This window comes from Hyperoodon ampullatus (genome assembly GCF_949752795.1).
Source record: "Hyperoodon ampullatus genome assembly, chromosome: 10".
Lineage (NCBI taxonomy): Eukaryota > Metazoa > Chordata > Mammalia > Artiodactyla > Ziphiidae > Hyperoodon > Hyperoodon ampullatus.
In genome coordinates, this window is record NC_136923.1 from 79,684,225 (window position 1) to 79,756,313 (window position 72,089).

The 72,089-nt window shown below is 43.0% G+C and overlaps 1 protein-coding gene across 3 annotated transcripts; it reads left to right on the forward strand.

Moving 5' to 3' along the window:
- Nucleotides 1-12,003: 12,003 nt before the first annotated feature.
- TFAP2B (transcription factor AP-2 beta) lies at nucleotides 12,004-38,875 on the forward strand (the record flags this gene model as incomplete). Of its 3 annotated transcripts, none has more annotated exons than XM_079712311.1 (8): nucleotides 12,004-12,084; nucleotides 16,441-16,899; nucleotides 21,681-21,741; nucleotides 29,208-29,427; nucleotides 30,990-31,108; nucleotides 33,234-33,375; nucleotides 36,260-36,519; nucleotides 38,853-38,875. In XM_079712311.1, the coding sequence occupies 8 exons, from the start codon at nucleotides 12,004-12,006 to the stop codon at nucleotides 38,873-38,875; spliced, it is 1,365 nt and encodes a 454-aa protein (XP_079568437.1). The 3 variants fall into 3 exon arrangements, with proteins under 3 accessions (XP_079568437.1, XP_079568435.1, XP_079568436.1); XM_079712309.1 differs by lacking the exon at nucleotides 38,853-38,875 and adding an exon at nucleotides 15,240-15,266 and having other exon boundaries at nucleotides 36,260-36,934; XM_079712310.1 differs by lacking the exon at nucleotides 38,853-38,875 and having other exon boundaries at nucleotides 36,260-36,934.
- Nucleotides 38,876-72,089: the final 33,214 nt, after the last annotated feature.

Consider the following 72,089-nt stretch of genomic DNA (forward strand, 5'->3'; position numbering starts at 1 on the left):
GTGTGGTGAAATTATAGTTGCATTATGGTTGTATTATATTATTATATTATATTATATTATAGACTTGAAAGTTGCTGTGAGTAGAGCTTTAATGTTCCCACCATAACAACAACAAAATGAGAATTACATTAAATGAAGGATGTAACTAACCTTACTGTGGTAAACATTCCACAATATACATATATGTGTATCGAATTCATATTGTTTGCCTTAAAATTATACATTGTCATACGTCCATTGTATGTTGATAAAGCTGGAAAAAAATCAGTACAGTTTCAACTTCAAAATAAAAAAAAATTAAAGCATTATTATTATTAGTTGTCAAAAGAGGTACAATCTAATTAGCCTAAGAAAATAAATGTAGAATAAAGGGCAAAGTTAATGATGGTCATCCTTTCAGTCTTTCTGCCGAGTTACATTAAAAAATTGCTAATTCTGTCAAAGTGTCTGTAATGTGACCGTTTCACAGGAACAACTGCATTTATTCTCAAATGTAAGTCGGTGGTACTAGAAGATATATTAATATAATAATCATTCCAAAAGTAATTGCTCCCTTCTTCTGTTGAAGAAAAAAATGTTAGCTGGAAACAATAATTAAACTCACTAAATAATGTTTGGAGAAAATTTTTGAAACACCCTGATTTCCAAAGGCTTGAGCTGATATGCTGCTTCCCATCAGGTTGAATGTGACTTGGAAGGCCTCTTTTTGTAGCCAAAGTCATTTTTGTTGTTGTTGGAATCACTTGGGTAATAGGTCTCTTTGCAGCCAACATTAGAACATGCTTTAAAGTTGTATTCCTCATTTTCTAGTACTGTCGCCATACTAGAACCGAAATGAAAAGTATTTGCAAAAATAACATCAAGCCCACTGATTTAAAAAAAGAGCCATTGTCCCAAGAAACCAAGTTAAGAATGATCTAAGGTCAGGCTTGCATTCAAGATTTGTGAAAATCAGAAAAGCTGGTAAAGCTGTTAAGTCCTGGAACAGATCCTTTTTAGCATCTCCAATAACTGACTCGTTGTTGCGTTACTGCCGGAGCCAGCCCTCTCCATGATCTGTCATTCAGCAGGCAGGCACAGTGAGTCACAGAATCCTGATCTTGGATTCTGAGACCCAGGGAGGTCAAAAGACCAGATAGTAGGTACACTGGTGTCAAGGCCAGGAGTAGCCTCCTCTTTGGTTTACAGTCCAATGCTGTTTTTTTTCCTTGGGCCAAGGATGATAAGAGATGTGGCCCTGAAGGTAGGCTTCCACTAGTGAGTGTGTAAATCAAGATCTGGGGATGCTCAGGGTGAGACTTTATGGGACACAGTCACCAGTGGCAGAATAGGGAACAGTTTCTCCTATTAAGAAATGAAGGGCTGGGCTTCCCTGGTGGCGCAGTGGTTGAGAGTCCGCCTGCCGATGCAGGGGACACGGGTTCGTGCCCCGGTCCGGAAGGGTCCCACATGCTACAGAGCGGCTCAGCCCGTGAGCCATGGCCGCTGAGCCTGTGCGTCCGGAGCCTGTGCTCCGCAACAGGAGAGGCCACAATAGTGAGAGGCCCGCGTACCGCACCCACCCCCCCACGCCAAAAAAAGAAATGAAAACTCTGGGATCGTAGAGCCTGATAAAGAACAAATAGACCCTCCCCCTTACACATACACACACACATGCATTTCATTTACTAATCACTAATCATGATTTCTATTTGAAATAAAACAAAACTCCTAGGCAAAAAAGTAATTTGTCTGAACTAGGGCATTTAAACTCTAGATAGAAAGTGATAAGTTACTTAAGGCTTTACATTAGAATATAAAATACCATTTAATCTAGTTTCATAGTCGAAATCACGAACTCTTCTCATCCTATAATATTTCACTTCCTTTGATAAGACAGTAAAATCTTTGCAAGCAACTTCCTTCTCTGATTTGCCTTTACATCTGCATAATGTGCTGCAAAAAAAAAAAAATAGGCTCTTGGTAAATATTTATTGAAAGAATGAGCCCCATAAAAGCATCAGCTTCAGAAGTTGCAAATATGACCTAATGCAAATTTCCATTTCAATTCCCTGGAAGCTTTCAGAGAGTTTTCATGCCAAAAACTCCATATTTCATATATTGACCAAAATTCTGAAGGAAACTGGTGAGAGAGAGAGAGATGATTAAAAACTGACTGTCCATGCTTAGTTGGGTCTTAAAATACTTTTTCACTCTTTGTTTAGGTTGTGATGGTGGAGTTAATAAAAATATTTTACAATACAACAGGAAAAGAACACACTTCATAATTTCTTTAGAAACAATAGTGAAAGCAATTAAGGAAAGATTTAGAAAGAATGACTTTTCTATTATTGTGTGCTCATTAAATTGTCTAAAGATTTTGTTGTTGTCATTGTTTAAAATCATTTATATATATCTTTCTGTGAGTTAAATTGACACAGTATTACTGTAGTATGGGGAGCAAAAAGATTTGATTACACAAAAGAATCCAGAAATAAACGTTACTGTTCATTGTTTAAAGCAACAAAGCTCTAATAGCTTAAAGAGTTTTGAAACTGGCTCCAAACTTGTTTGGAGTGTGATCAGTGGATAAATCCTCTGCAAAGGGTTTATTACTTTTCTGGATCAAACAAATGTCCCTCAAAAATGATGACAAATGAAAGCCTAAGTGCCCTTCATCCATAACCTAAATAAATAAATTTCCTTTTTTAATTCTATAAAGCTACCTACAGAAATCCAATTAAATATAGAAAAAAAGTGATAATGACAGAAGCAAAACAATCAGAGACTGACAGACCAAAAAGGCTATTGAGTATAATTACTGTGATGTTATTTCTACTAATAGAAATCAGATAACATGTGCAGTACATGGAAACATGGGCTCAGTAAATGTGTATAATTCCCCAATCAGATAATACTTATACAGATGCAGAAATAATGGGATCTTCCACATATTCCTCTCAATGCCAGTTCTTTACAATTAGTAACCTGCTAAACTTGCAACAGAATGTCAAGCTAAGCTCATGGAGTAGAATCCCAATACCTTGGCCTCATTAAGGACCTCCCACCCAGCTCTATACAGGCTGTGTTACACCACCCCTGACAGAGGTCGCCCAGGCTCTGCTTGTATTTTGCAGGGATGGTCAGTTCACAATCAAAGCTGCCTTTCCCAGCACTTTAAATTTTTAGAAAAAAAATTTTCTCACGTCGAGTTTAATCGGCCTCCTGGCAACATGTCTGTACTGATCTTTATCCTGTATCTTTACAGGAAAAGAGCGTTATTTCACCTAAAATGCTTTGAGCACATCTGGGCCAGCCACTTTGCTATATGCTGGCAATGTAAAATTAAATTGACAACTGCCAACTTCTCCCCCAGTCTATACCTTCTTCCCCAAAACCAGCCCCAAATATTAGAAGACAGGGTTCACATCCCTAAGTTTTCTCTATTCTAGGATGACTATCCCAGTCTCCTCAACTCCTTCTCCCTTGACATGGTGTCCAGGATTTTCTTTAATCTGGTTGCTTTCTTTTAGGGATATTTGTATTTATCAATGGGATCTTAAGCAGGTCACCCCTGAAATTTACTAATGTAACCTGGGATTTCACTCACTCTCTGGGTTTGTCAGTCTCAGTAAGTTGTTGGGTATGATGCTGATGTGATCATTGTGTTCCAGAAACCACAAGGACCTTCTGCAGGGGAAAACTGTACATATTTTCTTTTGTGCTGCTCTGCGCGGTTTGCAGGATCTTAGTTCCACCACCAGAAACTGAACTCGTGCCCTCGGCAGTGAAAGCACAGAGTCCTAACCACTGGACCGCCAGGGAATTCCCAAACTGTACATATGTTCATGTCTTCCTCTATCAGTCTCTGATCCTCCCCTTCACACTTAATATTTTTGCTACTCTTATCTTTGTTAAATTATAGCTTTGGGGATTTGTTCCAGAGTATTAGCCTGTTAAAATATTTTTGAATCCTCATCCTGTAATCCAAGGAACTAACTCTTCTCCCCAATGTTTAGCACCTGAAAAATAATGAACACATATTCTAATTCTTCTTCTGAGTCACCATTTTTCTTTAATATTAGAAAGAATAAGACTAAGAACGAGCCCCATAGAAAACTATTGAAACAATTGCTTCAAATTGGTTTCCATTAATCAATCAACCTCTTTGGGAGAGAATTATTCAAATAGCTGCAAATCTGTGGTTGTAACGGTAACTACAACATACTGAGTGCTTTCCTTATGCTGGAGGTCATAAGCATTTCTTATGTATTATCTCATATAATCATCATGAACACACCCATGCAATGATTATTGCTATGTACATGTTTCATATAATGAATGTGTCTCTTATATGGAAATATATTTCAAGTGTTTCTTTCTTTTTTTTTTTAATTTTAATTTTTTGGCTGCGTGGCATGCAGGATCTTAGTTCCCAGACCAGGGATTCAACCCACACCCCTTGCAGTGGAAGCGCTGAGTCTTAACCACTGGACGGCAAGGGAAGTCCCTCAAGTGTCTCATACAGGAAAATTGTGGGTCAGGGAGGTTAAGTAATTTTTTACTATCCAAGAGAGTAAGGGGTGGATCTGCAATCACACATGTCTGTCCCACTCCAAAGCCCATGTCCTGAGTCAGAAGGCAGGCCATCTCCATATACCATGGCATCGCTCAGCTCAGACTGGGGAGCCAATGAGAAAGTTTTGAAATGTCTCCATGAGCTCCAGATACATTATGGGCCTGATACTCAGTCTAGGAAATCTATAGCAAAGGACATGAGGATACATGGAATGATCTCTTCTTCCTGAAGCCATGCTGGTGCCTCGGGATATCCCCTCTTTCCCTCCCAGAGTGCATGACTAACCACTTTGACAACCAAAACTATCATTTTTCTGAGGAAACAATAGCGTAATTCCCCAGCTGTAACTTCTAGAACTCCTCTTCTTCCCTCTTTCTGAAAAATGAAGTTTTTTTCCAGCCTCAGCTATTAGACATTGCTTCCCTTTTGCATATGTTATCAAAGGTTACTGATCATAATTTCAAGATCAAAACTTCAAACTCTTGACTATATGAAGATGTCACTCATCTAGACTTGATGCTCCATCTCTTTCAAAGCGTTAGTTAGGTATTAACTATTAAAATGATAGCCTCTTCCCTCAAGCTGTATTCTTTTTTTCTTTACATCCTTATTGGCGTATAATTGCTTTACAACGTTGTGCTAGTTTCTGCTGTATAACAAAGTGAATCGGCTGTACATATACATATATCCCCATATCCCCTCCCTCTTGCGTCTCCCTCCCTCCCACCCTCCCTATTCCACCCCTCTAGATGGTCACAAAGCACTGAGCTGATCTCCCTGTGCTATGTGGCTGCTTCCCACTAGCTATCTATTTTACGTTTGGCAGTGTGTATATGTCCATGCCACTCTCTCACTTCCTCCCAGCTTACCTTTCCCCCACACCCCATGTCCTCAAGTCCATTCACTGCACCTGCGTCTTTATTCCTGTCCTGCCCCTAGGTTCATTAGAACCATTTTTTTTTTTTAGATTCCATCTATGTGTGTTAGCATACGGTATTTGTTTTTCTCTTTCTGACTTACTTCACTCTGTATGAAGTAATGTCCATCCACCTCACCACAAATAACTCAATTTTGTTTCTTTTTATGGCCGAGTTATATTCCATTGTATATATGTGCCACATCTACTTTATTCATTCATCTGTCGATGGACACTTGGGTTGCTTCCATGTCCTGGGTATTGTAAATAGTGCTGTAATGAACATTGTGGTACATGTTTCTTTTTGTATTATGGTTTTCTTAGGATATATGCCCAGTAGTGGGATTGCTAGGTCATATGGTAGTTCTATTTTTAGTTTTTTAAGGAACTTCCATACTGTTCTCCATAGTGGCTTTATCAATTTACATTCCCACCAACAGTGCAAAAGGGTTCCCTTTTCTCCACACCCTCTCCAGCATTTATCGTTTGTAGATTTTTTGATGATGGCCCTTCTGACCTGTGTGAGGTGATACCTCATTGTGGTTTTGATTTGCATTTCTCTAATGATTAGTGATGTTGAGCATTCTTTCATGTGTTTCTTGGCAATCTGTATATCTTTGGAGAAATGTCTATTTAGGTCTTCTGCCTATTTTTGGATTGGGTTGTTTGTTTTTTGCTATTGGGCTGCATGAGCTGCTCAAGCTGTATTCTTATCCTTTCTTTGTTTTCTTCTAAGATGATATTCCTAAAAATGTGTGTGTGTGTGTGTGTGTGTGTGTGCATGTGATTAGTATTTATCAAAAGATCAGGGTCGGTTCTCTTAAACTCTACCCTAGAGGGTCCCAGAGAGCTGAGATTTTGCTGCAACATGTTCAGAAAGAAATACTTTCATTTTAAACTTTTTATTCATTACTATTTGCTGCTTTTAAATCTCATTAAGTCTGTTTCTAAGAAAAAAAAACCTTAGATATCATCCAGTAAATTCGCCTCATTTTATAGATGAGAAGACTGAGACATGGAAAGGTCAAAGGACTTGCCCAAGATAACATAGCTGGTAAGTGAAAGAATCTTCTTATGTTAAAGAAATAAAGAGAGTCATAGAATACATATCATTCTCTATTTTTCTCAAAATGCATGAATGTGAGTTTCAGGAAGTAGTTCCAATGTAATGCTAATTTCTCCTAAATGTTCCTTGTGCTTAAGAGACATTTCAGCTGTGATGTTATGCATCGTTTTGTGTTTATTCATGCTTTAAAGGTTAGATTTCTGCTCTACATCTTTCCATGTCTTTATTTGCAAATTTTTCCTCTCCGATGTGTATTGGTCTATTGGTTGCATTTTGAAACCAAATTGTTTAGTGTTCTCACCCTTTGAGATTGCCCCTTCTTAAATCAATAATATGGAAAATATCCACAATGATGGAAATACCTGTCCTCCTGCACTGGTCACGCCAAGGAAGATGAGCACCTCTCACACTGTGTATGTGAAGTATCCATTGGTATTGGAAACAATTGTTCTCTGGCTGTTTGCACCATTTACTCCAAGCCCACCCCCCGCCCCCTGCCCCCATCTTCCATTCCTTAACCTCTTTATCTCCAGGAGATAGAAATTTGAAACCTGTCCCTTTGGCAACTTCACAGCCCACAAGTAAACAGAAAAGCCTGAGGACTTCAGAACATCTAAAATATGCAATAAAATTACTGCTCCTCCTCAAAGTTCAAGACCAAGTAGAAGTTTCCATAGTCACACTGCTTTTCATTCTCACAAGGGATTTCAATTTAAACACCACTTTAAAAATTCACAATGTGCCCTTGATTAAATATTGTGGTTAAAGTAAGAAATGCTATTTCCTTTTCAATGTTTGCCTCAATCTGTAAAATCACGAAGAGTCGTTCTGGAGATCATTCTACCCCCGTTTAATTTTTTTAAAACCCCCTTATGCAAACATTAGTCCCTCTTATTTTGTTCTCTCACCCAGATCGCGGACACTTATGTGGTAGCAAAGCCCTATAAATCTAAGGGCAGGGGTTCGAATTGTAGTTTCACACATTCAACAGTAATTTTTCCAAATTGATGTTAAAAATACATAAGATTCCCCCAAAATATGATCATGAGAAAGCTTCCAGATAGAAACATGGTAGAAAACTAGAGTTAGACTACCACAATGAAACGTGCTCCTGTCACGTCTTATTAATCGACTTGGTGGACGATCATGCTTCTTGAGGAGTAAGAGGTGGAGGTAGTATCTTGGTATGTCACAGGTCGGTGCTCCCTGGTCTCTCTTCCTTTGCCTGTTTATGAATCCAGGACAAAAATAACTCTGGAAAAAAGTAATTGTCCAAAAAGACTGTCTTCTTCATTTCGGAAGGAAGGAAGCAAGGAGGGAAGGGAAGGAGGAAGGAAATAAGGAAGGGAGGGAGAGAGGGAGGAAGGACAGAAGAAAGAAAGACAGCATCACAGCGCTGTGGGCAAACTGCTCAGTCTGTACATAGTCGGGAGATCTAGGCTGGGGCTCCCACCGGCACTTTCTAAACAGGAAATTATGCACGTCCCTAGCTGATGGAAGTCTTCACTTTCTTGACACCCAGCTCGTGTCTTGAGTTGATGAGGGGAAATTAAATTGTTTTACAAAGTGACAGTATGGAATAGATTCCTTTCGTACTGTGTTGTCGTAACGAATTCTCACATACATTCCCATCGTATAGCTCAGTACCCTGGCTGTTAAATAGCTTACACGACCGCCCATAATGAGAGGGGTCGGGGTCCTGACTTATCACAATAATTCTAAGTCTTGGTGTTTACCATTTTATTATTTGTGTGTCTTGGGAAGATGGAAAAGGGAAACCCAGGCGGACCGTGTATTGTGTAAAAGAAAAGGCAGTCCATCAGGCAGCCGCAGAGGGAGAGAGCTTATGAAGCCTTAAATCACAGGTGCCAAGGTGAGGAATAGGGGGAGGAAGGAAGGAAGTCTGAGAACTTTAGACAATTCTTAATTAGATTTTTAGAAGAAAGAAGAAGTGAGACAAGAGAGTGCCAACAGCTGACTTTGATTTAATATAATGATATTTTTCGGTGAAATTAAAAAAAAAATTTAGAAACTTACTCGGAAAACCGCCAGCAGAGGGCTCCATGCTAGGTGCATTCACCTCCATTAGTGGCTCCTACATTTATCGGAAAATAGTCCCTCTATCCGAGGCTGAGAAAAGTGTGTGTGTGTGGGGGGGGTGGGGGGGGGTGGGGCGGGGTATTACTAACTCGCCTCTCTGCTATTATAAGTGAAATAATATATATAAATATAAGTGAAATAAATATAAGTGAGAGGGGAAAATACGAATATAACTACTTGGGATGTCTCCAGTGCGCTTCTATTTAGGCAAGCGTGTGCCACCCCTGAAAAAACAAAAACAAAACAAAAAAATGGGCATAGGGCAAGACGAAATGGAAAATGAAATGATGATGAAAATACATATTTTGCTCGTTTATCTTCTCTTCAAAACCAGAGGGGTTTTTGCCGTTGCCTTTATTTTGTTTTGCATTTATTGAGTCCTTGCGGAAATCTTTCCTTACCTCACGTTGATTGGAAGGTTAAAGCGAAATGCAACAGAAAGTTAAGAGCGAGAGAAGCTGGCTCAACTTAGGAAATTTTTCTTAGTAGAGAATGAGATTTTATTTGTACATTTTTTGAGGCACTTGAACTTTATAGATGCTTAAACAACCATTTCAAAAATTAGTAGATATGATAAAAATTGAGCTTTTAAAATTCTCTTAAGCAATAAAAGGTTTTCAAGAACCGGAAGATATCGCTGGAGAAAAAAAAAAAAAAAATCTAGCGGCCGTGCAGGATTTGCTTACACAAAATCCCGACAGAGGGCGCTGTTGCCCGTTCAATGACTTACGGAAGGTTCCCTAAGAAAAATTTCCCTTGCAATTTCTAGGATTTTTTGAATAAGGCCCACGTTGAAAAATTGACTCGGACTTTAATTGTACTTACGTATTTTTTTGGGTATCTCTTTATATGTGTGTATATTTTTAAATTTATGCTTCATTCTTAATAAACCAGATTTCAGTTTTTCTGAAGAGTTTACATAAATGTTAACCAAATATTTCCAGACGTTTCTAATTTTAAAAATATCTATTTTACCATAAAATAAAATTACATATGAAAATTTGAAATTATATCTATGTATATATGGCTATATAAATAGTTACACTAAAACATATATATTTTAAAGTAGTTTTTTAATATAAAATATCCCTCTGAGGTTTTCTTTTAGTTTCAAGTTTTAGAGTTTATTTATTATAGACTAAGCAATGATATACCAAAAAGAGATGAAAAAGGTGTTAAAAGCATTCAGAGGAAAAAAATTAAGATTTTTTCCAAGTGCTTTTTATTTGGGTTGGAATGATCTTTAGGTAAAAAAGATAAAGGAGTTATTGGTTTGAAAAGGAAAAGACAGTTATTCCCATTAACAAATTTCTGTCTAGAGAATCTGAATTTCCAAGTCTATAATATTTATCTTGCAAAATATTGATCTGGGACTGATTTTAGTTCTGGAAAGGGAGGGTAAAAGCCATTTCAAATCCCACCACACAACAAAATTAGGAAGAATGCCTCCCCATGTCCAGACTAGCTCTGGGGGCAAAGAAGGAAATCTTCGCTCAAGCTCCTCGTGGAAAATCTGTGCAGATTTTGTATACTTTAAGCTGTTAATGTTTAACATAGAGGAAAGGAGAAAGGAAGGAAAAAGGAAGAAAGGAAGGGAGTCAGGGAGGGAGGGAGGGAGGAAGGAAAACGGAATGGAGGAAAAAGGAAGGAGGGGGAGGGAGGGAGGGAAAGGCAAAACATAAAAATTAAACAGGAAATGAAGAAAGGGTTTATTTCTGAAGTTCCTTTTGAAGCACCTTCTTCGAGTTCCTTTCATTTGGCTTATCTTTGAAAACCTTAAATTAAAAATCTGCAGAATTTTTCATTCTGCACGATATGAAGCATCTCCCTGGTTTTTATCGAATCGATATCCACCGTGGTTGGCCGGAGCCCTCTCTTCCGAGCTCACAGCAGCGCTCAGCAGTCCTGAGATTTACAGACAATCGCCCTTTGCAGATTCACTCTTATCAGGTTTAATAACTTCCACCCCAAATTGCCCTGGTCCCTCCTCATTCCCTCCTGTCATTTATTTTCTGCCCCAGGGGCAGAGAGCCTTCACTGGACTTCCCTTCTGGCTGTGGGAATCCTTCCGCACCCTGGAAGGAAGTAGAAAAAAAGGGGGGTGGGTGGGAAAAGGGGCCAGTGAGGTGAGTATTCACTTTGTGATGAAATTCGGAAACACTGTGCCTTAAAGGGTGCCCATTTTCGAAGTTTGGTTAACTTTGTTCTTGTTGATGTTTATGTTTTCCTTTTCTTGGGGGGGGGGGAGCTATACAAATCACCTTACCAAGAAAAAATACACTCAAAACAAACAAAAAACCCACACACCCTACAGTATTTTTCAATATCTCCTTGAAAAACATTCTGCTTAAACCTTCCAGAGGTTCAGGTGACCATTTCTTGACTCTCCATGATTAAAACCACTTAAAAGTTATAGACAGCAGATGCAGATATAAAATGTCCCATGCCTCTGCAAAGAAGGCTTGAAATTAACATTGTGTGATTGTGCACGTATGTTGCTCCCTACATCTGAAAAAAGAAAGAAAAGAAAAAAACCTTCATAAAATGGAGACTTCAGCCAAGAAAAGAATGGCACATGGAATCCACTGAAAATACAGACAAACAACCCTTAAATGATAAGCAGTACAAACTGAGGTGCTTCATACAGTATTTAAGGTTTCAAATTTGTTGGGCAGAATGGCCGGAAAATATGAGAAATGGTCACTGTGGTGAGCCGGGTTTTTTGTTCCACAGTGACTAAAATACAGTGAAAAAAAAGAAAAAGTTGTGTAGCCATCAACACAGAGAGATCACCCTTAAAATCCCCAAATCCAGCTTTCAAAACCCTCCTGCTGAACAAACAAGAAGAGGAGCTTTTGTGTTTAAAAATCTCAGTAATCTTCCCCCTTTAAAAATCTGCATAGAAAATGGGGGACTGTTGGCATCCTGGTTTCTCCTTATGAACTGTAAAGACTTTAGTCAGTGGCTACAATGATTCATCATTTTCAATATAGAGGTTTTTAAATGTCTGTATTTATATTAATCACACTGACCGACTCTCTCTCCTTTAAATGCATGTTTAGAGTCTGTAGGCTCTGTGTGACCCAGGGGTGCTTATATAACTAAATGTGGGTGTCTGGGTATAAGTACGTGTTTATGATTTTTATAATATATATGTCTGTGGGTTGCATCTAACTCCTGTGTGTGTAATAATGTTTTTCTCTCAGCTGAGGCTTACTTCTCCAGCCTATTGTTTGAGACAACAGATATAAGTTGAGATGGGAGAGGAGCGTCGGATTTGGTGTGTATCCCCCATTTCCAATTATAGATGGATCATTACAGACAGCGGAGTCCTGAGAAGCCAGACATCTGCTCCTCACATGAATGCACTCACCTCCTAGAGACCCGGCTGCCATCATGCTCTGGAAGCTCGTGGAGAATGTCAAGTACGAAGATATCTATGAGGTGAGCCGACACCCCCGGTTGCATCTTAGAGCTTTGCAGATAGAGAATTTGAGCTTCTTGACACCCCCAACTCATCTATATTTTTAAGCTATTTGCTCGTAGATTTCCGGTCGGTTTTCTCAGCTTTCTCCAACTTTTGGAAAAGCTGGCTTGGGGAAACTTCGCTATTCTGAAAAAGGACTTTAAGGTGGAAATCTGACGACTTTAACTTAGGGGATTTCTCTTTTTTTTGTTATTTTATTTTTCTTTCTTCGTCGCCCCCCCCTTTAGTATCTGATGGGGAGCAGTGTGCTAGTGAATGTGGGCAGAGAAAATAGAGACTGATAAAGGCAGAGGCTCTCCACGTTTTGAGTGTGGGAGAGAATTAGGTTTTCAAGACTACTTCGTAACAGATTCGAGCCTTTAATTTTTATTTTCAATAACATTTTTGAAATCGATAACCAACGGATCCCAGTAGAGGACGAACATATAGAAGGAGGGAGGTCGACGGATAGATGGACAGATGGATAGATGGATGTAGAGAGAGCACAAGCCAAAGAGCCGTAACAGATAATTTTTTAATTTTCTTTTTTTCTCGTGTTTTGCTTTGAGAGTCGGGGCGTCCAAACCACCCCATGTCTTAGCATTTTTAACGAAAATTTCTGCCCGGGTCGAGTGCGCACCATTCTTTACCGCTGAGGCCAGGGAGACGCGTGTGGAGATGCTGCCCGAAGCCAGGCGGGAGCCTGCCTCCCCGCGGACGGGGCGCGCCGGCCGTGCGCTCGGGTCTCGGGCGCCGACGGAGCGGCGGGGCGGCGGGGCTGCGCGTGGGCCGGGCTGCCGGGCGGAGAGGGGACGGCGGCCCAGGACCGCGGAACTTCGCTCCGAGCTCACCAGCCTGGGAGTCCCCGAATTAGGCGTGAGGGGAAGCGGGGAAGCGAAGACTCCGAGGAGACGTCGAGGGAGGGAAGCGGGAAAGAAAAACTTGGCGGAAGGCGAAGAGAAAGGGGCAGAGGAGTAAGGGACGGGGAAGGTAGAAGCTGGCGAGCGGGCAGCGGTCGGAGGTCGGAAGGAGGGGAAGTCGGAGAGGGGAGGGAACACGAGAAGCCAAGTCTCGAGCGATCGGCGCGGGAAGCGCTCGGTCGGGCGAAGCGGTCGCGATGGGACGCCAAGACGATCCCCACCCCGCGGGGGACACGCCATCCCTCCGGCTCCGGGACGACTCCTGAAAGCCGGGCGGGGAGCCGCCGTGCGTACGCTAGGAACGGGCTCCTCCCGACGCCGCCGGCCCAGCCCCGCGACCCAGACTGCGGCTCCGCGGAGCCCACGCGCGCCCCGCCGCTGCCCGGCTGAGTTTCGCAAGCAGCGCCCGGCGCCCGCGCCTGGAGCCTCGCAGCTCTGCCCAGCCCCGAATCTGATTTTGGGGGGTGTGTGCGTGTGCGTGTGTGTGTGTGTGTGTGTGTGTGTGTGTGAGAGAGAGAGAGAGAGAGAGAGAGAGAGAGAGAGAGAGAGAGAGAGGTGAGAGGGAGAGAGGAGATTCGTCTTTCTGCGGAATGATGATTGGGGCTTTCCTTTCCTCTTTGTGGTTGTGTATTGACTGTAACGAAGAGCCGCGCCTCCGCCTGGTGGGGTTTGTTTCTGTTCGGCCTCCTCTTCCTTCTTTAACAGGCGGGATAATGGTCTAGTCGAAGGAGCTAGAACTGTCCTAAAGAATGTGAGCGCCCGAAGTGGGCTTGGCACGGGCGGGGAAGGGGCCACGGTGTAAATAGCTCAGGGTATACAGAGAGGGACTTCACTGGGTTCCGAAAAGTAAGCAGGATAAAACTCGTTCTAAGAGTCTGGAAGGTAGACTGGCTAAATGGGAAAGGAGGGAGGGAGAGAAGAAAGGGAGGGAGGGAGGGAGGGAGGAAGAGGGAGGGGTGGAGTGGAAGAGGGAAAGAGGGGAGAATAAAGGGGGAGGGAGAGAGAAGAGACAGAGAGAGAGAGAGAGAGAGAGAGAGAGAGAGAGAGGGAAAATCCTGCAGGTATTCCTATCTGCCTAATTTTTCTGCTCAAAAAATATAGGAGAACCCGCAGCCCGGTGGAAGGAGCCTATTTAAGTCGGGAGAAAGGTTGAACTTTAACAGAAATGGCAGTTAGGCCAGTTGAACGGGTTCCTGAAACATCCAAAAAGGTTTTCTGTTGCCCCTGGCTTTGCCTGGAAAGGATAAGTTTAGTGTACTTGAAGATTGATTGCATATATTTTAAATTGAAGTAGAAAAAATCACAGACTGCAGAAGCACTAAAGAGGGAAACGCTGCACGAGGGATGGAAAGCCCCCATCTCGCCTCTCTCCTTTAATAAATAAGCATAATCTCCAGTATGCGTGAAAGTCTGCAAACGTCACTGTAAACAACCAGGCTCACCGGTTTACTTTGCTCTCCCCTCCAAAGGAGGAGGCAACGCCTTTTTATTTTGTTTTTTAATCTGCACAGGAAGCACCTAGGGCGATCCATTCTTCCCAGTAGGAAAGTCCCTCTCCAGAAACCAGGACACCTACGTTCTGCACAAGCCCCCAGCGATGCTGTCTCCCTCACCGCCTGGTCCAGGGGAGCAGGGGCTGCTTTACGCGCGTCCCCGGCTCAGTTAATTGAAGTTCTGCCTCTTTCCTGCTAAACTTTTTCCCCGGTCTGCCTTCGCCAGCCCCCTCGTCTGATTACATCTAGTAATTCTCCACTGAATGAACGTCATTTACAATAGTAGGGAGCTCTGCGCCCGCTGCTGCTTCACGCTCCATTTGTCCTCCATTCTCCCTTTAAAGTACTCGTGTAATATTAATAGTCATGAATATCAATTATTATGAGGAGGTGTAGGCAAGCGGAGGGAGGAAGGGGCGGCCGAGCAGTCTGAGCCCAGCTTCGGGCGGAAGAGGACTGCTTCTGGAGCCCCGAAGAACCGCAGAAGAAAAAAGCCAAAAAACCAGCAAGAGACCGATGAACAGCTCTGTGTGTGTGTGACAGGCGACGCCAATCTCGTTTGACGGGGGGGGGGGGGTACTTTTTTTTTTTTTTTTGATGGCTTGTCCTGGAAACACCTCAAGCTCGGCTCCTGTGTCCAGCTCGTTTCTCTGCTGGACTCCTTGATTTTTTTTTTAATCATTGTTTGATTTTGAGAAGTAACCAGGCTTTTTTTTCCAGATGTTAGTCCACACCTATTCATCCATGGTGAGTCTGGATTCACGTTGTACCAGAATTGCATGCTCCCTTCTCTTACTGTCTCTCTGTCTCTGTCTCTTGTGTGTGCAGTCTCACTCTCTCGTCTCTGTCTTCCTTCGAGCGCCTTTGGCTTGGTAATTTAGCACCATAATTGGACGAGGCTGCAGCTGCTTCTCTGCATTGTGTGTTCGTCTGAGCTCCATGAGTCAACTGGGGAGGGGAGGAGGCCGAACAGAAAAACTTTTTATTTGCCATTGCAGTTTGGAAATTTAGGTGACTATTTCTCCAAAAAGAACCATGGGGGCTTTACCATGGCATTTCCACAGAGGAGAGGGAGAAACTCACACACACACACACACACACAACACACACACATCTCCCCCCCTCCCTTTTCACTGAGTTTAGCACTCCACTTAGGACCAGCGCTAAGTTGTCTGGGCCTTTTTTTGTTCGTTTTTTTTTTCCCCCCTCCCAACCCCAGGTCCTTCATCTTCATTCCCTGGAGTAGGACAGCAATAGATATATTTAGAAAAGCAACCTTAGAAAAACTCCTGCGAACCACAGTTCAACTTTAACAGCGACTCAGGATATGATTTCGAATGAGATCCATTTCAATCAAACACTACATAAATTATTTAATTCCTCTTGGGTAGGGAGGGGGACTGGAGACTCAGATCAGGCAGATTCCTGGGTCTCCTGGAATGACCAAGTCGTGTGGGGAGCTCCTGGTCAGCCGGCTGGGTTAGGAAGAGGAACAGCACAGCTAATAGTATGAAGTTTTATTTGTCATGCTTTGGGGCCTCTGGAAGAGTTAGGAAAATATAGTTTAAAACACCCAGAAGAGCAAATACCCTATGTCAGACTCCTGTATTTTTCATTAGGGAATTGAGAATCTCCCCCCATACACACTGTTACTTTACCCTCACCCCTTTTGCCGGCTTTGCACCCCAACAGAGGGCTTAGATGTTGGTTAAGTGGGTGATTCTCCCCCTTTTCCCCCCCAAAGCCTCACATTTGGAATTGCTGAAATCATGTACCCTCTGAGTCAGCTTGGGAGTCTAAGTTTCAGACTCTTGCGTCCCCTATCCCGGGAAAAAGAAGATGCCAAAGGCGGGCTTCTCCATTTGTCGATTGTATTTTTTTCCTCCCCTTCTCTCTCTCTCTTTCTCCTCTCCGCTCCCAGGACCGGCACGATGGCGTCCCGAGTCACAGCTCACGGCTCTCCCAGCTGGGCTCGGTGTCCCAAGGACCTTACTCCAGCGCCCCGCCGCTGTCCCACACGCCGTCGTCAGATTTCCAGCCACCCTACTTCCCGCCCCCCTACCAGCCGCTCCCCTACCACCAGAGCCAGGACCCCTACTCCCACGTCAACGACCCCTACTCCCTGAACCCCCTGCACCAGCCCCAGCAGCACCCCTGGGGACAACGACAGCGGCAAGAAGTGGGTTCAGAAGCCGGCTCTCTCTTGCCCCAGCCTCGGGCCGCCCTGCCCCAGCTCTCGGGCCTCGACCCCCGGAGGGACTACCACTCGGTCCGCCGGCCGGACGTGCTCCTGCACTCAGCACACCACGGCCTGGACGCGGGCATGGGTGACAGCCTCTCGCTGCACGGTCTCGGCCACCCCGGGATGGAAGACGTCCAGGTAACGGCACACAAACAAACACACAGTAAACAAATAACAAATGCGCCGGGAGGGGGGACAGGCGGGGAGGGACAGCTGTGTCTCCTTTGGGGGAGGTAGTTTGCATCTTTAGAACAGCACCAGCTGGACACCACGTACGGAACTGTGTGTATACGTGTATGGCTCTCTAGTGGCGATTTCTGGAGGTCCGATGATGAAAGCTAGAAGCCCTAGAAATGAAAGAATGAAGGAGAAAAATATATGTGTGTTTTGCTAGTTTAGGATCATCAGAATCAAGGCTAGATGTTTTTGTCTTGCCTTAGCTATGCGACTCCTTCCTGTTCTCTTGTGCTTCGTGCGAGCAAGCTGGGTGCCCTCCCCAACCCACCCGCTCTGCATGCCCAGTAGTGGGCCTGGGCCCCCTGACATGGCAGGTGGAGTCCTGACTGCCTGAAGCTGCAGCATGGAGGTGCAGGGACCTCTATAGAGGTTCTTGCTGGATTTGCAAAGACTTTGTTAAGCATGACAATGCACAGTGGAAGAAAAACATGTGCTATTTTGTCCAAGCCAGGTCTTACTTTGAATGTCCCATAAGCTGTTGAACCCTTTTCCAAGATAATTGAGTTCCAGGGTCATCATGCGAGAAGTGGAAGATCTGTGAGGAGAGACCCAGAAAGTCATAATTCTGTTTGGGAATTCATGAGGACACATGTGATTTTGGAGATTCTTTTCCCCCTTTGGACCATTAAACGACTGTGGAGCAATGTTCTCCAGTCCTCCTGTCCACTAATACCCTCTCCCCAGTGTCACCACCCCAGTTGAAGAGGCATCATATGTTTGTTTCTTAAAAGGCTCCAAACACTCCCCCACCCACTCACTATCCCATCTGCAACCTACACAATGGAGCCTGATTTGGTGGAGAATACTTGGTTAAACTAAACAAAGAAACATCAAAGAAATGATTTATAAAAACTCTCTGGGTGATTCTGAGCAGGTCTCCTTTTCCTCCCTAATTTAAATAGTCTCCAGAAAAGATAAATATGGTTGAAAGGTATTCAATGGATCCTTCGGTCTCATTGGCATGCTTGTATATATTATGCATCATTATGGACATACCTCTGAAGAAAAGGAAAACAATATGGGAAAGGGAAAGGGTGCATGAGTCCTTCCTCTTTACCTTGCTGAAGAAAATGTATTTTGAACAGTTAAAATGTGGGGACAGAATTAAATGCTGTCTGTGTGTAGTCTATGATGGTTTACTGCTTTCAAGGAAATTCAGTTATTTAATATTTCCAAAAATGACAGAATCACCTGAGTTGTGGCTGGATTTACCCATAGTCATAAGAATGGTAGTTTTGTTGATTTAGCCGAGCTTAACTGTCCCTGTCTGGAGATAATGCTCATTTCAGAATATCATATGAGAAAGGAAATATTTAATCGTTTTTTTTTAATGCATTGGGGTAATATATGTCTGGGGGAAGAAGTTTTTAAATTAACCTTTCTGGGTACGGTTCAAAGTGCTAGATAATGAAAGTGGATCAACTCATCAGCGTTGCTGTTGGCAATGCTGCACTGGCCGTGTCACCACACTCGGCAGGCCTAGTGGTTTAGGCGACCGAACCCAGGGATTGCGCCCAAAGAGGGAACAGATTTCTTTGGTTTTAGTTTTTTGTTTTTTGAAAGAGAGAATCGTGAGCGGTTTGGAGTGTTTTGGTCAAATGCAAGGGGCCAGAGAAAAACAGGGCCAGGTCGGTGTGCATTTGGGAGAGCACCCTTGTCGGAGTTGTGGCCGGAGCTCAGACCCGGGAGGTGGACAGAGCCCAGAGCAGAGACAGCGCAGGCCCAGGGCCCTCGCTGCTCCCCGCCCACCCCACCTCTCCCCGTTCCTCGCCGGATGCATCCCAGCAGGTCGCCTGGCGAGGTGGGGAGGCCCGCGGGACTTTCTCGGGTCGACCCTCACTGCAAGGGGTCTCGGGGGATACACTCCGCGCCTGTCCCAGGAGGGGAACGACAGGGGCTGGGGCGATCTCTGTCTCCGCCGCGATGACAGGCGTCCTGAGGCCGGGGTGTGGTTGACGTGACACGGGGCAGGTGACAAAGAAAGACAGGGGGAGAGATGGACCTAGGACCAGACCCTCGAATCCAGAGGCTCTGCCTCCTCCGTCCAGTCCCGGAGGATCCACTTCTGACTTAGGGATCTGGAACGCGGTGGGGGGCGGCGGCTAAAGTTGCAGGAGCTGATGGCGGTTTCAGCGTTTCGCGTTTCCTGCAGCTACGGGATGCGTGGGCTGCGCCCCACCTGTCTGTAAAAGGGACCAGGGGTGCCTCAGCCTGGACCCCAGTCACTCGTTCCATCTCAAGGGCCTGTTGTGTGTGCTGGATCCCCCTACCCAATTCAGCCGCGGATCAGGCAGATCCCAGGGCGCTGCCAGGCCGGGGGCCCTCACACCCAGCGGTGCTCACCTGGCCTAGGGCTGGGGGGAGATGTTGTGTGACCCAGACACACACGCGGGGCCACCGCCCCCACCGTGAGAGAAGCAAATGAGGAGAGCTAATTAACCAAATGCTTCTAATAATTTTTTAAATGAAACTATAAAACCCTGTCAATTTCTCTTTCAATTTACTCACAGGGGCTATTAAACCAGCAAATCGCTGTTTGGGTTCTGGGTATGCTACATTCTACCCATTGTGTGTGTGTGTGTGTGTGTGTGTGTGTGTGTGTGTGTGTGTGTGAGCGCGCACGTGGGGAGGGGGGGCGGTGTTTAAAACTCGGAAAAACAGCATCAGAAAGAAGAGAGAGCGTGAGGTGACACCTAGTTTGGAGCTTGTTTAGTTGCTGTGAACACCTCTTTCCTTCTTCCGATCTTTGCTCCTAACCTTTCATCACCTTTACTACCTAAGAGTGTAAACATATAAGGATGTTAAGTCAAAGCCCTTACACACGCACACACACACACACACTCAAACACACCCTAGTGTCTTAAAGCAACCCCTGGTATCACTTTTAACTAAAGAAGTCTAGTAATTACGAGTCTGAGTCGTTTTCTGGGCTTCCGCATGCAGTCCTAATTAAATCTTTACGATCCTCCCTGTGACGATTAAGCGCCAGCATGCTGCGTGAATATCCTGTACAAAAACCCAGCAGGCGTCCGTAATTAGATCGAAAATCAGACAAGAGCCTTCTCATTAACTACCACAACTACCCCACGTCGCTGATGAGGCGTATATACATATTTACGTACCGACGTGAGGGTGAGGTGTGGGCGCTCACGGTCCGGGGCCTGTGAGATCGCGGGTCTGCCCGCCCACAGATAAAGGCGGATATTTCTGTTCTGCGTGGACACGTCGCCACTGTAGACACGTGAGCACAAAAGGCGTGAATCTTGTGTGTGCGCGCCCGCGTGCATGGTGGGGTCTGCTGGGAGTTCCGAACAAGTTACATGAAGCATTTTTCTTTTTTTTTTTTTAAGCTTTGTACTATTTCTTAAGTTGGAGATGGCATGCATGGAAAATGGTCCTTACGGAGAATAACAATTTTCCCCATCTTTCGGAGAACAGAAGAGTGGCTATGAAAAACGGAAAGAAACAAATGAACATGACCCCTCCATGATTAGATCATCTCGTTTCTAATGTGCTGCTTGTTTGGGGTACACAGTCTCTTCCTGTAATGAACACACCCCCTGTCTGGGGACGCAGCTTGAGTGGGTGGGAAGTGCTGTCTAAACACAACCCCCCTTACAAGCCCTTTGCTTTTTACTCCTCTGTAGAGTGGGTGACAGATTAGTCCAAACGTAGGTGTCTAAGGATCAAGGAAAGCAGCTGTACATGGCAGAAAGGCCTAGCATTGATTTTCTCTTGGGAGTAGGGGGAGGGAATCCACTGCCTTTGGATGCCCTGGGATGCACGGCTAGAACCCTGTTCTGGTGCATCCTGACAGTAAGAATATCATTCTAACAGCTATTTCCCCTCTGAGATGCAGCCAACATCTAGGGTCGAAACTTTCCTTCTCTGGGATGAAAATGGCAAGGAAGGTGAATGCTCTTTGCCATTACCCAGGTGCTGACTGGGAGATCCTCCGTGTGTGTGTGTGTGTGTGTGTGTGTGTGTGTGTGTGTGTATGTTGGTGTGTCTGTAGTTACTGCCTTCCTAACAGGTGTGCTTCTTGCTGGGTAGCAGAGGTGGCAGGGTTGGGAGGGGAGTAGATTGTGCAGGTCCCCCGCAAGCGATTGTCCTGCAGCAGGAAGCTCACCCAGCACAGGGATGTGTGTGAACTGCAGTGGGTGTGTGGTCCTGACAGCCTGCAGACGTGTTCCTATGTGTTGCTGTTTGCATTCCATTCCAAATTGCTCAGACTTTAATTAAAATCCTATAATGTAAACTATTATGTATTTGTAAAATGACTCTGGGGTTAAGATGCACTGGGATAGCATAGAAAACAGAAATTGCTCTAATATTGGTGAAAATCTTTCAGTGCTGCCAGATTTTCACAACTCATAAGAGCAAATAATATAAAAGTTTATGTGTCTATGTAATATCTATGTTTAATGTAATAACTAAACCAATCCTGCATCCCAGATGTCTCTCACAGTTTCCTTTTTCCTCTTCTTCCATTGGAAGAATTTATAATTTGGGTGAATTTCATTTCTGTGTCCATTTGGAGGTAATAATGATAATAATAAAACCTCCCTTTGTGAATTAATATAAATGGAAATAACAGCAACTCCAGTTTGGAATGACATGATTTATGAGTGTGATTCTTTAATATCCAGTCGATTTGAATAGTGATGTTTTTATATTCACAGTCAGTTGAAGATGCCAATAACAGCGGCATGAATCTATTGGACCAGTCTGTCATAAAAAAAGGTATGGATTCTTCCCCCCGCAAAGTAAGAAAAGTTTCCTCCACGTTCATGTCTTTATGATGAGTTTTCACTTTGAGGGGTTTCATTATTTTATAAGACACAAATGTTTGTTCACAATCATAGCACAGCGACTATCTGGATGAAAATGCCTGTTGGGAAGAAGGAATGGGGGTGGGGGACCGCAGGGAGAAACCCGGATGAGAGAGACAGAGGAACAGAAACTATTGCCATTTTTCTCATGGTACCTTCGCTAGCAATTCTAGATACATTGTAAATAATTGAACTACCATCACGTATGGAACTGGCTGGGAGACACTGCTTTCAAAAATATGCTATAGTTATTTCATTGATAACTGGAGTTTGTTGAGCTAAACCTTATGCCATTGGGGTAGCTCCTTCTCTCTTGGCCTTTGTATTTTTGGGGTGGTCATTTTGTTCCCAGTTCTCTGTGTTTTATGAGTTGTTTCTTCTGATTTTTTTAAATTGTGCCAAATGTGTTGCTAAATATGCTTTTCCTGAGAAGCTGAGCCGGGCTCTGCACATTTCTCAATCTTCCTACATATGCATTCATGATTTAGTGTGACTGTGGAATCACCCCATACTGTTAAAGGGCATGTGATATTAACAAATGTTTGCAGTCTCTTGTACAGCTGTAAGCAAAATAATTAACTAATTAAACTAATTAAATGTAATTACAATAACTCATTTCGGGCGTATTGCAGCTGCTTAATTTTTCCCCCCCTCTTCTCTGACAGTCACTGAGAGAATGCCTGGCGATTAGGATGGCTGCCTGCCGAAAGGCCCGAATGTCACTCACACGCCACAAATTTAGGAGTTTGAATGTGTAAACAGTGCAATCTTTAATTATCACAAGAACTGGTATTTGGAGCTACAATTTTAACTACTATAAGCCTTTCTTATCGATGCCGGAGAAGGCCTGTCCTTCTGTCTGGTGTCAACAGTCCCTAGCTGCAGTCACTTCTGATTCATTTGAGCCAGAGGACATTCACAAAAACAAGTAAAAGAGAAAAAGATGCTTCAGAAAGTAATGCAGAATCAAGCCGGTAGAATAGGAGGGTTGTGAAGGAAGGATTCCAAACAGGGTGAGGTGTTCTCAATTTTCTTCTCTCACAAAAGCAGAAAAAGTCGCGTTGAGAGGTGGGAGGTGGGAGGCGGAAGCTGTACCTGAAACGATGCCATTTGGCTTTGGAACGTAATATCCCCAAGAAGACTAGTAGGGTTTGGGGCAAAACTATTTTAAGTGTTGCTCCAAACATCTCTCCTGCTCTTCTTTAGATAGTATCGTTTCGGTTTTTAATGCCAGGGTTTGGTTTTGCTGGGACACTCAGGCTCGTGCTTTGATTTGCAACTGCGCTGACAGCTCACTTTCACCATTTCCTCCTGGGTCTTCTCTTCTGGTTAATTGCTGGTTGATGGGAGGTGGGTATGGGGAGGAGGAGAGGCGCTTCTTCATTGGCTTTCTTGGTTTCTTTTCTGTTTTAGTTTCCGTCCCTTTTCATGGAAAGCTAGAACCCCTTAGCTCAGGGTTCTGTATCCTAGAAACAGCGTTGGGGCTGGCTGTAGGGCATGCCCAACTGATGACCAATCAGAAATGTTCTTAACAGCCAGGCCAATAAAAATATTTGGAACGTAGCTTACCTAACAAAATGGAGCTGAAAATATTCTTAGACGTGGGATGCTTTGGTTTCAGGGCTTGTATATGTTTGTCAGTGAAATGTGAATATGTATATATATGGGTATCTCCAGGAATAAGAAGAGGAGAATGCTGACTAATGTCACTGGTTCTGTTCTGGAAACGCAGAGTACTTCTTATGGCCTCCAGAATCTTTTTTTAAAAATGTGCAGCTTAAAGTATCTAAGTGGCACCCCAGTCATTTTATTGATTTAGGGAGTGTGGTATGAATATAAAGTGTGAGGTCAATTCTATTATTTAATATTTCAGTTATTTGCTTTATTACATGATGAAAATATACTAATATATTTTTATCTTTGGAGAGCCATGGGCAAAAGAGGAATAAGTGGTTGATTTACTTTTCTAGATCACTGTGAATCACTTAAAATAAGGTTATGGGTTCATTAGCTCCTTCCCTGCCCTCTGGTCTCCCGTCTTTGCCCCTCCGCCACCTTTATGAGGGATGACTCCCAGAGATTAATTTCATAAAAGAGGAGGTGAGAACGTTTCCTGAACTAAATATTCTAAATTTCAGCAACTGGCAAGGGACTAGGTTGCTTTGTTTTCTAATGGGCTTTTAGAGAGATTTAAAAAATTCTACCTTATTAATAAAAAAGGCAGCAACTGGCCCAGGTTTAGGTGTCTCTGCTTCTGTGTGATGTATTGAAGGCGGAAGACTTAAGACATAAAGGATATATGTCTCTGTGTGTGGGTCTCTCTCTCTAATTATGGAAGGTCTCCCTCCTAAAATTTAACCAGTCCAATTTTCACCCGTGTTGCTATCACCCCATAGATGGTAGGTGAGCTCTCTTGTTATGTTTGCTATCTGGGCTTAGCTGACATTTCTGAAGTAATTTAGTTAAGAGGAAATGAGTTGTTCCCAGTAGAGAGAGCAAACGAGTGGAGTGAAGGTAGCCAGCGTGATAAATGGCTCTTTCATTTGAAGATCTCCAGAGCTCGTTTACGGCTAATTTTCTGTATTGGCCCCCTTTGAGCTATTAATGCAATCGGCAGGGATGGGGGCCCCTCTCCTCTTAGCTGCCCCATTAGAGCTCCCATTAAGCCAGCGAGTCTCAACTCCATGGCAGGAGTGGGGGGAGTAATGAAAGGTCCTTTTAAAACTCTCCTAATCTAAACCGGCAGAGGGTGGTTAATACGATTTGAAGGGGGCTGGTCCATGAGCAATCAATAAAGTAATAATGAGAAGGATTCGGTGCATTAACAGTCTAAAAATCCAACGAGACATTAAAAAATCATTCTTAACTCTCAGTTCCATTAAGATTAGGAATCTGGGCTGGGAGGGGGCAGGGTGGTGCCCAGCTCACGTAAATGATCACTGCCACCAGCCTACAGCCTAACCTAAAGGAGGCTCGCCTAGGCTTTCAGAAAAAGTTTTTGGTGCAATTAGAGGCCAATATGCAATCGGCTTGACGCCTTAGGTAGCAGAAAAGATGCTGGGATTTCTTGGAAAGGCCAGAGTGGCTGGAGTCCAAGGTCCAAATGTTGTGACTGTGGGGCATTTTCATTGGTCTTAGGGATATCCTGTTTGGTTAGTTTCAGTTCAACCTCCTGTTCTCTCCCACTTTTTTCCCCGTTAGTTCTGGCCCCTTCCCCACAAAAACACTTTGATTGGTGTGGATTTTCTCTGGGTGGGGGGAGATATAGAAATTGCCAATTTCAATTACAAGGGGTTCTGTTGGGATTCCTCCTTCTGAATCTGTTGGAGCCTTTGAGAAAGGTATGAGTTTCCTCTCAAATGGAGAGGTTCACATTTCCAGAGCCGACTTGGATCCCAATTGGTATTTATTCAACTAGAGACTCTCAGCTACGTTTCCAGCCACCCAGGGAGAAATCAGAGTTCATAGAATTTCAAAGCTGGAAAGGTTAGACACTCTTCTCCAACTCCCATCCCCACCCCCCAGTGTGGAAACTGAGACAGAGAGAAGGCAAATGATTTTCTCAAGGTCCCACACACCGAGTAAGTGATGGGACCTAACTCAGCCTCTTAGGCTTTGCCCCTAAAGGATGCCAACACTGGACGTTTGTATTTTTTTTTTTTTTATGTTCCAGCTTTCTCTGTGGGAATCCTTTTATTTTTCTTTCCAGGATTTCAGTGCTCACATTTATACACATGCTCTTATATACATGTGGAATAACATTTAGCCTGCAGGTAGATGAGAAACAATGCAAGTATGAGGAAAGCAGTGATCTGCTGGTGAGAAAGAATTATTTCAAGCAATGCTCAACCTCTTGTGGCTTCCTGGTGTAGTTTCCATATTTAAGTCCAGGTGCATTACAGAGGGACTTATGCTTCAATCTATTAGATGGGTTCATTTCTTCCTTCTCTCCCACCAGCAGGTCAGATCCACAGAGGACCTGCCTCCAGTCAGACACAAAGATCTCAAAGCTGTGATTTCATACTTAAGTTTAAAGAGTAAAGATGAAGAGCTAACTTATTAACACTTGGGCTCTATAGAGTCCACTAATGAATAAGATTTTCTCCAGTTTTCCTTCCTCTCTCTTAAATAAAACTCCAGTCCTTGTAATGAAATATTGATCGGTTTTTAAACCTTTTTTTCTTCTCCTCCCATATAATGCAAGTTTAAAGAGAGGGGAGCAAATTTGGGAGGTGTTACGTCCAGAGGTTGGCCATGCTATCCAACTGAGAACTGAAGAGGAAAAAAAAAAAAACCTCCCAGTTTTAATGTATGCACAGAAAATTGTAAACATGTAAAGAACTGAAAGCTTCACGCTGAGTTTTGCTATGCTCCATTTCCTTACCATTTCCTGCTGTCGCTTTAAACCTATCTTAGTCATCTCTGGGTCCCGTGAGCAGGGGCAGTGCACTCATAATTACTAACAAATCAACCGGGCCCTGTTGCTCCCTGGGTTATTGATAAGCTGGAGGAAAACAGAAGGGAAAAGACAAAGAGAATAAAATATGGGGTTAATCAGGTGAGGAAAGCATGTGTGAGAGTGGTGGGGAAGGTAGAATGGACTTAGAAAAGCATAGGGACAAGAAATATGTAGAGTCTAGTTTAGGGGACCAATACAAAGGCCCGGGTGGGAGAGAGGTTTAGAACCTGAGGACGGGAGAGTAGAGGGTGCAAACAAGATTGATACTTAAATTAGAAAACAGAAATGTAACCTGAAGCACCTCTGCTCAAATAGTCTTGGTCTTTGAGGGGAAAAAACAATGCCACCCTCCTCTTCCCCCTCCCCTTAGACAGCAGAGTGCTGAAGGGAGCTGACTGGGTGGGTGATATTTAGGTGATAATGTATATGCAAAAAGGTACAGCCCTTGGGATGGAGCGATATACATTCCCCAAAGGAAATTGCTCTTGTCTGGTAAATCAGGCAATTAACAATAGTGAAATTAGAGGGCAGGTTATAAAATGTCTCTATAGACCTAGGTTTTCAAGAGATTTGGCGCCTGGGACTGTGAAAAGCAGGTAAAATTCCAGTTCTCAGGAGATACTCAGTTATCCAGTCTGGGAAACAGGAACTGAACTTACTGTTTTCAGCTTAGTGCTAAGGTGTAGGGCAAGCCATTAATATATTCTTTCTAAATAGTATTTAAATTGTAAAATGTTGCTGAATATCAAAGATGGGATTTTTTTATACATTTTATTTCTGTAGTTCATACCATGTTAAAACTACAAAGGGCCGTCTATATTTTGGGGAAAAGTTTTCCCAGGGTTACCATGATTATATATTATTTGCTTATAGTGCTTGAATATGAATCTGAAATATAGAAATCAGGACTGCAGTGAAAAAAAAGACATATTAAAATAGATGTGGATATTGTGCAAGATAATTAAATGACAGGGTGTTCCCACACCAATCACTGTTTTTTTAAGTAAGTCACTTAAATCCATATTTTACTCAAATTTATTTAATACACTTCAAATTTGCATTGGTTCACTCTCAAATGAGAAGCACTTCACTGATGAGACTATGATGAGGAGAATCAGAAAGAAGAAAGCTCCCTCCGTAACTCCCCACCACCGCCTTGACGGGGCAGAAGATTCACTCTGGTACCTAACGTCATTCATCTGCCCTGAGACAGACTCTGTAGACAGATCCAGAAATCCCAGAATGTCTACTAAGAAGTAGAAAAAGGGAATGCTTCAGTCTTCCCATCCACTTTCCTCAGAAAGCCCTTTCTACAGGTGTTTGTAAGGGGCCAAATGCAATTCATAGGGAATAAAAGATCTGGGACCTACCTGGCTTTTAGGAGTCTCTAAATAATCATGGAGGTCTGAGTGCTAGGATCTGTGGTAGAGAGAATAAGCTGTTTCAAGAACCCTCAGGGTGGTTAGTCTGTTCTAGACAAGGGAGGTTATGTAACTTATCTGGTGTGTGGGGTTCTAGGCTCCAGATGGTAGAAAGAGCATATCTTTCTCTTACTAGAATTACAGAATGAGACAGAGTCTTTATTAAAGAGGGGGAACGGAAGCATCCTTTTTCATGCCAGAAACATTGCATAAATCCCCTGGACTGGTGATCACCAAATAGTGCTTGAGGGGCTTCAGATCCCAAAGGAAGTAGCTAAGGTGTAGGGCAAGCCAGGAGGGGATGTTGCCTGCCCAGTGGCTTCTAGAGCCTGCAGAAGAAAAATGGGCATCAGCAGTGTAGAAGTCCAAGGGAGCGAGACTGTCAGGGAACTGGGAGGCTGACCTTTCACTGTTCCTCATTCCCAGCTCATTCCCAGCCTCTGGTTCTATCAAGCCCCGCCTCTTCCTGAGGTGCAGATGACACTGAAACACAATTAAACAGAAATACAGGCTGAAGAGACTGAATGCGCCTGGGTAGCAGTGGCAACCAGCTGTCAGCTCTTATTAACTTCCGCATAAAACATACCTTGAGTGCGGTTTGTTATCAATTACTTGCCGAAATGAAACAACTGGGGCAAGGCAAGACCGCTGCTCACATGAATTAGAGTGATTGGTTGATTGATCAGGGCACCTGTTGTAAATCATAACTGCTCCAAACAATCACCAGCCGGTGCTTTACATTAATTTGTAAACAAAATTCATGTCACCGCAGAATTGCTTTCACTGGAGAGGAGCATTTGGGTTCATTCCTTAATGAATCTGTTGTTAGGATGTTGGAAAGAATGGGATCCACTGTAGAGAGATGAGCAGCTCTTTTGGGCCCAACTCCCCTGTTTAATGGTATTATTACTTGGCTGTTCTTGGGCAGGGTGACAGATGGTGCCCACCCTCCTGATCCTTGCCAGTGATGACCATAGATTTGTGTCCAATGGGAGAGGAGGAAAGGGTTCCCATAAAGACCATTGGTATTACTATTTTATATCATTGATAGGGATGATCACCTCCAGGCTTCAGCACCAAATGTGATTATCAGGAGACAGATGAGGACACTAAGATTCAGAGAAGTTTAGTGAGATGTTTAAGGTCACACAGCCAGCACGTGATGGAATCGAATCTGCCAGGTTTCACAGCACAATCCAAACTCTGGGCTGCTTGTTTTTCTTGATTTGTGTAGTGAGCGGGACAGCGGCAAGCGACTCTCACATGTCCACACGCATGGGGTAAGTTTCCAGAGGAGTGATGGCTTTTGCATTTGTTTATACACAGTGCTCTGAACGCACCGCAGAACCACGGGAACAAACACTACCTCCTGCAGCTTTCCGCTTGGATCCTGCCCTGTGGCCTCGCCCCCTGCGCACTCAGCGACACATTCTATCGGCCGGTCACCAGAATGGAAACCCGGTCACCTTTATGGCATTTTTTTTTCTCCCTCTCTAGTTCCGGTTCCTCCCAAATCTGTGACTTCGCTGATGATGAATAAGGATGGCTTCCTGGGAGGCATGTCTGTCAACACCGGTGAGGTGTTTTGCTCGGTCCCCGGCCGTTTGTCTCTGCTCAGTTCAACTTCAAAATACAAAGTAACTGTGGGGGAAGTTCAGAGACGGCTGTCGCCCCCCGAATGCCTCAATGCGTCTCTCCTCGGCGGCGTCCTCAGAAGGTAACCCCCTTTTTATACTTTTTATATAACCACTTTTTATACTGCGCGGTTGCCTAGCAACCGGATCCCTAAGTGCGTGCAGCGGCCGCCAAGTGTTCGGCGCGCCCGCGCACGCGCCGCCTCGCCCTTCCGCTCACCTTGCGGGCCTGGGAACCTTCCACTTTCACTGCCCGGCACCTGGCGCCCCTCTCCCCATCCCCAGGACCCTTCGAGGCATTCTCTACCTTGAATGGGACCCACAACCTAAACTTACCTAAAACAGGAGTTTCATGGAGCAACCCCTTTCGTACCTGCAATGTACTCTGATCTCAACTTTGTTTGAAAGTGCACTTGGCGGCCGACTAAGTTGGTCCAGTCCCACTAATGCATTGTGCCCCGCAGTTTGAAAAGCTCTGTTCTAGACTTGTGTGACTTCCTTTCTTCAGTACCACCACCAGTAATAACAATGACACCACTTTAGAAGTATTGACAGTTATTCCTTGGGGCTATTCATATGCTCCCCGATATTGGAGAAAGACAATCTTATAGACTCCTTGTGGAAACTGGGGAAGGAGGTGGCTTTTATCTTAAGATTCAAAGCCTCCCCAAAAGTCCCTGCTAACGCCTGAACCCTTTGGTGAGTGTCCCTGATATGAAGGTGACATTGCATGAGATGAATTTTTCAAGTTAGCCTATCTTGGGGGTTGAAAGTCCCTTTCTTTCCTAAAAGTGGCTGGGTGAACAGTACAGCAAGAGAGGTCAGAGTAACTGTTTATTTCTTGTAGTTTTGCTCAGACCTTAGCACATAAAGGGGGTTCGTTGGGAAGCAGTAAGGGTGTGACCCACAGACTTTTCTCACTTTGAGTCCTTTTGCTCTGGTCTACTTTGTAGTTCAGTTTTCAACTGAGTCCTTTGAGCCCCACGATGTGGAAGTTTCTTTCAGTCACCCCTGGGCATTGATGGTGGGTGTATGAAACTTACTATGCGATTAAGTGAGATAATCCATATAAAGTGCTTATCACATAACTAAACTCCCTCTAATGCTAGTTTTAGTGTTATTATGATTACCATCGTCATTAGTTTCATGTTTCAGTCTTCCTTCCCCTTTTAACCCAATTCCATTTTATAGCAACTCTTGACCTCTTCCTCTCAAAGCCCATCTGTTTAGGCCAAGCCTTCTCCTTCTGAACCACACAGCTCTTTCCCTTTTTCTGGCAAGGTTGTACTTGCCCGGTTTCTGCTCACCTCACTGGCTCCATGACAAGGAAAGAGCTGGGCTTGTGAATGTGCAACTTCTACCTTCTCTGGACCGACAACCTACACCCTAATTATTCCCATCTGGTATCTTTTTTTTTTCTCACCAGATAGAAAAAGTAAACGACTCAATTTTTTTTATGCTCTGTATTGCAGAAATTAAGCAAACCTCAGCAAACTATCAGCAAATAACCAAAAGGAAGAAAAAAAGAAGTGCTAACCTCAAGTTAAAACCTCTTCAAGCTCCACTGGGCTTTAGATTGCTAAGTCTAAACTTTGTTTCAGGAACACTCTGAGGTTAATCAGAATGTTAATTCTTGCAATTTCAGAGCCAAATCGAAAAATGGGGGGAGATCTTTGCGAGAAAGGCTAGAAAAAATCGGTTTGAATTTACCCGCGGGCAGGCGCAAGGCAGCAAATGTCACGTTACTCACCTCCCTGGTGGAAGGTAAGCAAGACGTTTGGCCATTTCACGAAGTGGTGGAGCTTAACTGTCGGCTGAAGCCTGACATTTTACATGTTTTATGATTAACTGGAAATCATTGCAATTGTTGTGCCCTTTTGAGTTGGATGTCAAGCGATTGCTGGAGAGAAGTTCAAAGGTCCTTTTACTTAGAGGGAGCGGCAATTGTCCAGAGGCCAAGGGACAATGCAAGGGTCCCTGAGCTCTGGAGAGTGCTCAGGCCTAGTCTCCAAGCCAGTGTAGGGGGTCGTCTCTGCCGCCAGGTGCAGGACATGGTGCCTGAAACACCCTCTGTATGAACTCCTGCAAGAGTAACTCTGTAAGAAGCAATGCATTCTATACACCTTCTCCTTCCCAGATTTTACCTCTGAGTCGTCAGTAGTAGAAAACACAGTCGATTTATGAAACTATTATTGCATTCATGACCTCTAATGGTTATTTTAAAACTCGTTTCACTCTCAGGGCCCCTATCTCCTGCTGATTACCTGGGACTTACTGTTATTGAAATACAGCTTTATAAGACCAGTGACCTAGGAAAAATATGGGGTGGGGAGTGAGGAAACATGGAGGGGAGTCGTGTATGATCTTCAGCTGTGAATTTAAAGGCCCATACTTATAACAAGCACACTCTAATTTGCTCATCATTTTGGGATTGCGGATGATATTTATGATATGTAATAAACAGGATCTTCACAGTCTAGAACAAGAGGATCTGCATTTGAATCTGTGGGATGTGGAAGGGATAGGAAATAGAGCCAGATGGACCTAATGGAGGGAGTTGTAGAATTTTCTCTAGAGTCTAACATGTAGGTCTTGGTTTTTTCTTCTATTTTTATGGATGTGATATAATGACACTCCTGTGGGGAGTTAGTTTTTAGAGGAGGGGATCTTAGAATATTTAGGCAGCAACAATAAAGCCATCACATTTACAGGCATTGCACTTTGCTATCTTGAAGGCAAAGTTGCCTGGCCCAAACTTACCCCCAGGGACAGCGGTCACTAAATTTCTCGACCACATTTATTAGTGGTTGACTCTTAGCCTGGGGGTTTTACTTTTTGCCCTTTAAGGTATTGCTAATATCACAATCTTCATTTTGAAAAGCAGTCAAAGTAATTTCAGCCCAAGACGGATTTAGGTGGAAAAGGAAGGAAACTGGAAAAACACTGAAATGCCAATATTCATTTGGCAGTTTTCAGTGTTATGAGTTGTTGTAAGCACTGTACCTGAAGTCTTTGGTTACTATGCTAATGATGATTAAAAGTAAGTCATGCTCCTTAAACATAACGTTGGTATGGGATAATTCAACATATCTCTTATTCATGTCGGGATCTTCCCTTGAACCCCGAAGGCTATGCTTTAAAGGGCAATAATGCTTTATTCGAAAGGGGCTTCCACATAAGTTAAGGAATCTTTCAGCTGTCCAGGTTTTCTATAGCTGCTGTGTCACCTTTGTACAGTAGAAAGTCCTTAAGTAAGAGAATGATGGCAGGAACCTCTGAAGAGGAGAAACCTGAAACCTAACTGGCAGGAAACTGACAAGAAGAATAAATATTTCATTGCTGGATAGAAACGGATCCATATACGATTTACATATTCTTTAATATATGTGGACATAGACACACAGGGATCTATATTTGTATATATTAGTTATTATAGGAAGATACAAAAGATAGGAAGACTTTTACATTTTATTTAAAGCAGGTGTAACATGCTTTTAAAAAGAAAGGGGGAATCTGGCTTGACTATCCAGCTCACTGTCTATCTAGGTGCAATTGTAAGGTGGCTCCTGAGTGCCTGCCCTCCTTTCCCTTAAGACAAAGCATGGGGTGTGGGAGACCTGAAGCTGTTCAGGGGATGTCTAGCTAGGACTTGGCTGGAAGGACGATCAGGGAGAGGCTGGAAAGAGCGGCAGGAACAAAGTTTGTTCCATCAACGTTAATTACGGTCTGAGAACCACGTTTAGTTTGGGCATCTGTCTCATCTTTGCTATTAACCCTTAACAGTTGGCCTCTTTTGTAAATAATAACAGAATTGACCAGGGAACGCCTCCTGCCCTTGGGATGGTCAGGGACTGGGTGCTGATTATTTCCTCTGCGGTTGTCTTTTCAGGAGAGGCTGTTCACTTAGCTCGGGATTTTGGGTACATTTGCGAAACGGAGTTTCCCGCCAAAGCTGTTTCTGAGTATTTGAACCGGCAACACACGGACCCCAGTGACCTGCACTCCCGGAAGAATATGCTGCTGGCCACCAAGTGAGTGTCCTGGACTCGTGGTCCTCATCCCAGACTCCCAACCTGCGGAGCCGCCTCGCTTGGGAGGAGGCGGTGGGAGCGGCAGCGCAGACTTCCTCCGTGGGGCAGGGAAGCAGCTCAGTGGTGGCAAGCCCGTGGCTGGCCGGCTAGGGAACCCACCCAGCTCCGCCCCCCTCCGCACCCACCCCTCAGCGTCGATTATGGGCTTCGTATTTGTGTGTTTTCTCTATTTCCTAGTTCCTGAGAGGGATGGCTTTATTCATCCGAATCCAGGCTTTTTACAATTCACATCCCCAACCCCGGGGATGGCAGGCAGACCTTTTCCGGTTGGGTCCCTGTTCCAGTTCTTTCCTGCATCCCTGGATGCATATTTCTCCGTGGGGTCCACATCTCCCTGTCTTATCCACACAGCCACGCGTGCTCGCTCAGGGTGTCTATATGTCACCCACGTTCACCCGTCTCTACCCGCAGCTCTAATTACTCTCTTTCCAACGTTGCTGTTTGGCATCTTCCACAGACGTAAAATTTACTACAACTCCAGAGGGGAAAATAGTAAATCTCTGGCTAAATTTAGGTCTAAGAGCTCATTTGAACTTTTACAGTGGGTTTTCTATTTATTTGATTTACTCCTGTCTTTGGCTTCGATGTCATATTGCTGGTGTTTTTATGGCCGGCTCAAGCCTGCAGTGGGCGGCGCTGCGTGCGCCCGCACGTTTCTCTCGCAGGCGCGGCCCAAAACAGCGGCGCTCATTTATTTAGTGCTGGAGGACGCGGTTTGTTACGTTGACAGCGTAATTTAAAGAAATATATGGAAGGCTGAAAAATCATTTGCTCAAATTTGTCCAGATGTTTTTGAGACGTGATTGGAATTTGATTGCCCCTTTCCGCAGGGTCAAAAAATATTAATGTCCCAGAACTTTAATTGCTTACAGACCCTGGTTTGGGCTTTGAAGATTTAAAATGTTTGACTCTAAGCATTTGTTCTCCTCAGTTCAGCATTTCCTTTTTGGCACTTTGGTAATGAGTACAAACTTCAGGAAAGCCTTTAACCATCTCTTCCAACGATCAAAACCTGGCACCCACCGTCTTTTTAGAAGGCTTTCCTCTGATGTACCAACTAGCAATATAATAGATCTTTATCAGTAGATTGCCCTCTTACCTCTTGCCCTGGTGGCTAGTGGCAGGGGAACTGTTGGTGCTTTATAAAAGAGTAAAGGTACTTTGGGGGAAAAATAAAACTAAAGTGGCTAAATTAGATGACAGGATTCCACAAACAACTCTGTGGTTTCCCTAAGGGGTGCTTGTGGCTTCTCTTAAGGCCAGCACTTCTTAACCTGGGGGGAGTATCAGAATCAGCTGGGGAGCATTTTCAAGATAATTATTTGTGGACCTAGCCGCAGGCTCCCTGAGTGGGAATCAGTGAGGGTGGAGGCCTGGATGTGTGTATTTGATCCCCACAGATGATTCTGAGGTATCTCTGGCTTAAGAACTGCCCTATTTAGGTCAGAACTGTTACCCGTTTCTTCCTGGTTGGGAGGATGTATGTATGCATTTCGAACAGAGAAAAGAGTAGTGAGAGGATTCCTGGTAGTGTCCTCTACCCATCAGCCTTAAAACCAAACACCTTTTCTGGCTGCTGCAGGTTGGGGAGGAGGTATTGCCCATCTAATTTGGCCATTTCTCCTCCTGGGAGTAATCCCCTGGGAAAAGGTGCCCCAGGGTCACTGACATGGGCCTCCAGGTATCTGCCCTATTCACCTGTTGGCCAGGCCAGGTGTCACCAAGTGTCAGACTATCCCAGGGAGGCCTGTGATTGGCGTTCTGTGGTTTTTCTTTTCTCCCCACCCTGGAGACCAGGTGGAGTCAGGCTGGCAGAAGTCTGCCAGCCTGTGAAAGGCTATGACCTTTGGGATGCCATACCTCTGACCACAAGGTGAACCAAGCCACTGGACCTTCAGGGCTAAAATCCTTTTTTCCACCTCCTATATCAAAAATTTCTCAAATAAGTTTAGTCCATAGTTAGGCACGCAGGATTTCTAAGGCTGGGAGATTCCTCTAAATTGTCAGTGCCTTGAAATAAAAACCTTCAACAATAAAATTCTACCCTCCCTGGAGTCTTAACCATCTACCTTTAGGTTTTATTTAAACAATGTGGGAATCCTTTTATATGGACAACAATACTGTTGTACAAAGATCTTCGGTAGCCTGTACTTTAAAAGAAAGGGAAAACGGGGGGTGGTGGCGGTGGGAATACTTCCCTTCTCAAATGCTGCAGGTAAACAGCTTTTTGCTTTGAATGGAATCAGCATTCTCTCCTGGAATAAACAGTTGCTTGCCCTGGGCCACGCAAGGCTCCAGCAATCTGCTTCTGTGCCAGGGACAGGCTTGTGGCCCAGGGCCCTAACTCTTTCCCGGCTTTTTGAGTCTGATCGCCAAGAGGTTGGAGAGGCAGGGGAGAGGAGGGGGAAAGGGCTTTTAGAGGAACTGTCAGGTAAGAGCTAAAAATTACTGAAGATTGCAAATCAAACGCTAAAGCTTAGCACATTTCCCAAAGCGGGGTTTTATGCAGTCCTGGAATGAAGGGGGGAAAGACGGGCAGGGGGCGGGGGGAAAGGCCAGGCTTTGGGATGGAAGGGGTGCCTAAAATCCCCACCCCCGCTTTCCTTCCAGTCCCAGCTGCTCTAGAAGGGAGAACGCTGGGAAAGGAAACAGAGCGGAATCGCCCGCATTAGCCTCGCTCTCCGGCTCTCCCGTGACCGGGCGCCCCTGGGCTCGTGTGAGCGTCTCCTTTCGAATGTCAATGACAACGACGCTGAGGGTGTTTTTTTTTGTTGTTGTTGTTTTGCTTTCTTATTGTTGTTGCTCCTCTCCCGCCGCTTTGCAGGCAACTTTGTAAAGAATTTACGGATCTGCTGGCTCAGGACCGGACGCCGATCGGAAACAGCCGGCCCAGCCCCATCCTGGAGCCGGGGATCCAGAGCTGCCTCACGCACTTCAGCCTCATCACGCACGGCTTCGGCGCCCCGGCCATTTGCGCCGCGCTCACGGCCCTGCAGAACTATCTCACCGAGGCGCTCAAAGGCATGGACAAGATGTTCTTGAACAACACCACCACTAACAGGCACACGTCTGGGGAAGGCCCAGGTAGTAAAACTGGCGACAAGGAGGAGAAACACAGGAAATGAAAAATTTAAAAAAAAAAAGGAAAAATGTTTTAAATACAAAAGGAAAACAGAAAAAAAATTAATTTTAGCTTTAAAAATATTGGATTGGCTTTGGAAGAATTATATTAGGTAGAATACACATACAATCAAAGTTAAAAAAAACAAAGCTAAATAACTTAAAAAAAAAAACTTGAGGCGTACCACGGAGCAACAGTATCGGTTCTCAGTGTCTATTTCAAGATACACTTGGAGACAACCGTCCGGATTTTCCACTTCGGTTCTTTCGAGCTTAGTAATACTGATAATAAAAAGAAAACCATGATTTTTTTCCCTTTGGAAAATAAACATAAGACTAAACGTGAGAAAACTCTAACTTATTGGAAGAAAATCGGAGAAACCGTGTCGGTGTCAGTGCTTTGAGAGCTGGTTGACTGAGACGCACGAACTTTTTAAATTTTTAATATATTTTTAGGAAACTCTCTGGCAGTCCCCGCCCTTCCACCTCACCTAGCCCCTCTCCCAGCCACCCTTTTTCTACGTTGCCCTCCCTCCCTCCGGCTGTCACGGGAATCTTCCGGGATGAAAAGGCGTGTGGTTAGCCCTCTGGTGCGCTGTTGTGGTCCCCTCGGTGACCCCGCCCCCGCCCCGCCCTGTGTCCATAACTCAAGGGGGCCCAACTCCGGGCCGTTTGCTTAATTAGGGAGGGCGAGGGCGGGCGGGGCGGGAGGCCCGCGGGGACGCAGGCGGTGGCTGCAGCTCTCGGGCCGGCTGGCCGAGGAGAGGCTCCCGTGGCCGAGGAAAATCCGGACCAATAAGTTGATTCAGACTCCTCATCAGTTCTTTTCCGAAACGTTACTAGTTCCCAGCCTTGCCAGCATCTGCCTACAGAGCATCTTGCATTTGTTATCATATGTGTCATCTACCAATTTTAAGAACAATAGTAAAACCCAAACACAATATGAATACGTTGATTAGTATGTAATTCCTTCGGAGGGGTATGTACCATTTCATTCTCTTCTGTTTTCCAAAGCTTTGCCCGCATGGTTTATGAGCTTCTTCAAAGAGGACTTGGGCTTCCTACACAATCTATAAGGTACAGAGAAAAAAAAAATCCGATCCCTTTTTAATCACAGCCTGTGTGTCAGAATTCTGCAGGTGCACTTCTTTAAAGAAGCTCAAAGGGAATAATTTAGAAAGTGGCCAATAAGAGATTGAAGCAGCTTTGAGTCTAGTTGCTAACAGATACCTCAATACAGAATTCCGGGGAAGTGGGGAGCTGCTAAATGAATTTTAGGGGAGAGGAGTAAGTGTTCTTGGAGCCCAATATTTTAACATTATTGCCTGGCCTTTCAAACGGATTCCATTTCCTTGGGCTCTTTGGCGATTGTGGGGAAAGCAGCAGCTTTGCTAGTGGTCGAGTGGTCGCGGGGAGGCGGGTGGTGCAAGCTCCCGTGTTTCAGCAACAATTGCTTTCTTACAAGATGCTTTATGAATGAGGCGTTTTTCCCCCTCCCAGACGTGCACTTGTTTTTCGCAATAATGGTAAAATAATGCAAAGTGAAAGGAGATGTATTTCAGCTTTGAATGTTACTGTCTGGATACACTGGGACTATTCCCAGTGGATAAAGTTTCATACATTTAATATCTCTCACTTCTGGCAGCCCTGCGCCTTTCTTGGGCTTCACCTGAGCATTATCTTGAAATAAGATCTGAAACCCATTGTTCCCACCATCCCCAAAGCAGCGGGAAATCCCCAGGGGCGAAGGAGTGGATGACCTAGGTCTCTAAATAGAGTGTGCATGAACGCATCTCTTTAAACAAAGTAGGCATTAGGACCTTTGCAGCATCCCTTGAATATAAAGATCCAGAGGTTTGTTCTGCAGGGTTTACAGTTAGGACCCACGGGGACTATCAGGTCTGCTGCCCCATGGGCCTTGGCCTGGGGAGGGGGGAGGTTAGAGGGTCGGATTTAGGAACCTGCTGAGTTTTGCACTGACATTTTTATGGGGGGGCTGAGTTAGGGAGCTGGTTTCAGACCACCAGGAGGGCCCAAGCAATGGCTGATGTCAGACCCCAGCCCATCCACGTCAGCTTCTTTGGGGGCCTCTGGGTGTGCAGGGCTCAGCCATAGATGAGTTGATAGGAGTGCAAAGGCCGGGAACTAGACCTCAGGGAGCGTGTAGACACTCCATCTCTTCCCAGCTCAGAAGCCTGCGCCTTTGTCCGAGGGCCTGGCCGCTTGCATTAGACGTATTCTGATTGCCAAAGGCCGGGAGAAACCGCACTGAAAACCATCGTCTCCTTTCCTTGCAGGGCAACGCGCCCCACGCGTGTGACGTGCGAGAGACGCGATGGACGCGCCTTGCTCTTACTGTGCAGGTCCCGAGAGCGTGGGGGCCACTCGCGCCCAGTCGTGTTGAGGACATAGAATCAGCCGCTGGAGGGGCCGCGGGCCGCGCGGGCCCTTCCCGCTCTCGGTCTCACCCTAAGGGCTAAGGCGACCGAGAAAGCCCGGTGCTCCAGTAGGTAATGGGGCGGCGCCCCGCGGGCTGCAGGCGGGAGGGGTCTCAGCGCTGCCCGAGCCCCTTGCTGCCAGCGGCCGCCCCGGGCGCCTGCTTCCCGAGGGCGAGTGGCCTAGAAATGTCCAGGGGATCGGAAGCTTCCCCCGCCTTTGCCGGTACGAAGTCTCTCCACCCTCAGGCTCCCAAAGGCGGGTGATGGGGTAGGAATTGTCTTATTGGGCTACGCAGGCTCCTTCCTCGCCCTTCGCCCTCCTCCGGGCCTTCCTTTGGCGCCCGGGCTGAGCAGAGCGCTTAGCATCTCTCCCCCGCACCCCGCCTCCAGGCAACGTGGAGAGAACCCACTGCCCCCTCTCCCTCCCTCACTTCTCCTTTCCTGTACGACCCCCGCCCCCTTGCTTTCGTTAGCCAGGCCTGCTACGTTTATCTGATAATTGAGTTATTAAAAGATTTGGTTTCCTTGGGCCCATAAATCAATAAACAGTGGGATTAACTCAAGAGTTTGCCTTTTAAGTCAAGGGAAACGTTTAAAGCAAGCCCCTTTGAGTCTTGTTTTCAAACTAAACAGGTGAGTTGCAGCTCTCCCCCCACCCCACCCCTGCACTCTTAAGACACTGTATCCAAGCCGCGTGCCCACTCCTAAGTGCCGGTCCCAAACCCAAAGAGCCAAAGGTAGAAAGCAAGAGTCAGGACGTGGCAGCGCTGCCCTCACACTTTCCCCTTTGCAAGTTCCTTTGGAGGTTCTAAAGGTCTCCTGACCATTCTCTGTCCAGTCCTGCCTCCTCTTGCACGTATTGTGGCTCTCCTGGAAGCAAAGAGAGAGAAAAAAAGGGCTGTTCTGGGCGAGGATTCTCCCCTAGTTAGCTTGCTTTTTTTTTTTTTCTCCTTCTCTCTGGCACCACATCCTTACCTTTCTCCACCCCTACATAAAGAACTGAAGAACCTTTCAAAGACCTGGCTGTTTTATTTTCTTTGGCCAAGGAAACCACTTTCTCTCAAGCAACTATTTTATATCCTATGAAAACTTCGGTCGAATGGAAAACCTGAAATACCCCAAACTTATCTACACACTGTTCCTCTGGTACAAAGCCTTACTTAAAAGGGCAACTCGTCCCTACTTAGAGTGTTTATAGGGAGTTTGTCCTCACATCTGATATCCTGTATGCGTAATACATTCTGTGGAAAGGAAATAACCTTAAACCATCTGATGTTGCCTCAAGAGCCCAAACAGTGTTTCCCCTCCTGTGCTGATGTATGTTAAATGATCAGGTTAAAAAAAAATAACAAAATTCGTTTTGTTTTCTTTTAAAAAGTAGAATGAACACTGTTCTTGAAATGCCAAAATCGACTCCTCTGTTGAGTTGGTCTCTAATTCACCAACATTGTTTTTGACACACAATCGAGAAATATCAATCTATTGACTCTTCAGGAGAAGAGCTCTGGAGGGTATCCATGTTAAGTTTGTACATATTTATTTATGCTTAATTTAATGGGAATGTGTAAATATGGCGAGCAGGTAGTTTGGGATTATTTATCTGTGAATCTATACCTCTGTGAATGGGTGGTTAAAAAAAAAAACAAACCGCTTGACCCTAGGTAGAATCCTATCTGAATTTTTCTGTTCTTTATAGACAAGCTGTTATGGTAATGGGTAGAAATGGGTTTATTGTCCAGTGTTGACCTGATTTACATAAATAAAAAGATTGTTGTGTTTTTGTTGTGTTTTCATCTTCAGTTTCTTAAGTATAGATATTGTTTAATTCTACAGACAGAAAAAATTTATAGCCAAGAATTTTTTTTCTTTTTGTCCCCCCCCAATCATTGAAACACAGGTAGTGTTTTCCTTACAATAAATACAATAAAATTTGCCTCCCAGAAAAATGGACACTTTTGTTTTCACTAGAAGGTGTTTTTGATTTTTTAAAATTCCAAATTGACACTCTTCTCTCCTATTTCTAGCTGGATTTGCAATAAAAGCCCACGTTAACTGCATCTCTTGGTTTATATTGCCCTTTAAAAAAATGAGGTTGTCAAATTACTTACTTCCCAGGTTATTAAAAGACTCCGTGTCCCAGGAACGAAGGGCCTCTGGGTCCAAGTCAAAGATGATGCTCCCTTCACGTTGCTGGTGGGATGGCATTCTGCCATGATGTCTTTGACGGAGATGGTGCAGGAGAGAAGCCCACAGGGCCAGGTATGGGCTCCTGCACCCCACACCTTGGGATCTGGGGGAGTTAACTGGCTCATTTCAGGACTGAACCCAACCCTGACCTCACCAGCAGTGCAAGGCCTTCCATAAACAAATGAGGAAAAGCTCCCTTGACCAGAGGAGGAAAGAGGCTGTCTTAGGAGGTTTCCTACCTTAGGCTCAGAGGATGCCCAGGGAAGCCAGAGCTTTTCTCATTTGGGTTAATGGGCTGCAGCCCAGCCCTAATGGGCTGCAGTGATCAAACATCTTCTCAATCTGTATTTCATCCCAAGGCTTGGGTGTCTTCCCTGAGGCTAGGAAAGTAAATCCGTCCAAGCTGTTAAACGGTATGCACGAGTCACTGTTTCTCTTTGGACCTCAAAGTCTTTATCTGTAAAATGTGGGCCTCCTAAGGTCCTTTCCAACATTGTCTAGTTTAATTATAAAAAGCAGGAACAGCAACATGTATATACATTTAAGGATAACTGGCAAAGTTAAATCTCGATAACCCTGGATTAGGAGAGTGCTTAGCATATAGTTGGCACTCAGGTAATTAATAATATGCCTCCCATATCAATTTTCTGTTTTTCAGATGACTCATTCCCAGTTGGACTTCCCTATAGGGAAAGACAGAAAGGACAATGGAATCTGCTTTATGTGAGATTTTCCACTTCTTGGCTTCCCTATTAATTAAAAAAGGGGGGGTATCATGGCTAGAATTATAAATGAGTGAAACAAAAAGGGAAGGGAAGTAGAAGGAAGAAAAAAAACACAAGGGAAGTGTGATTAAGAGGGCGTGCAATCCATTTATTTAGAAAGAAAACAGGTATATGCTTTTGTCTCTGGCTCAAATGTTTTACATTGAGTTTCCTTTTCATTTGCCTTTTGGAGAGTGAGGGGTTGGTTATCACTAGGATTATACAAAGGCGGTGATGAGTAATTTCCATATCCTATGGCAAGTTTTCCTACTGAAGGGTTAACACCAGCTCTGGAGAAGCAGACCTTCCATCTATTATTCCATAGGTAAATTCCAGACCACTTCCTTTCCACCACCATTTGACAAGGATCTGAGACAGTCACCCCAAATTCAAGGTCCCGAGGGGCCTGAATGTGGGGAAGAACTTGAGGAGAGGGAAGGAAAGACAGGAAGCCAGAGAGAGCCTTGCCTAACAAAATGGCCCTGGGCTGCTAGTTAGAGCTCCTTGCCGGCCCTTTTGTTACTGTCTTAACCAGGCTGCAGCAGGAGTAAGGAAAGAACGACAGCTGGAACCGCTAGGCCGTGGACCCTGACCACAGGCCCGGCGCGGGGACGCTGGGTGACCTTGGAGGAGGTGACCTGGAGGCAGCCAGCCCAGGTGCGCGGCTTCCAGTGGCCAAGAAGCCCGCCTGCCTGCCCGCCCGCATTAGCGGCTTATGGGCCCTGATTAAAAATAATGGTAGGAGGAAGAAGAGCCGATTATTTTTTTATGAGGCCACATTCTTTCACTTCATTTGCAAAAACAGTCCCATGGGGTCCTTTCCCAGGGACCCCGGGCAGCCAGAGCTTAGAGCCACCAGATATACTGGCCCGATGGGACGTGTGTCTTCTTGGGGGCGCTCATGACTCCCGACGCAGGCTGCCTTCCATGCGTGGACTTCGAAGGCGGTTGTCTGTCATGTCGAAGCCTCAGAAATTAAACGTGCAGCTCACAAGTCCATTAATTTTAGCTTCCCATTAATCTATTTATAAGTGAACCAGCAATGGCTCTATAAATACAGTCCTATAAAGTTGAACTTCCCATAAATCTTCTGAGTTGTTTATTTACATGTATTCCCTCGCCCTCTAACAAGCTTCGTTTCAACTTGGGGAAGACCCGAGCCGAGCCGACCCGACCCGCCACGGGGTGGGCTCACCCCTCCCCAGCTTCCCCGCAGGAATCGTGGGCGCCTTGGAAAGGAGGAACTGCGCGGGGGCAGAACGGAGGGCGAAAACTCAATTTTCCTTCTTGACTTTGTTTCCTTGTGTCTATCCCAAACTCATGCTCTCCGTTATTTCCCATCACAAGCTCCACACTGATTTATACCGTCATAAACAGCATTCTTACGACTATAACTTCTCTCATAGCTTGGGGTGAGCTCCTTTTTCACTTCCCTGGCAGCCACTACTTTTAAATCAGGCCTCATAAATAATCCCAGCGCTTCCTGAGGGCGAGTTCAGTCAAACGTCTCCTCGGGTCCACTTTCTTGGCACGGGTCCCTCCCCCAGGTCACAGGTTGGAGCACTCCCACCGCCTTTTCTCACGTTTCCAGGACGCAGCCGCGGACAGCAACGCAGGGACTGGGCATCAGCGCTGAGCCATTCACACCCCTGGCCCAGTCTGCGTGCGTACGTCACGCGCGTGAGCCGCTCCTGCCCGCGCGGAGCGCACGCACGCGGCGCCCCTGCCCGCGACTAGGCACGCTTTGTGGCAGGGCCGAGTGTCAACGAGCGCGCACGCGCGGACGCCTAAGCACGCGCACGTACGCACGCGCCGCGGCGCCCCGGGGCGTAACTCCGGGCCTAGAGATTACCCAGGGCGCGGTCGGCGCGTCAGGCTTTTCGCTCCGCGCCTTTGAGGTCAACATTGCAAACGGCTGCGGCGTGGGCAACCTTTTTCTTTTTCTTTTTTTTTCAAACTGTTTATGCTGAGATTGAGGGAGCCTTTTTGTCACACAAGTTCAACACGTTCTACGCTGCCACTGGTCTTAAACTAGCAAGGTCAAGCGGCGATTTTTGGCCCATTTGTTCGGAACCTATTTTTCTTGCCCACTCTGCTGCTTTTCGCTTTTTCCCTTCTCTCGGACGGGCTGCAGCCTTCTGGAGCTGATTCAGGCGAGAGGCGTCCAGACTCAAATAGGGGTCACACATGCTGCCGCGAGAGGCCTCTGCATAAAAATACTCTTTAAAAATTTTAAAAAGCAGCATAATAGCCAATGGACTTAGCAAAGCGTGACCTGCCCAGGCCGCTCGGAGGGCAGCCCTGGCAGTCAGTCATCTGTGTCTGGACCACCAGTTAACGTCTGGGACGTACCTGTTCGCTGACGTATTAGCAAACGTTTCAAGGATGTGGCTGTCAGATGTCATTAGCCCACGCGTTTTACCGGGAGGAGGGCACGTCCAGGGCGTGTTTGCATAGAATATTCTGGGGAGGTCAGAATCTGACCTCTGGAACAGTCAAATGTTCCTTCTTGTACAGACATTTATCAAATGACTGGAGAAAAGAAGCTGGCACATGAGCACTGGGGTACAGAGGCGTGGAAGGGACGCTTACAAGTCTTTGGGGAAACTCGGACCCAAATCGGACACAAGTCACCCCAGTGAGTTCTAGCTCTCCCTGCGTGAACCATCAGGTCCTGAACGCTAGAACCTGGCGTCCGGATGCGCAAGTAGAGGCCGGGCAGCTCGGAAACACCTGATGACCTGGAAGAGCCGGTGGCTGTTCAAGTGGGCAAAGTGAGTGTGACCATCATCTGAGTTTCCAAGGAAACAGGATTTTAGGTAGCTTCTACACAGCAGTGGATTTTACTGGGAAACGGTCCACCCTTATAGGTTTGGGAAGGGGTGGGGAGGGGTTGTACAAAATGGCTGGGAAAATGCCAGTCAATGCAGAGAAAACAAGTGTAAAACCAAACCAAATCTTAGTGCTCCATTAACCAATAACCCCCGCCACCACCGCCCCCCAGAAAAGGTGCTAGTGCTAACTTTGAGATCAAAGTATCAATCTTGAACCAGGTTGAATTTTGTGTATATGTTATCCTCATTGATAAATGATTCTACCAGAAACAAGGTATGAGACCTTTTTTGGGGGTTGTAGTTAGGGCTTTATCTCTCTCTCTCTCTCTCTCTGTCTCTCTGTCTCTCTGTCTGTCTGTCTCTCTCTCTCTCTCACACACACACACACAATATGGGAATTCCCTAATAGCAGGACTACAAAAACATCCACAACAAAACATTTACCAGTGTGAATTTTCTTTTCCAAGGGAGTCCCATGTGTTAAGGAACCCAGGAAAGGTTTCTTTGTTGTTTGTTTGTTTTTTGTTTTTTAGGTTTTAGGGCTCTTGCATTCAGGAGAATTCTTTTGGCCAGAGATTCCTAAAGATAGGAAACTACCAAGATTTGAGGCAGAAACACAGTTGACTCGTTTTATGGGTTGTTTCACGCACTTTCCCTTTTGCTGTTTTTAAGAAGGGGTTAGGGTTAGGGAAGGGGTGGGTACGGCACAGGCCTGAGCCCTACCAACAAAATGGGCCCACTGAATGATTTCATTCACTTTTATGTGCAATATAAATATTCTTTTCTTCTTCAAAGATAAGGGCCATTCTAGACAATGGGGTCAAATAGTCCAAAGAAGGATCAAGCTGATCTGGGTCCCTGTGACCTTTACCCTTCCTTTAATTCTCAATAGTGAACATCTGTGTTTGGTGGCTAGTGTCTGAAAGTAATAAAGACAATTAGAGCATTTTATTTTTTCTTGGGGGAGGGCTTTGGATGCTGGCGTGGAGACGTAAAACCTTTATGATACTAGTCTGCAGGATGAAACTAGGGGAGTAGCAGCCGTTAGGCCTTGCTGCTTTGTAGGCCCTGAGGAGTGGAGTGTGGTAATCGTGTACACTGAAGCTGTAGGTAATTCATATTGCTCCTTTCTCGATGAGGCTGTGGGCAGTTTTTTCTTACAGTCCTATCATTTGTCACCTCTGCACCAGAAGAAGATAATGTCCACCTCTCCCCGGCACTGTTCTGAGTTTACTTCCAGCTGTGAGGACAGTTAATGAGGTTCCTGAATACATCCTCACTTTCCCCCTACTTTTGTGAAAGCCTTTCTCTCTCTTGCACCTAAGAACAAACTAAAGCCAAACCAAACCCAAACAACTTGACAAAACACAAACACCCACCGCATGTTAATTTATTGAAAAGTATTTCAGCTTCCACTGTGTAAAACTTCAAAGTCCACCCATCTTGAGGCCATTTGAAAGGGGCACAAGTTCTGAAAGAATAAGATATTCCACAGATAACCAATTAGAGAAATTTATTTCCAAAACAAATATCGAGTGAAATAACACGTTTTTCTCAGTATGTGGTGTCCCTGTGGCACTCTGCTGTGGGTTTTTGATGATTCAAAGCTTGTTTCTTGTAAAGGACATGTATCTGCTCATGAATGAGCAAACCTATTACTAATACATGCATAAACTTACATAACAGTTTAAGACTCTTGCGGGAAGTTAAAGTTGAAAAGTGACAAACTACACACACATGCACACACACAGATACAGAATCTCAGTTGCAGTGAAACATTTTTCCTAATGGAGGTTTTTGGAAGAGTCCTATTTTTAATATTCTAAAATTCGTACAAAGGGTATGTCTAAGAATCAGAGGATGAAGCCTTAAAATGAGGGTATTGTTTTCCTGTCAACTAGACACTGGATGGCTTCTCTGCATGTCCTCACTCGAACGCGTACACGGGAACATGCGTCTGCAGCACAGTCGTTCTGCGTTTAATCTCATATGTGCACGGGCACACACAGAAGACTGTTTTCATTCATCATTCCTCCTTGATGTTAAACATGTGTTGGGAATTTTAGAACTCAGACTTCTCCAGATCATATTTGTGACTTTGTTCTCACACATGCAGTTTAGAAACCTACAAGGTGATAACTAGGTTATTCTTCCTCTCTCTCTCTCTCTCTCTCTCTTTTTTTTTTTTGCTGTTAATAACTCTGTCCTTCCTCCTTTCCTCTCCCCCACTGGTTCCCCCCTCCCCAGCATTCTGTCAAGCAATAGGCTGTAAAATAGTTATCCAGACCAGCAGCCAGGCAAGTGCCTTTTGAGAGTAATTTCTGCCCCAAGCGTTTAGCCCAGGGCAAAGCAAGCGTGCTCTCTAACTGATCAACCTGGATATTTCATTATTCATTAATTTACTGTTTAACCAAATCCCACTCATTATCAGAGGCAACGCTTGGCAGAGCCCAGCGAACAGTAGCAGTTGGTGTCAGGCGTGGAGAATTGGCCCATTTGATCCTGGGCTGTTTTATTATTCAACACCACTGACTGGGAAAAAGGTCCATGAATAATAAAGAGCCAAAGCGTGTTTGAACTGAGAAGCATGACACAGCCTTACAAAACAGCAGTTAGGAAATTAAAGGCAAGGTGGCCCAGACTTTGCATTTTTTATCTTGGCTGTGGGCACAGACATTTATATCCCTACATTGTTTTCAATGATTTTTTTTTTAAGTCCTGAAGACAGAGGCATTTGTTTCAGTCAGTCTCACCCTTTCAGAACAGACCATTGAAGAACTCAGGAGCAAACTCACACGGTAAGAAACAAACATGCCTCCAGATGGGAGCTTGAAAACATAATTTCTAACCTCATAATCAGTTAGGTCCTTTGTGGCCCTTCTCAGCTTTGGGGAAGATGTGGGTGATTTTAATTCTCCTTTGGACCTGCCGTCATTCATACCCTGGGTTGGTTTAATAAGATAATTCATGATGCTGATCAAATGCACGTTAAGTTCCCTTTCTGTCCAATGGGTTCCTTGACAAGTCTTTGGCTTTATAAGTACCTGGCCACAAAAATACATGTAGCAAGGGTTTTAGAGATCCTATAGGTAACATCTAAAATCTCATTAATATGAGAGAAGGGCCTATGAAATATATAGATGTGAAGGGAAAGTTTATGTTCCCCCAGAAGCACCTTTTTTTTTTGTTTACACAGGCAATGGAGGTCATAAATTCTTTCCAGCTCTGTTAGATCTGTAAATGCAGTTGTATTGAATACACCTGTTGGATCTACTGGTGGTGGGCCTGAAAGTAGGACTGTCTTTAGAACTGACCCGCCCTGTCATTCTACTCACGTATCCTTTTTATTCATTGCTTTATAGTCCCTGAATAAGTATGATGAGACAGAAAACAGTAATTATAACAGTACCTTTTGTATGGTGCCTTCTACTGCCTCGCAGCCCCTTCCTTTTATTCACATACAGCCTACCTTACACAGAGAAATAAAGCACATGAGCTGTAGCTCTTTCATTTAAATGAGCATAGTTGTGTAGGAAGACGTTTCTAGGGACCAATAAAGTCCATATGGGCTGCCTATACTCATAAAAGTTATATAGATATAATCTTCCAGGATTCTTCAGACTTGGTCAGGGTAGAACTGCCTTGGTGCTAATATACTTAGTGAGACAAAAAAAGGCCCTGTCCAAAGGTGGTGGTGGTGAGATCAAACCTCAAATGATTTTTACTATAGAAATCTGTAAACCAATGTTGAAAGCACTAGGGGGAGGCTTGGCGTTTTCTTACCTCAGGATGGTCTCTTGTTTGCCTTGGATGCATTTGGAAACTGTTGTCAATGTGTTGAATTTAAAGTAGGACAGAATGTTAACATGGAAAAGTTTCTTTTAACGACATCAGCCTGACCACTTCATTTTACAGATGCTTAGAGAATGGCTTGTCCAGTTTCATGCATGTAGCTCCTGGCAGATTGCCATTAGAACTTTAGTTTCAAAGTGCTCTTTCTTCTACAAAAGATCTTAGGACTTTGGTTTTTATTCTAAATAAGTGTCAAACTGTTTTTCTACATATCTTTCAGTAGTTTTGAAGAAGAGGCCTTAAAAAATTCTGATCCCATGGGACTGAAGTACAGTATTTTAAAGACAGATCCTTTACGACAGATACTCTCTTGGCATTACAATTTTTTGTATTAGTTACAAAAAGAAGGTGAAAATTGTTCCTCCAACTTAGTTGGGATTGGAGGGTCAGGTTCATAAGATAAAGAACTCCCTTGTTTTTCCCTCCTAATGTGGTGGGCCAGGTTCTTCACTTATTTTAAATAAAAGTGAGTGTAAGTTAACATAATTCAGTGTGAACATGATTGAAACTTGTGGCAGATAAAGATAATGCTTTGACTTCTCAGATCATGCCAGTCATGATTAAATCTGAAACCACACACCTTTAATATGATCACACGTGAAGAACTCCCAAAGTGAAGAAAAGTGGACACTATTAGCCAATTCATCCATTTGAGAATCACAAGGTCTCTGTTCTGCCTTTTATTCCAGTCTTGCTCCAGATTGAGGTATTGAATCTTACCCTCCAGGGAGGTGTGACTTTAGGACTCTGAAGCCTCACTGATGCCCCTTTCAGTCCTTGAGATTTATAACTTGGAAGAGTCTATAGGAGCAGTGTGGGAGAAACAGGTCTTCATACTCCCTAGAGAAGAGACACTGTGTTGGAAATTTGGAAGGGGAAGAAATCTTAGCATTTTTCTGGGCTTGATGGATCATAGGGACAAACAGACCCAACATAAATATCACCTCATCTGAGAAACACTTCTTTCCTAACTCCTTTACCTCCTGTTATAATTACTTGTTTTAACTTCTTGTCCCAGGGTTCTCAACCTTGGCTGCACATTAAAATCACCTAGAGAGAGTTTAAAAAAAAATACTGATGTCCAGGTCCCATCCTCTGATTTATTTGATCTGAGACACTGGTATTGCTTCAAAAGATCCTCAGGTGATTCTAAGGTACAACTGAGATAACAAATCAATGCATTATGTTCTCAGAGCACTAACTTCATAACAGGATACTTCCCCAGTGTCCTATTATGAAAGTCTCTCCCTGGCCACCTCATATGATAAACTCCAAGTGTAAAGACCACGTCTTAGTCAACTTACATGAAACATGTAGACCTTGCTCATTCATTCAGCAAACTCTTGCTGAGCAATTTCTAAATTGCAGAATTTGGGGACACATCAGTAACAAGACAGACATGGACTTTTACCTGTGAAATGTACAGTCTTTAGTCCTTGAAGGCAAGTATGTTGACCCTGCCTTTGTGGATCTATCTAGGGTTATCTGATAGTTGGCCAAGAGGCATCTTAGTATGACAGATAATTGTCAGAGTGCCTTCTCTGTGCCAGCCATTGTGCTAGTTCCTGGCTAGGTTAGGGCAGATGCACAAGGCTGTAAGGGCTCTCTGGACATGGTTTTCTCTGTGCTTTGCGTTGGCCCATCCTGTGTTTCCTAAACCCTGTACATTTGTGAAATTTTTGTTTAACCCTTACCTACACAGTGTATCTCAGATTTTTAAAATCTAAAAGTTTTTGACAGATTGCTAAAATTCCTGGTGGTTTCAACTCCTAATTATGCACTTTAGATGGTAAATAGAATGAGTATGTATTGATATCTATAGATTGTTTCCATTTCTTTTACTCTAGTTCCACCCCAAGCTAGGACATAGTATATTTTTCAGGTAATAATGAATTTGAAGTTTATATCTGCCTATCTTAATATGGTATGCCTCATCAACATTTCCTTCTAAATCAAAGTATCCATTATATAGATAAAATAGTTGTAACATTTGCATTCCACTTTATGAAGTATTTTCATTGACTTAAGTAACATCATGTAATTTGGTCCTCGCAACAAGCTGGAGATGTAAAGTGGGTGCAAAAGCACCTCTCTTGATTTTATTGGATGAGAAACCTAGGCTCAGGTTGAGACTCAAGCTCAAGTTGCAGGTAGTCGGAGAGCAGATAAGGTCCACGCTCTTTCTATCGTTCCGTGCTGCCATACTTAACAGGAGGCTGTATCTACAGGAACCACAGAAATTCATAAATACTGTACGAAGTTTTGTTACAGAACTTGATATGCAAAAACGACAGTGCTAGTGTTTTATTGTATAATAGCATGATATATATTTTAACACATACTAGTTTATATCAACTGGACAAAAAGGTGTATACATTTGTGAGAAGTTGGAACTATAAAATATTTTAAAAGGATGCAGCTTTACCTCTTTCAAGTATACAGAAGAAGCATACTTGAAATAATTAAAGAATCCTTTCAGAAATTCTTAAGAGTACTCTGGTTAATAATAAGATTGCTTTGTAAGCATACTCTCAGTTATTTGTATGTAAATGAGTGCTCCTCAAGTGCTCAAGAATACTAAAGGCAGTGTATTCTCTTAAACAGTTTATGTACTCTCCCTGTAATCTGTATTTACACTGGCCAATTGTTCAGCAAGTCTTTTCTCCATTGATATGGTAAAGAAAACTTCTGCTCAGCCAGACCTTTGTCAGGTCAGAAATTCTGATTTAAGTGAGTCTGAATTAATGAGGTTTTACTTTATTTGCAACTAACAGATTTTGAACCATATATATGCTTTTATATACACTTATAACTTTACTAATATATGTGTTTTTATACATGTAAAAATATTCTGCAGAGCTACCGACTTGATTTACCAATGAACCTGAGACGTTTCAAATTATTTTATAGCTTCTTAGCATAGATTTGCCTTAGTCCATCTGTAGCAGTGGAGGAAAAATTCTGTTTCCTTAAGTCCTTTTATGAGGGTGCCAAAAGGTATAAAAATATGAAGCCATTTAATAGCCAGGCTCTTTGAAAATACCGAGCATACACAGTGTGCATGCTAAGTTTAATCACACTGATGGATTTACATGTAATGTCTCAATTCCAGACTCCCTCATTAGTGCAGTCAATCTTGAAGTTCTCCCCGGTGAGTGAAGGGTGAAGGTGACTTCGACACCCGTGAAAGAACGGCTGGATATTGGCAACACCCAGAAAAAGACAGTGGGAAAAAAGCTCTACCGTGTGAAGCTATAATCCTAGCTGTGGTCAATGTGTTGAAAGCTTTATATTTCCTGACCACAGGATCTTTCTATAAAATGAACAGGGAGAAGAGATATTCCCAGGATTAGCCAGCTGGCTATTTCTATATGCTTATTAAAATTTCTGGAAGAAATGGTGGGGCCTTTAAACCCTTTTAAAATATATCCACTTGAGAAATCATAAATTTCCCTCTCACCTGAATTTAGTGCAAGAGGGCTGGATAAAATATTTTCAGACTTAACTTTTTTTTTTTTTTTTTGTGGTATGCGGGCCTCTCACTGTTGTGGCCTCTCCCGTTGCGGAGCACAGGCTCCGGATGCGCAGGCTCAGCAGCCATGGCTCACGGGCCCAGCCGCTCCGCGGCATATGGGATCCTCCCAGACCGGGGCACGAACCCGTATCCCCTGCATCGGCAGGCGGACTCTCAACCACTGCGCCACCAGGGAGGCCCCAGACTTAACTTTTGACAGTTGCAGCAAAGAAATGGGAATACAGAAAATGGTGGTAAGAACAGCGGTAGTAGCAGAAGCAAGGAGAGAATCCAGATGTCACCTTCATAGGAAATCTTTTTCTGTTCTAAGGACCCGCAGGTCAGGCTTTTTAATTTTGGACAAAACACAGTTTCATTCCATCCCATGCAGGGTGCAGGGACGATCTTGTCTTTTGGAGGCTGCATTTGGAAAGTACTGTCTCTTTGTATTCAATATCCACATGCTATTCCCCTAGCTTGCTGAGTGAATCCCTGCACAATAGTGGCGTTAAGGAAACCACAGCGCAGGCAATGCATTTGACTCTTTGTTTAGGGAAGAAAAAGCAACTTAACAATTAATGTTCATCAGTAGACACTGGTCATCAGGTATCCTGTAGAAGTAGCATTAGAATCAGGTCCACTAATGAGACATCCTCAGAGTATTTAGTCAGACCTGCCAGGCCCGGGGATATTCTGTTTCATGGTGTTCCTCCTCCTCCTCTTTTTTTTTTTTAGAAAGAGATTTAATAAGTGAAGCCAAGATGTGCACTTTTTCTCTCTTTTAATCTCCCTCTTTCTCTTTTCCTCTCTTGCTCTTTCTCTCTTCGTCTCTCACAGGTAGATAGATAGACAAATAGACGTAAAAGATAGATGTAGAAAATGATCTTCATCCTTTCCTCCTTCCTCTTCGCCTTTGAATAGATCACTGAGCCCACCAAATCTTCATGTTTAGATGTAGGACTCCCAGGATATACCTAGGGGAAATCTAATGTACTTTTCTGTCTTGAAGTTTTATCATTCCAGTTGAGAGACTATGTCTTTTTCTTCTAATTGGTATCTTCAGAACCAGTGCATAAGCACGCGTATCGGACTGGTGCCTTGAGCAAATTCGAAGGATAATCTTTTGTCTAAAAGAGTAATGAAAGCAGTAATTTATATTTGTTCAGCTTTCTTACAGTTTATAGTGTGCCTTCACCTATTTTGTTTCATTTAACCCCCACCACAAGTTGTCTGGAATATTATGAACTGCACAGAGTTGGCTGAGTAAAGGGAAGTCAGGGAAGGTTAATAGGCTTTGTCCCGTGACAAGCAACGAAGAGATTTTCAGCTCATTCTCTGGAAGCCTTCTAATTGGCAGTGGACATCCTGTCACACCAGAATCTTCTAAACTACAACAGAAAACCACACTTATCAATCTGACTATGATAATTTAGGTAAATAATGAAAGAATGAATTAGATGAATTTTAAATGTGTGCTTCCAATCATCTAGCACCTAAGGAGAGGTGTATGTCCAGGTCAAGGGCAGTGGGACAGGAGAAAGAGAGGGCACTGATTTTTGAGAAATATCTCTGCTTTCTGGCATCTAGCCATCAGTACTTAGGGCACAGGAAGACAAAAAGTAGCTTATATGATTATCCACAGAAGGAAGGAATGAAGGGAATATAAGGACAGAAAGGAAAGCAAGATAGAAAGACAGAAATAAGAAATAAAGAATGAATTAAGGAATGGGCAAGTGAGATCATAGTAATACCACCGTTCTTTATCACAGAAAACCTGATATTTAGGACCCTAAAATATTATGTTTAAATTAGAGTCGGCCAGACATTTAATAAGACTTTGAGACAAAAAAAGCCTTCCTCCCCTCTAAGGTCTCTTCTACTTGATTTTTTAAAAAATTTATTTTATTTTTGGCTGCATTGGGTCTTCGTTGCTGCGTGCAAGCTTTCTCTAGTTGCTGTGAGTGGGGGCCACTCCTCGTCATGATGCACGGGCTTCTCATTGCAGTGGCTTCTCTTGTTGTGGAGCACGGGCTCTAGGCGCACAGGCTCAGTAGTTGTGGCTCGCGGGCTCTAGAGCACAGGCTCAGTAGTTGTGGCGCATGGGCCTAGTTGCTCTGCGGCATGTGGGATCTTCCCGGACCAGGGCTTGAACCCGTGTCCCCTGCATTGGCAGGCAGATTCTTTTTTTTTTTTATTTTATTTTATTTTATTTTATTTTATTTTTTTATTAGTTTCTGCTTTATAACAAAGTGAATCAGTCATACATATATATCTGTTCCCACATCCCTTCCCTCATGCATCTCCCTCCCTCCCACCCTCCCCATCCCACCCCTCCAGGCGGTCACAAAGCACCGAGCTGATCTCCCTGTGCTCTGCGGCTGCTTCCCACTATCTATCTACCTTACGTTTGGTAGTGTATATATGTCCATGCCTCTCTTTCGCTTTGTCACAGCTTACCCTTCCCCCTCCCCATATCCTCAAGTCCATTCTCTAGTAGGTCTGTGTCTTTATTCCCGTTTTACCCCTAGGTTCTTCATGACATTTTTTTTTAAAATTCCATATATATGTGTTAGCATACGGTATTTGTCTTTCTCTTTCTGACTTACTTCACTCTGTATGACAGACTCTAGGTCTATCCACCTCATTACAAATAGCTCAGTTTCGTTTCTTTTTATGGCTGAGTAATATTCCATTGTATATATGTGCCACATCTTCTTTATCCATTCATCCGATGATGGACACTTAGGTTGTTTCCAGCTCCGGGCTATTGTGGATAGAGCTGCAATGAACATTTTGGTACATGTCTCTTTTTGAATTATGGTTTTCTCAGGATATATGCCTAGTAGTGGTATTGCTGGGTCATATGGTAGTTCTATTTTTAGTTTTTTAAGGAACCTCCATACTGTTCTCCATAGTGGCTGTACCAATTCACATTCCCGCCAGCAGTGCAAGAGTGTTCCCTTTTCTCCACACCCTCTCCAGCATTTATTGTTTCTAGATTTCTTGATGATGGCCATTCTGACTGGTGTGAGATGATATCTCATTGTAGTTTTGATTTGCATTTCTCTAATGATTAATGATGTTGAGCATTCTTTCATGTGTTTGTTGGCAGTCTGTATATCTTCTTTGGAGAAATGCCTATTTAAGTCTTCTGCCCATTTTTGGATTGGGTTGTTTGTTTTTTTGCTATTGAGCTGCATGAGCTGTTTATAAATTTTGGAGATTAATCCTTTGTCAGTTGCTTCATTTGCAAATATTTTCTCCCATTCTGAGGGTTGTCTTTTGGTCTTGTTTATGGTTTCCTTTGCTGTGCAAAAGCTTTGAAGTTTCATTAGGTCCCATTTGTTTATCTTTGTTTTTAGTTCCATTTCTCTAGGAGGTGGGTCCAAAAGGATCTTGCTGTGATTTATGTCATAGAGTGTTCTACCTATGTTTTCCTCTAAGAGTTTGATAGTTTCTGGCCTTACATTTAGGCCTTTAATCCATTTTGAGCTTATTTTTGTGTATGGTGTTAGGGAATGATCTAATCTCAAACTTTTACATGTCCCTGTCCAGTTTTCCCAGCACCACTTATTGAAGAGGCTGTCCTTTCTCCACTGTACATTCCTGCCTCCTTTATCAAAGATAAGTTGGCCATATGTGCGTGGGTTTATCTCTGGGCTTTCTATCCTGATCCACTGATCTATCTTTCTGTTTTTATGCCAGTACCATACTGTCTTAATTACTGTAGCTTTGTAGTATAGTCTGAAGTCAGGGAGCCTGATTCCTCCAGCTCCGTTTTTCGTTCTCAAGATTGCTTTGGCTAGTCGGGGTCTTTTGTTTTTCCAAACAAATTTTGAAATTTTTTGTTCTACTTCTGTGAAAAATGGCAGGCAGATTCTTAACCACTGTACCACCAGGGAAGTCCCTCTACTTGATTTTTGATGCCAGAAATTTCCCTGACATGAGGCAAAGTTTTTCAATTCTCTACTACAAATTAAAAAAATTTAAGTGCAAATATACAGGTAAAAGAGTATGTGGCATGGATGACTTTCAATCAAAGTATAAATGATGATTTCAGCTTATTTCCTGTTTGGATATAGGGGAAGTATTTATAATTAAATATTCTTTGTGCCTTTGACAATGTGATGGAGTTGCTGTTGAACTGAAAATGAGTGGAGGAAGTCAGCGGAGCCTCGTAACATATCAGTGGAGAAACCTGGCCTCCACTGCCTTAATGTGGGCCATGCGCCTCCTGTTGTGATACTGTGAGAAGAAGAAAATGTCACTTGCATTGTCATGATGGACTTTGATATCTTGCAAAAAATGCATAATCTGAATTTGATCACAGGGAAACATTAGACAAACCCAAATCTAAGGATAATAACACATGACAAGTGGTCTGTTTCAAACTGCCCTGGTTCAAGTCTGGCCACTTGCTTTTTCTGTTATCACCTGGTATCACGTTGATCCATGGCCCATGCTGATGCATTCCATCTTACAGTGGCCCATGTAGGCTTGGTCACTTATGTGTGTCAGGACTGATATATGAATTATGGAGAATTCTTAGTCCCTCTACTACAAATTTTAGCATTTGAAGTGCAAACTCCTTATCTACTGATTTTCATGGCTTTAGCTATTTGTTTCATATTTCCTACTATATGGATTCATGTTAATGCTGGATATATGATTAGCCTCTCATTTGGTACTTGTTTAGTTATTCTGTAGCTGCCTGGAAATAAATGTCTTTTCTTCATGGCTTTAGCTATTTGCTTCATATTTCCTACTATATGGATTCATGTTAATTCTAGACATATGATTAGCCTCTCATTTGGTACTTGTTTAGTTATTCTGTAGCTGCCTGGAAATAAATGTCTTTTCTTTGCAGTGGTAATGGAAAGGTTTTGAAGATTCTCTCAGATTTAAGGGTGGGAAATAGAACAAACTTCAAGCTGAGCACTAGTTAAAAAAAAGTCTCCCCCACTACTCAGAAGTCATTTACTTTATTGTTACTTCCTGTGTTTTGCTATCAACGACCCTCCATGACATCAGCAGCCCTTGGTTAAAAGCTGTTCACTGGCTGCCTGGACAGGCTTTTACTGTTTAACTGTTTCATGCCCAGTTGAATATGTCATATACCCATGCTTCCAAGTGTTCTCAGTGAGTTTTACCATAACACATGTTCTAGGTCCAAATCATAATCTTTAAAGACATGTCTGTTTTTTAAAACTAGCAGGTTTAGAATTGAGCTATAGGAAATAAAGGGTGGCAAATGCACAGAATCCGTGGGCTTTCCTGAAAACTTTTACTGTCAAATTTCCGTCATAACACAGGGCCCATCTGGATAGTACAATGACAGTGGGAATTTTGGGGTTGGAAAGGGGGAATGTGGGATGTTTCTGCCTCTGTATAAACATTCTGAGCCCTGCCTTGCTCCCAGAGAGCTAAAGGCTGTACAGCTATCCAAGCCTCCACCTGAGTGATTTCTGCTGTATCTGAGTTCGTTCTGTGCCAGCATCAGTCAGAACACAGCCGTTAGCAGGAACTATCACGAATGTGGGGAGCAGCGACACAATAAGAGTGATTCTCCCTTCAGCAGCAGCGGGTCCTTGGGGTCTCTGTAAACATAGCCTCCTATCAGGCTGGCTTACAGATTGTCATAGTGTTTACAGATTGTCCTGAAAATGAGATGTCATGTGAGGGGTTCCCGGGGTGCAGCTCTTGAAATGAATTCCATATGAAAAATTAAAGTGATGTGGGATCTTAGTACAAGTCAAAAATCTATGCAGAATTGTAGATGAAAGGAGTTAGTACTGTAAATTATGTTATCATGGATGGGGAACATTTATATCAATCATTAGGGCTGGAGGATGAATTTATATATGGGTAATTGATGAGTCACATTAAAAAAAGGCTAATGTAGATAATAGGTGACTAGAAAATAATACCCCTGATGTTTGGGCCTGAAGCTGTCCTCTGAGTCACAGTAGCTAACAGTCAGGAAGTTATTTTTAACTGTGTGTGTAAGAAAATGCTGAGTACCTTTTCCTTTAGACATCCCTGAACAGCCTAAGTCATTACAGGTGCTAAAGCCATGTAAGGATTTTAAAGCACTCCTTACGGATTCCAGAAGAGAAGGCTTCTGTGTGGTCTGTTTTACTGCAAGCACAGTAAAAATTAGTGGGCTCTATTTATTCATTACTAATCTGGTGGCAGAGATGTATCTTAATTCCTCATGTGCTTTAACTGCTGCTGCTATCATTTGTTGAGAAATTTTCCCTTTTTCCCCCCTATTAAATCTTCATTCCAGGAGTTGTGTTTATTTGGCATTAAGTTAAAAGGAGAGGATGTTGTTAAAAGAAGGGACCACTTTACTGTTCCTATTAACACAGTATCTTGGTACCTACTGCTGCTAAAACCCAATTGATTCAATCTCTGAAGTCTGTCATCAAAGGGTAATTAGGAAACTGTTGGAGTTCACAGGTATAATTTTTTTAATCTAAAAATACATCATGATCAAATGGTTGAAATTGTGTGCAACGTTATTTCCCTTCTCTAGGTTTTGGTAATAGCCGTATCGTATTTTAATTTTATTATTTTTCCATGATATTTATAAAATATGTTAGCTTCTGTCCTAGAGGTACAAATGTATTTAAAAAAAAGAAAGGAAAAGTTCTTTTGATAAAGAGTTCCATCTATGTACAAGTAAGAGCATTTAAAATTGGAGCAGATGATGGGAAACATCTGAATATTAGCCACAAGATTGAAGTGGTTAATAAGGATGTATCTGGCCATGTTTTAAAACTGAAGTGCAGAGCATAAACAGAAATTTAATGAAACCCAAAGAAATACTAAATAGTGCATTCTTTTCCTTAAGAGTGATGATTTAATTCCTGAGATTTCCCTTTTTCCCCAAAGAATTCAAGTGACTAATAAGGTGAAGTTCTTTGAAGTATCTTAAATTTCATATTGTATTATGCATAACTGAGTGAACATTCCCTCTTATGGACTGAATGTTTGTGTACCCCCACTTCCCAAATTCATATATTGGAACTCTATCCCCACCCCCAGTGATATTATTAGGAGGTGAAGTCTATGGCCGGTATTAGGATTAAATGAGATCATGAGGGTGGAGCCCTTATGAATGGGATTAGTGCCTTTATAAGTGTGATGAGAGAGAGCTTGCTTCCGCCCTTTGCTGTCTACCATGTGAGGATATAAGAAGTCGGCAGCCTGCAACCCAGAAGAGAGTCTCACCAGAACCTGACCATGCTGGCAGCTGACCTTGGACTTCCAGCCTCTAGAACTAAATTTCTGTTGTTTATAAAGCCATACAGTCCATGATATTTTTGTTGTAGCTGGCTGAGCTAAGACACTCCCTGAGAAAACCCCCTTAGCTTTTAAACCTGGGGCCCAAATCAGTGTTTCTTTGTAATATGGGTAAATTTGTACCTCGGACATTGTATCTCACCAGCTCCTACCTAGCTCCCTGGCTCATGTAAGGGGCTCAGAAAGACCACCCCTGGTTATTGGCTTATTTTTATCTCAACCCAAGTTTCAGATGTCCTAGGAGTACCAGAGTTTAAAGCTGGTACTTTTTTGAGGGTACCTGAGAGAGTCAGGTGAATACTGTGGTTTGTTGGTTTCCCCCTCTTGTCTCAGGCATTCTGGAAGTAGAGAGTTATGGCCACTCAGTGTGCCCTGGGCAACTCCAGATAGAGGACCATTTTACGACTACCTAGGGTAAAAGGCACTAAAAGCACCCTGAATCGGATGAGTGGAAAACCATCCCAATAACATATTTTGGATAAAAATGAAAAAGAGGAAATGGGACCAACATTTATATTTTAGTGATGTTACAGTTGTTTCAGTGGACAGCTGAAAGAACAATGATATGTGATTACTAGGTATAATTAAGCTTTTGAGAAAAACAAAACAAATTGCTATGTTATCTCTCTAAGCTATGAAAATAGTTAAATAGCACATTAGAGATTATTTTTATCAGTGTGAGAAGAACACTAGATCAGTGGTCAAGATACTTACTTGGGCATCATTGCTGGCTCTGTCACTAAGTAACCACATGACCTTGTAAAACTCTTCTAACTTCCTCAAGCCTCAGTTTCTTCACCTGTAAAATGAGAGAGCTGGGGTAAACCAGTTGGACTGTGGACCCTGCCTCTCCATGCCTTACAAAGGCATTTTAAGAAATAATAATCATCTGACCTTCTTTATTTTATTTAATGTTTTAATTCTTCTGTTGGGGTATGTACCCAGGTGACAGCTGGGGGCTCTGTTCTGTCAACTTATTAATGAAAATATTACTGGGTTTGTTCAGAACATCTACAGATATGCTAATTGGCAGTGGCTCCATTCTTCTCAGGGAGCGATTCCAAGTGAAATATTTGGAATTGGTTTGAAATACTTCTTCCTTATCCCTGCCTGGGGGATTTATGTAAAAGAATAAAAAATTTACCCTAAGTCAGAAGATTCTCTGGTCTGATCCACCTCTTCGAGGACTTTAAGAGCAGGAGGGAAGGTTATGGCAGTTTTTCATTTTCTACAAGAATGTCAGCACTTGGAACAATAATGGAGTCTGGCATTGCTCTTCATAAAAGTGTATAAAATCATCAGCAGAATGGAAGGGAAATGCAGCAGGTGAGATCAGAGATATAAAAATAATTTTCCTATTACAAAGTAGTTTTCTTTCTTTAAATGGCATGCAGGGCTAATCCACCCTGATATCCATGTTGGGTATTTATCTGGTAATATATTTCTTTGCAAATAACTTCATACTATATTACTATTGTGATAAATTCTCCTTTATCTGGAGCTTTCCCAAGTGGTGCAACACCTTAAGTAAAGCAGCTTCTGTCAATGATGCAGGTGACTGTGCATACTGTTTAGAGCTCCAGACCATGGATGAGGCATTCCACGAAACATGACATCCCAAAGGATAGTAAAAATGACCTTTAAAATCTTGACTAAGTTTGCAAAAGAAATGGGGATAAGGCAACTCGAGTATCCCAGGACAAGCCAACCACAATGCCTGCAAGGAACTGGCATTCATGTAACCCTAAGAATGTAAATTGAATAATAATTTTGTAGACTTTAAAGCCACAGAAGATGCCTGGGGTCAATGTTAAGTGCAGAAAAAAAGATACTGTGCTTAAAATTCTGTTATAGAAACTTGAAGACTTTGTCAGATTTCCAAGGGTTTCTCTAGGCAGAAAAAACCCCATTTTTTGTTCAACACATGCATGATATATTATACATGCACACATTCTAGGGGTTTATGGGTGGTGGTAGAGGGAGCAATTATGGACTGCTGTTCAGAGAAAAGGCAAGAGAAAAGACAATTGCATTTTGATGTCACAAATATTTCAAAGACAAGCTGAGACATTTTTAGAAAGGTAAGATGGTGAGCAGGAAGATGCAGAGCTGTCTCCAAAGAGGTTTGCCCAGAGCCCTCCAGATCATCCTCTGGAGAGTGGTCTTAGAGTCAGAAAGAATCATTGCAGACCTGGCAGTTAAACTTCCTTCCCTTCAGTCTCTGTCTGGAAATGGCGCTTCTCTTTTCTGTGTTTGCTTTTTCTCTTTTCAAGGAAAGTTATCAGCCCTGGCTATTCATTCCACTTCAAAGAGCTTCTTTAATTTACAAAACTAAAAATTTTAATTATTTAATTCCAAATTCCTCACATTCAAAAGTCAGTAAATCAGGCCTATTCTAGTCAATTTCTATGTAATTCAATTCAATTCAGTGCAATTCAGAAACACAGCCTACATTTCTAAACATAGGGGTCAATATTGGAACCTACAAGAACTGTTCTTCTTGTTCCTAAGCTAGCTAGATGCTACAAAGAACACTTCTGGCATCTTGTAAAGAAAACTCTTTACTTCTCCGGAAATGAAAACTGTAGATTAAAAGTTTGGCAATAATTTATCCTGACTCAAACAAAAAGAAAGATGGGCAGCCTTGGGCAGTGAAAAAGAACAGTGACCCTGCAGCCAGAGAGGCATGTCTGGCTCTACCACTTACTGATTGTTTGGTCTTGGGGAAAGGTGCCTAAAACCCACGCTTCAGCTTTCTCATCTGCAAAATGGGTTTATAATATTTATAGGAATATTCTGAACAGTTAAATGAGCAGGCAGCATAAATCACTTGGCACAATGCCTGACAAATCACAGAATTCAAATCAATGCTAGTTTAGCAAGTTCCCCCTACTTCATTGCAGTCACATTAATGGAAATGTGTTCCGTCTACAATTGTTGACTCAAGTAGTGTATAAGCAATGCAGCTCAATTTGGCTCTGAAATGTGGCACTCCCATCTTGGTGGGCAGAGCCCCTAATGTTTCCCACCTTTTTTGTTTCTTATCAGCACCTGCCTCTTCTACTTTTCCTCCTCAGGCCACAGATCTCTGTTCTGAGGAGTATAAACTAATTCAACTCTCGTTGGTTATACAGCAAGATTACTCTTGGCTAGTGGCCTTCAATGAATGGTTCAGAGGGATAACATAGAACCCACTACCTGCTAAACTATATCCCTTTTTGTACCTTTTCTGTATTTAAACTTCAATATTACTGTTCCACTCTATTGTCTAACTTGTTGAATTAAAGATTTTATTAGTCCTTTGTACACTTTTGATGTGAATAATTATAAATATATGAAACTATATGCACACTGTACTATCTATGGAATTACATTGGTACCATTTCTTTTTAAATTTTATGTTTCTTTGTTTCCTCCTTTTAAACACAGGTCCCTGGGTAGGGCTTTGATTGGTGATTGGTGGGAGGGATAACACCTCACTGAGGCTGATGTCTTCCAAACTAATGCCACTTATGATGAGACTTTTTTACTTTGGTCAACAGATTGCCTCTGACATAGCTGAAGACTGGAGGCCTTCAATATAAATCCAGCTGATATAATTCAATTATCAACTGTTTGAGTATGGTACCCACGATGTGCTTGAAATGGAAGTGTGATTTTTGCTATATGTGGCCTTTTGCTATATGTTTTAAAGAGATAATGACACTTCATGGGTCTTTCCATTTAGGGCTCCAACCAACCCACAGGCCAACCCCCTGGGACAGCCTGAGGCCACAACTTGCTCCCAGGGTGTGTTTGCTGTACTCTGATTTGCTGACAGACATTTCCTTAGCCTAGATCTCCATTAAAGAGGCTGAAAAGGGGCTTGACTGGGGTCATTTATCTTGGGAAGTGGATGCAAGAAAAGGAGTAGGGGACTGGGAGGTGAGAAATCAGGAAGAAGGAAAAGCCAATCGAAAAGTGCATTATGGAGGGCTTCCCTGGTGGCGCAGCGGTTGAGAGTCCGCCTGCCAATGCAGGGGACATGGGTTCGTGCCCTGGTCCGGGAGGATCCCACATGCCGTGGAGCGGCTAGGCCCGTGAGCCATGGCCGCTGAGCCTGCGCGTCCGGAGCCCGTGCTCCGCGACGGGAGAGGCTACAACAGTGAGAGGCCCGCATACCGCAAAAAAAAAAAAAAAAGAAAAAAAGAAAAGTGCATTATGGAGCCGATCATGATCACAGCTGTGTGCAGTCGGGAGGAGGGAAAGGAGCGCGTGCCCTCCAACTCCAGACCGCACGGGTCCCGAGTTGCCAGGGGTGCACAGGCTGCGTGTTTTCCGCCCACCCCTCGTGGGGAGGGGCTTGGGAAGAGAATGCAGCATGGTACAGCCGTTCCTCCTGTCCCCTAGGGAATATCTGGAGGAAACCAAATGTCCTGAAAGGTGTAAGAAGTCTCTAATCCAGAAGTGCACGTTCCCTTCCAGCCAGTTGAAGAAGGACCTAGTTTCCCTGGGGAACTGTCTGGTTTGGTGAGAAACCGGAAACTTCTGACTTTACAGTTAAGGTCCTTAAGCTTCAGTTACCTTAGGGTACTGTCCTGGGTTACCCCGAGAGCAGAGCCTGCTACAGAAGTTGGGTGGAGGTCTTTTATTTAGGCATTTTCAACTCAGGGAGCCAGAGTTCAGGAGAGGGGTTGATACAGGGAATGGGGAGAGTGAACTCAAAGATGCAGTAGGATGCGTTATTGTTTGGTCACCCAGGGGCGACGGGGGCTTCATCCTGCTGGGACTTTTGAAGGGGCTTGTGAAATGCATCTCTTTCATTATCCTCCAGGTTTAGGGAAGTTCAGTACATCTCCTTAGGTCACAGGGCTATTAGAGACAGAAAACAGATTTTAATCCAGATCTGGTTGAATCCCAAGGTCTCTTCCTCTTAACTATAATATCAGGCTACAGTGCTCACTTATATTGCATATTTTCCATATGATAATTGCATACCTATCCAAAACCCACCTATCTAGGGGATAGTTAGATGGTAGGTAAGAGCAAAATTATCACACATTTTTAGTTATTAGGCATAGTTTTTTTTTTTTTTTTTTTTTTATTAGTTTCTGCTTTATAACAAAGTGAATCAGTCATACATACACATCTGTTCCCACATCCCTTCCCTATTGCGTCTCCCTCCCTCCCACCCTCCCTATCCCACCCCTCCAGGCTGTCACAAAGCACCGAGCTGATCTCCCTGTGCTCTGCGGCTGCTTCCCACTATCTATCTACCTTACGTTTGGTAGTGTATATATGTCCATGCCTCTCTTTCGCTTTGTCACAGCTTACCCTTCACCCTCCCCATATCCTCAAGTCCGTTCTCAAGTAGGTCTGTGTCTTTATTCCCGTTTTACCCCTAGGTTCTTCATGACATTTTTTTTTTTAAATTCCATATATATGTGTTACCATACGGTATTTGTCTTTCTCTTTCTGACTTACTTCACTCTGTATGACAGACTCTAGGTCTATCCACCTCATTACAAATAGCTCAGTTTCGTTCCTTTTTATGGCTGAGTAATATTCCATTGTATATATGTGCCACATCTTCTTTATCCATTCATCCGATGATGGACACTTAGGTTGTTTCCAGCTCCGGGCTATTGTGAATAGAGCTGCAATGAACATTTTGGTACATGTCTCTTTTTGAATTATGGTTTTCTCAGGATATATGCCTAGTAGTGGGATTGCTGGGTCATATGGTAGTTCTATTTTTAGTTTTTTAAGGAACCTCCATACTGTTCTCCATAGTGGCTGTACCAATTCACATTCCCGCCAGCAGTGCAAGAGTGTTCCCTTTTCTCCACACCCTCTCCAGCATTTATTGTTTCTAGATTTCTTGATGATGGCCATTCTGACTGGTGTGAGATGATATCTCATTGTAGTTTTGATTTGCATTTCTCTAATGATTAATGATGTTGAGCATTCTTTCATGTGTTTGTTGGCAGTCTGTATATCTTCTTTGGAGACATGCCTATTTAAGTCTTCTGCCCATTTTTGGATTGGGTTGTTTGTTTTTTTGCTATTGAGCTGCATGAGCTGTTTATAAATTTTGGAGATTAATCCTTTGTCAGTTGCTTCATTTGCAAATATTTTCTCCCATTCTGAGGGTTGTCTTTTGGTCTTGTTTATGGTTTCCTTTGCTGTGCAAAAGCTTTGAAGTTTCATTAGGTCCCATTTGTTTATCTTTGTTTTTAGTTCCATTTCTCTAGGAGGTGGATCCAAAAGGATCTTGCTGTGATTTATGTCATAGAGTGTTCTACCTATGTTTTCCTCTAAGAGTTTGATAGTTTCTGGCCTTACATTTAGGTCTTTAATCCATTTTGAGCTTATTTTTGTGTATGGTGTTAGGGAATGATCTAATCTCATACTTTTACATGTCCCTGTCCAGTTTTCCCAGCACCACTTATTGAAGAGGCTGTCCTTTCTCCACTGTACATTCCTGCCTCCTTTATCAAAGATAAGTTGGCCATATGTGCGTGGGTTTATCTCTGGGCTTTCTATCCTGATCCACTGATCTATCTTTCTGTTTTTATGCCAGTACCACACTGTCTTAATTACTGTAGCTTTGTAGTATAGTCTGAAGTCAGGGAGCCTGATTCCTCCAGCTCCGTTTTTCGTTCTCAAGATTGCTTTGGCTATTCGGGGTCTTTTGTTTTTCCAAACAAATTTTGAAATTTTTTGTTCTAGTTCTGTGAAAAATGCCAGTGGTAGTTTGATAGGGATTGCATTGAATCTGTAGATTGCCTTGGGTAGTAGAGTCATTTTCACAATATTGATTCTTCCAATCCAGGAGCATGGTATATCTCTCCATCTATTTGTATCCTCTTTAATTTCTTTCATCAGTGTCTTATAATTTTCTGCATACAGGTCTTTTGTCTCCTTAGGTAGGTTTATTCCTAGATATTTTATTCTTTTTGTTGCAATGGTAAATGGGAGTGTTTTCTTGATTTCATTTTCAGATTTTTCATCATTAGTGTACAGGAATGCCAGAGATTTCTGTGCATTAATTTTGTATCCTGCTACTTTACCAAATTCATTGATTAGCTCTAGTAGTTTTTCGGTAGCATCTTTAGGATTCTCTATGTATAGTATCATGTCATCTGCAAACAGTGACAGCTTTACTTCTTCTTTTCCAATTTGGATTCCTTTTATTTCCTTTTCTTCTCTGATTGCTGTGGCTAAAACTTCCAAAACTAGGTTGAATAAGAGTGGTGAGAGTGGGCAGCCTTGTCTTGTTCCTGATCTTAGTGGAAATGGTTTCAGTTTTTCACCATTGAAGACAATGTTGGCTGTGGGTTTGTCATATATGGCCTTTATTATGTTGAGGAAAGTTCCCTCTATGCCTACTTTCTGCAGGGTTTTTATCATAAATGGGTGTTGAATTTTGTCGAAAGCTTTCTCTGCATCTATTGAGATGATCATATGGTTTTTCTCCTTCAACTTGTTAATATGGTGTATCACATTGATTGATTTGCGTATATTGAAGAATCCTTGCATTCCTGGAATAAACCCCACTTGATCATGGTGTATGATCCTTTTAATGTGCTGTTGGATTCTGTTTGCTAGTATTTTGTTGAGGATTTTTGCATCTATGTTCATCAGTGATATTGGCCTGTAGTTTTCTTTCTTTGTGACATCCTTGCCTGGTTTTGGTATCAAGGTGATGGTGGCCTCGTAGAATGAGTTTGGGAGTGTTCCTTCCTCTGATATTGTTTGGAAGAGTTTGAGAAGGATGGGTGTTAGCTCTTCTCTAAATGTTTGATAGAATTCGCCTGTGAAGCCATCTGGTCCTGGGCTTTTGTTTGATGGAAGATTTTTAATCACAGTTTCAATTTCAGTGCTTGTGATTGGTCTATTCATATTTTCTATTTCTTCCTGAGTCAGTCTTGGTAGGTTGTGCATTTCTAAGAATTTGTCCATTTCTTCCAGGTTGTCCATTTTATTGGCATAGAGTTGCTTATAGTAATCTCTCATGATCTTTTGTATTTCTGCAGTGTCAGTTGTTACTTCTCCTTTTTCATTTCTAATTCTATTGATTTGAATCTTCTCCCTTTTTTTCTTGTTGAGTCTGGCTAATGGTTTGTCAATTTTGTTTATCTTCTCAAAGAACCAGCTTTTAGTTTGGTTGATCTTTGCTATCGTTTCCTTCATTTCTTTTTCATTTATTTCTGATCTGATCTTTATGATTTCTTTCCTTCTGCTAACTTTGGGGGTTTTTTGTTCTTCTTTCTCTAATTGCTTTAGGTGCAGGGTCAGGTTGTTTACTCGAAATGTTTCCTGTTTCTTAAGGTGGGATTGTATTGCTATAAACTTCCCCCTTAGAACTGCTTTTGCTGCGTCCCATAGGTTTTGGGTCGTCGTGTCTCCATTGTCATTTGTTTCTAGGTATTTTTTAATTTCCTCTTTGATTTCTTCAGTGATCACTTCGTTATTGAGTAGTGTATTGTTTAGCCTCCATGTGTTTGTATTTTTTACAGATCTTTTCCTGTAATTGATGTCTAGTCTCATAGCATTGTGGTCGGAAAAGATACTTGATACAATTTCAATTTTCTTAAATTTACCAAGGCTTGATTTGTGACCCAAGATATGATCTATCCTGGAGAATGTTCCATGAGCACTTGAGAAAAATGTGTATTCTGTTGTTTTTGGATGGAATGTCCTATAAATATCAACTAAGTCCATCTTGTTTAATGTATCATTTAAAGCTTGTGTTTCCTTATTTATTTTCATTTTGGATGATCTGTCCATTGGTGAAAGTGGGGTGTTAAAGTCCCCTACTATGATTGTGTTACTGTCGATTTCCCCTTTTATGGCTGTTAGTATTTGCCTTATGTATTGAGGTGCTCCTATGTTGGGTGCATAAATATTTACAATTGTTATATCTTCTTCTTGGATCGATCCCTTTATCGTTATGTAGTGTCCTTCTTTGTCTCTTCTAATAGTCTTTATTTTAAAGTCTATTTTGTCTGATATAAGAATTGCTACTCCAGCTTTCTTTTGATTTCCATTTGCATGGAATATCTTTTTCCATCCCCTTACTTTCAATCTGTATGTGTCTCTAGGTCTGAAGTGAGTCTCTTGTAGACAGCATATATATGGGTCTTGTTTTTGTATCCATTCAGCCACTCTGTGTCTTTTGGTGGGAGCATTTAGTCCATTTACATTTAAGGTAATTATTGATATGTATGTTTCTATTCCCATTTCCTTAATTGCTTTGGGTTCGTTATTGTAGGTATATTCCTTCTGTTGTGTGTCTTGCCTAGAGAAGTTCCTTTAGCATTTGTTGTAAAGCTGGTTTGGTGGTGCTGAACTCTCTCAGCTTTTGCTTGTCTGTAAAGGTTTTAATTTCTCCATCAAATCTGAATGAGATCCTTGCTGGGTAGAGTAATCTTGGTTGCAGGTTTCTCTCCTTCATCACTTTAATTATGTCCTGCCACTCCCTTCTGGCTTGTAGAGTTTCTGCTGAGAGATCAGCTGTTAACCTGATGGGGATTCCCTTGTGTGTTATTTGTTGTTTTTCCCTTGCTGCTTTTAATATGATTTCTTTGTGTTTAATTTTTGACAGTTTGATTAATATGTGTCTTGGAGTATTTCTCCTTGGATTTATTCTGTATGGGACTCTCTGTGCCTCCTGGACTTGATTAACTATTTCCTTTCCCATATTAGGGAAGTTTTCAACTATAATCTCTTCAAATATTTTCTCAGTCCCTTTCTTTTTCTCTTCTTCTTCTGGAACCCCTATAATTCGAATGTTGGTGCGTTTAATGTTGTCCCAGAGGTCTCTGAGACTGTCCTCTATTCTTTTCATTCTTTTTTCTTTATTTTGCTCTGCATCAGTTATTTCCACTATTTTATCTTCCACCTCACTTATCCGTTCTTCTGCCTCAGTTATTCTGCTATTGATCCCATCTAGAGTATTTTTCATTTCATTTATTGTGTTTTTAATCGATGCTTGATTCATCTTTAGTTCTTCTAGGTCCTTGTTAACTGTTTCTTGCATTTTGTCTATCCTATTTCCAAGATTTTGGATCATCTTTACTATCATTATTCTGAATTCTTTTTCAGGTAGACTGCCTATTACCTCTTCATTTGTTAGGTCTGGCAGGTTTTTATTTTGCTCCTTCACCTGCTGTGTGTTTTTCTGCTTTCTCATTTTGCTTATGTTACTGTGTTTGGGGTCTCCTTTTTGCAGGCTGCAGATTCGTAGTTCCCGTTGTTTTTGGTATCTGTCCCCCGTGGCTAAGGTTGTTTCAGTAGGTTGTGTAGGCTTCCTGGTGGGGGGGACTAATGCCTGTGTTTTGGTGGTTGAGGCTTGATCTTGTCTTTCTGGTGGAAAGGTCCACGTCTGGTGGTGTGTTTTGGGGTGCCTGTGGCCTTATTATGTTTTTAGGTAGCCTCTCTGCTAATGGGTGGGGTTGTGTTCCTGCCTTGCTAGTTGCTTGGCATAGGGTGACCAGCACTCTAGCTTGCTGGTCGTTGACTGAAGCTGGGTGCTGGTGTTGAGATGGAGATCCCTGGGAGATTTTCGCTGCTTGATATTATGTGGAGCTGGGAGGTCTCTTGTGGACCCGTGTCCTGAGGTTGGCTCTCCCACTTCAGAGGCACAGCACTGACTCCTGGCTGCAGCACCAAGATAGGCATAGTTTTGATCTCCAGTGGAATCTTTTGTAAAGACTGTCATGTCATTATGTCCTGCCAGGGCTAATTCCCAGACTACTAGACATAATTTAACAGTTAAGGTCTCTTGGAGGAAAGCATTACTTGTTAGGTGCATTGTCATTGTTTTAGTTTGTTTGTTTACATGGAAAACAATTAGGGAATCTAATTTCTAGAGAGATACGTGTCATTATAAAGACTTAAGAGCATATGAGATGTTATACACCTTGGACATTTTTTTCTGTAATGAGAATGAATACATCCGTCAAAATAATGTTTTGATTAATCATAACATTGGTGATATTTTTGAGATTGTCTGAGTGTGTTCGTGGCTTAGTTGTTTATGTCGTAGGCAAGCTTAGCCATCTGTGGATGGTGTTTTTTGATGTTAGTGGGGAAGTTGTTTATGTCTCTACAACTGCTTAGGGTCTGCCTAACCAAAATTCCAAAGGAGCAATGTTTGTCTTTAATGTCTTAAGCTTCTTTTTGGTATCGGTTTTCCCTTTCTCCACACTCTCAGATGCCAAGTCCATCTATTCAATCAAGAAAGTCTTTGTTATCCATCATATGTATAGTTCGGTATGGATTTAAATCATTGTATTGGTACTTATTGTATTTATTACCCTTTGCCCCTTCTGGTCTCACTCCTTAGGCTCCGACAACCCTGAATTATCTGTAGTAACCTAAATCCAGCATGCTGGCTCTGCTCTTTGCTGTACTCAGGAGGTCCCCTTTGTAAGGCTCTCCTCCCTCCTTTCTGCTTGGTTATCTCAGCACATCTTTCGAGACTCAGCTCTGGGGCAACCACGTTAGGAAGTCACCCCTGATACTCCTGTCCTTTCCAGGGGGTTAGGAGACACTCTTTTCTGGTCCTATAATGCTCTGTATAGATCTCTATTATTATACTTATCACATTGTTTCATAGCTGTTGTTGGCATTACACGGTGGTCGTTTTGAGGGCAACAACTATGTTTTATTCACATTTGTCAGCTCAGCACCTGGTAAATAGTAGACACTTCATATATGTTTACTAAATTGAATTTGAACCAAAATTTAATATTTGAGGGGCAGGAGTTCTTTCTCTAGCTCCTAAAATAATCAAATAAAAGACTGCTTCTTCTGCTTTCCCTGGTGGAATATCAATATTTCTATTCTACAACATCTTGCATTCAGGGTTTATAACTTGGTAAAAAGTTAAGCTTGATATATATAGTTTCACTTGATTAAAATAATTTTAAATAATAGTGGTGCTGTAGAATGATGTTGGCATGGAGTAGCAAATGTGTTTCTGAATTTTAACTGACACAAGAAACCAGTTTTCGAACCAAAAGCATATCCTTTGGTTTTAGTGACAGTGTGTGCCAATTCTGAGTCATTGCATGGCCAACTGTAAGCTTTAGAATATTTAAAAAATGTCCATGCTCTGTAGATGGTGCAATATCCGGAAAGTTGTAACCTTGAACTTCTGTACTCACTGTTCCTTTCCCTGCTCCTTGCAATTCCTTCATTTTGGGGACCATTACCATATATATGTAATCACTTATATTTGAATGTTTGAATTTAGCGCTTAGGCAACCTACATAATTCTAAACTTTAAAGACTGCATAAATACATGCTTATGGATATTAAGGGAATTTTCAATTCCCACTTCATACATAATCATGTCATGCATTCTAAAAGCACAGTGTAGGGGGGAAAATCACAAATCAAAGTCATTTATATGTAATATTGTTAGTGAGAAAACTTTACTATTAAAATGGTAAACATCAGTTATTGCCATCACAATGACAGCTTGGTAGAATGAACTAAAAAACTGGGAGCCTAGACGTGTTTAAATAAAATACGTGTTTTGTTGCATTTTAATTATTTAGAATTCTGTTCAAATAAATATGTGGATATACATATGGTTCACTGTTTGCTTGTACTGCCACTGTTTCAGAAGCAGTTTTCTCATTTT